Source organism: Oryza sativa, chromosome 11 (assembly GCF_034140825.1).
Source record: "Oryza sativa Japonica Group chromosome 11, ASM3414082v1".
Taxonomy (NCBI): domain Eukaryota; kingdom Viridiplantae; phylum Streptophyta; class Magnoliopsida; order Poales; family Poaceae; genus Oryza; species Oryza sativa.
The window spans coordinates 11,867,276-11,936,590 of NC_089045.1; the positions used below are offsets into that span (position 1 = coordinate 11,867,276).

Here is a 69,315-nt window from a genome sequence, read left to right on the forward strand (position 1 = left end):
CGGACATTGATGACGAGCACTCATTTATCTCAATCGGGTGTAATACTGAGCCCGTCACCGATGACAAACATCAGTGAGATTTATACTAAGCCCGTCATCGATACCTTAATTTTATCTCAATCAGGCCTAGTTTAGTGCCCGTCACTGGTGAGATTTATTGGTGACAGGCATACGTTTAGGGGCTGACAAAGATTACAAAGATAATCTCAATCGGGCCTAAACATAAGCCCGTCACCGATAGGAATCATCGGTGACGGGCTTTAGATGCATGCGTATGTATTACGTCTGTACGACTATATCTTTGACGGTGTTTATTTTGGCCCGTTTGAGATGACGATGCTGTGACGGCACGCAAGATCCCGACACGGCAAAAGCCGTTAGAGTTAAGGAGTTCTGTACTAGTGAAAAAAGGTCATCTAAACTAAGTCTTCTTGAGGGATTTCCATTGAAGTTCCATCACAGGACTCTATAGTTACTTTAATTAAGTACTCATATTATCACACCATGTCAAGACAAAAAGGAGATGTGTTTGAACAACTTACTATAACTGTGTTAACTATGCAACTAATATAATAGCTGTTTCACACATCATAGGATGGACACCACATGTTTTAACTCTACTTGAAAGCTCTTTTAGGCCTTAATTTTAACTTTAAAAAGTATCACAGATTCAATTATATTTAGAACTTTTTTTTGTTTTATTACAAATACATGACAAATGGCTGTGTTGTCCTCAGTCTGTCTTCATACTATACTAGCAAGAGACACGCGCTCCGCTGCGTGTGGACATGCATAGTATAATCCAAATGAGCTGAGATGCATGTTGAAGGCATTTATAGTTGTAAAGTGTACATATACATGGCATAAGAAAATCTTACAATCCAATATTAAACACAACATAAATCTTTTGATCATATATAGACGACCAAACAGCTTGCAGTGACACATGCATTGACAATTCGGAAAGAAAATAGTGAGATCTTGATGGACCACAAAACTCGGGTTTTCGTCAAATACACAAATGTATTCTCTTGTAGTCCTAACAAAAAAACAACATAATAGTAAACTTAGTACTGAATATATCAACTTTTAGGACCTGTTCAGATTGTAGCCAAAATAAACCTTGCAAATTTTGGTAAGCAATACCAAAATTTTGGTAAGTTGGCAATATTGCCAAAATTTTGACAGGATTTCTTATGTATTTACTAAAATTTGGCAACAAACTAAACATAGCCACATTTTTGGCAACTATGCCCAAAAATGGTATGGTTGAAAATGACATCAATCTGAACAGGCCCTTAGATAAAGTGCCACACATTTTCAAATAGTAATGCAACCTATAAATCTAAATAGAACTACTTCAACGATTTGTACAAATGTACAATCAATTTATGACTAAATATGACAATCAGGGAATGATTGCACTGAACTAATAAAACGTTGACCTGCAAACAATTTAATCCTCTTTAATCTCTTTTCACTGGACCGGCCTGCAAACACAAAAATAACAATTAATCCACACCATATATTATTTTTCTGTAGTTAACTATATTACACATAAGGTTAACATTTTGTTAACTATATTACACATAAATATGATACTAGTAGCAGAAAAAGAAAAAAAAGCATGGCAATATATTGGCTTCAAACGTACGAACACGGATAACCATGGAAGATGTGGGAGGCCTTTAAATGTGAAAATATTTCATGCGGTTAACTGCACTGAAATGAGTGTGCTTATACAGGATATGTAAGTAATTGATTTTATTGTGTGTACATGTTGCTGTGGAAAAAAAATGATATACACAATCCATACACAACCATTAGATGTCAGAGCCAAATTAATATAGACCGATGACATGCACTAATACATCCTTATGCTAAGGGTACATTAACAAATACAGGCAGAAGAAAACGACAATTCCGAATCCCTTTGTCATGTTAGAAAAAAAAATTTAGGAAGAAAATGCCCAAATTTGGCTGTTCATCCTACATGTCTAGTATAGCGTTATTGATTCATGGAAAAAGCTATTCAAGAATAAAAATTCGCTGTGGAGGAAACTTCCAAATTAACATCTTAAAGATGAATATGCGGGACTTTGAGCCATAGCCTGCAACTGCAAGTTTGAAATTATTTCTAGCTTGGTAAAGTCTTCTCATTCTGGTTCTTGTTGATAATGTAGAAAATAGAGCAAATGTTATAAAACACTTAATATTAAATTATGTAGATTGGAAGTTGTAACCTGAAAACTGGCTCCATTACGTTTATTTTGCAACAGTGAATATGCTAGCGGACATAGCTAGAAGCAAAGCAGAACTTTTATCCAACCTACCTGATCACAGCATCAGTAAGAAAATTCTAATGTGCATGCCACCATTAAAACTCAACACTGCGTAAATGGCAGCATGATGAAAACAGGAACAAAATAAATTATTTATGATGTCCATGTTAGCAATTAACATTACCTGAACAGCATTATCTCCATAACTTTAATGGACACCTTGTTCTTGTCCCTCCCAACCTTATGGTCATGCTGTCATGAACTGATCCATGGTGTTTGCAGATGAAGCACCAGTAGATCAACTAAACTTCTATTTTTGCATGCCTGATACTGCATTACTTTCAGTCATAAACATCATGTGAAACCTGAAATAGGAAAGCGACGACCATTTACCACCCAATAATTAGAGCAAGAATGGTGCCTCAAAATACAATTTATGAAAAATGAAATAGAAAGATGCTGCGGGAGAAGCAAAGCATCCACCATAGCTCCTTTCTAAATTGAATTGTTTTTAGGCTTAAATATGTGTCACATCCTTCTTTCTATCACCATACAATGCATCATCCACTCTTTGTTCTGTAGACAATTTACAGTGCACAACACACATTTAGAGAACAAACTATGGGCAGCAAAAACACTGACACACACACAGATAAAGAGCAGTAATACAGTTATACAGCAAGTGGTAATTCATGCAGCAATCATTCTTATGGTCTTTTACTTGGCCAGGTTAGTTATTTGCTGGCACCTAAGGAACTATAATAGTTAACATAACTATCATGAGATTAGGTCGGTCCCAACAGCAATCAACCAAGGATTTTGGAAGAATGAAGAAAATACCAAAATTTTGTAGCATGTGAGTCTCACGGTTGCTTTATGCAGACCTTGGAAGCCTTATCCTAACTGAATACAGAAGATGCATATCCATCTGTGGCAAGTTAAAAAACTGTCAATTGTATGAGGCATGAACAGGACATAAGAGAACACACAGAAATCAACCAAGATTGTCTATCATGGATCGATCGAAGGATCACCTTTGGGATGTATAAGGAGGTGGGGGCTCCGGTTGTTGAGCAGATCAAGGTGCTGAGTCAGATCTGTAAAAAAAACAGGAAACGATGTGAGTGTAGAGAATGGAGAAGAAATGAGGATTTAGCACCGTGGAAACAGGAAGCCCAACCCAGCTTGCTTGATCCAATCTTTGCCTCAGAGGTAGAAGGTGGACAGGCACACTTGATATGTCGGAGGAGTTCCCAGTGGAGTCCAATCCAGAGGAAGGAGGCTGCGGCCGTGGTCGGCGACACTCCACGTTATAGAAAGCTTGCTGGTGGAAGCACCAATTGCTACGAAGGAAGGAGGGGAACTCGCTGCGTGCCTTCCTCTCCCCATCCCCTCTAGCTCTCGCCCTCTCTCTTTCCGTCTTCATCGTCAATGGACCGTTGGAGGAGGTGAAGGCGGCGGCGCGTGACATGTCACTGCACGAGCGAGAGCGAGGGCGAGGAGCGCGGCGCACGGAGGCGAGGCATGAGCTGGCGGGGAGAGAAAGGGCCGCGAGAGCGGCGAGATCGACGGCGCACTAGGGTTTTGGTGGCGCTTCACCACTGGAGAGATCAAGGCCGTTCGTTCGTCCTTCCACTGATCCGAGGGCTATGGAAGAGCCGGCACAGTTGGGCTGGGCCAAACGAACGACCAGCCCAAAGAAATGGCACGCTGAGGAACGTGGATGGATGGATTTGCTCCTAGCCAAGATCGAACGGATCACAGTAGCTGAAACCCCTGCACAATTAAACAGAAGCACAGGATGTTTTCTGAAAAAATCGATGACGTGGCAAGCTAATTTTTCACCGCTCCCACGACGTTTAGATAGAGTAATATAACATTTGGATGTGATGACGTAATAAATTAGTTTTTTGTTTTGCACTTTGTGCATGCAGATCGATATGTGGAAATTGGTATTGTTGCTGGGGTTCCAGTCTCCATAAATGGAAGAAATATCTCAGCAGCATTCCTTCTTGTGTAGCTCAACAAAATTGGTGGGAAGCATGGGATTGGACGCATCGATATGGTGGAAAACCGTCTTGTTGGCATGAAATCGCACAGTGTCTATGAGACCCTTGGTGACACCATAATGGCAGCTGCCATTCGTGAGCTCGAGTCCCTGACCCTTGATAGGGAGATCATGCAGTGGAAAGACATTCTTGCCCTCAAAATACGCCAAGTTGGTTTATGTTGGCCGCTGGTTCGACCCACTCCAGCAATCCATGGATGCCTTCATGGAGAAGGTTACCGAGACAACAACTGGTTCGGATACCCTCAAGTTGTACAAGGGTTCACTAAAATTGCATCCCGGAAGAGCCCCTACAGCCTGTACGGGGAGGACATTTCCTACAGCATGGGATCGGACGCATTGATATGGTGGAAAACCGTCTTGTTGGCATGAAATCGCACGGTGTCTACAAGACCCCCGGTGACACCATAATGGCAGCTGCCGTTCGTGAGCTCGAGTCCCTGACCCTTGATAGGGAGATCATGCAGTGGAAAGACATTCTTGCCCTCAAGTACACCAAGTTGGTTTATGTTGGCCGCTGGTTCGACCCGCTCCAGCAATCCATGGATGCCTTCATGGAGAAGGTTACCGAGACAACAACTGGTTCGGTTACCCTCAAGTTGTACAAGGGTTCAGTAAACATTGCATCCCGGAAGAGCCCCTACATCCTGTACGGGGAGGACATTTCCTCGTTCGAGAATGGAAAGATATATAACCAGGCAAAAACGCTGAGGGATTCATCAGGTTGTATGGTCTCCCCACACGAGTGCGGGCAGTGCTGGACAAGGGTCTATAAGATTTAGACAAAATCAATCACTACTACAAAAGTGATTTTTCTGTACAAGACCTCTTCATTTTTGCAAACGGACCATAACTAGTGGCGTATGCAAAAATCGAGCGGCATTTTCGCAGACGGCTGCTTAATACGCCTGTATGAAAAAATCGATTTTCCCATACAAGCCTCTTAAGAGGTTGCATGCGGCTCACTTAAGCGCCCGTATGGAAAAATCGATTTTTCCATACGGGAGTCTTAAGGAGCCGTATGCAAAAATAAATTTGAAAAATTTAAAACTAGTGTATCTCACTCATATGAACTCCAAATTGGATTATTCTTTTTCCTAAATGTTTCTAAAATCATGCTTTATCATGTTATTATGTTCTTACTGCTATTATTTTGGCCATTTTTTTGTGACTTTATTTTATCAATTAAAAATTTGAATTTCAAAACTTTAAAAAACATTTTCAAATACTAAATGATTTCAGCTGAAAAAGTCATCAATAACAAAGTTGTATAACTCATGAAGATCTATAACTTCTATTTTGGTCATTTCTTCATCCGACGAAGTGATGGTAACATTTGTACAAAATTTACATATCTCTCTTATAGTTTATAAAACAATATAAGAGATATGTATATTTTGTGAACAATCTTATAAATCACTTTATCGGATGAAGAAATGACCAAAATAAAAGTTATAGATCTTAATGAGTTATACAACTTTGTTATTGATGACTTTTTCAGCTGAAATCATTTAGTATTTGAAAATGTTGTTTGAAGTTGTCATAATTTGAAATTCAAATTCAAACTGTCGAGACAAAGTCATATAGAAAAAATGACCAAAACAAAAAAAGTTGTAGATCTTGATGCGTTTTACAACTTTGTTCTTGACAATTTTTCTCATTTCAAATCATTTATTACCCGACAAATTATTTGAAGGGCTTCCCCGCTCGAGGACGACGACAATGACGAGGAGGGAGGGCTCTCCTCTTCCTACTTTCGCGAGGCGACGACCAGGCGGGCGTGGCGAGGCGGCGGCAGCGAGCGGGCGCGGCGGCGATGGCCAACGGCAACCGGCCCCCACGCGCTCGGATCCAGCAGCGGCGGCCGTCCCCCGCCCAGATCCGGCGGCGGCGGCCGTCCCCCGCGGCGGTGAGGGGCGGCGGCTGGTTCGCTTGCCGGCAGGCGGGCGGGCGGCGATTTTTCTTTTTCTTTTTTCCTTTTGGTTTTTTTATTCCGTGCGGGTGGTATAGTATGCCCGCACGCGAAAATAATGATTTTCACAGACAGCGGTGTGCAGGCGGGCCAAATGACCGCACGGAAAAATAGATATGCCCGCCCGGGAAAATAAGTTACGTAGTAGTGACGGTGCTTTTATGCATGGTACCTCTGCTATTGTAGTACTCCTATGTTAGTAGGATTTGACATATGCTCCTAGTTCCTTCTCCGTTTTGTTCCCCTGATATTTTTCCCAAAAACATCACATCAAATCTTTGGACACATGTATGAAGCATTAAATATAGATAAATAAAAAAACTAATTGCACAGTTAGGGGGGAATCACGAAACGAATCTTTTGAGTCTAATTAGTCCATGATTATCCATAAGTGCTACAGTAACAAACATATGCTAATGACAGATTAATTAGGCTCAAAAGATTCGTCTCGCGGTTTCCATGTAAGTTATGAAATTAGTTTTTTCATTCGTGTCCGAAAAGCCCTTCCGACATCCGGTCAAACATTTAATGTGACAACAAAAAAATTTTCTTTTCCCGAACTAAATAGGGCCACGTACTCCCTCCATACAAAATATGAAGTGATCCTAGGAATTTTTTAGAGATTAAGTTCACAGGGAAAAGACTATGATGTGGGTATGTGGGGAGTAGGAGGATGGTTGGGTAATATTGAGTGAAAATTAAATAAGAGATGTTTAGATGTGAGAAATAGTACTCTGAAATCCTATATTTTAGGACCAAGGGAGTAATCCTAAGAAAATCAGCTCCTATTCTCCCTTTATTATTTGGAAGGCATGCCTTTCCTTTGACTAGTTCTATACATGGATTTAAAAACTCACTAGGCAATTGCAGTTTGAAAAAGAGGGACGACTAATAATAGTAACAATCTATCAACCATTGGATCCATTGAATATTTACCTGTTTCAAAGTCCACCTATTAAAGGATCGGAACAAGTGATTGCAAACTATTCAAGTATGGATATGGATGCATCATGTTGAAATGCAATAATTGATGGAAGGTACTATGTAGCCAGATAGCTATTTTGGTTGTGTATCCAATCTGTTAGCGTTTAAATCTTAAAATCATAGATTTGACAGTGTCCTTTTCGCCCAACCCACCGGACCTCAAATCTTTAGACTTGAGCTGGTATCCGTCAATCCTAGAAGTACACATAATTGCATGTATAGTGGGTATGCATATGTCTGTTTATTCTGTTATTGACTTTGTGCTAATTGTGTTGCAATTAGGGGTGTACCGTAGACACTTAAAAAAACTTCACGCAATTTTATTGGAGTTAGTTGAGAAACGAACATTAACTGTACTTTACTTTGACATGTCTTATTTAAAAAAAAAATAAAAAAAAATCATTGTTCAAAGTCCACTTTTGTAAAATCATGGGTGACAGTATTTTGTGATGGTATGCTGTCACCAAAATTGTTTATGACAGCCCTCTGACTTTTGGTGATAGCGAGGGGTAGTCACTAAATGCGTAGAGTAATACTGACGCATTTCAGAATCGTTCTTTTTGTGTATATATATTCTACCCCAAGCTCGCATAGTTCACACTTTTGTGTATGAGGAAAATATTTTGGAAACTTTTCACTAGTGTGAAATATATGAACGCCTAGGGGAAATTGATATTAACCTATGACGAAATGTTTTATTTTTTTAAACTTGTTCCATGATACACCACCTATTTCCATTTTTTGAAACTGATACACCTATTTCCATTGATCTGATCTCCAAAAGAAAGTTTTACAGATCTAGGACGCCAAGCTTGACACATCTCATCTCGCTATTTCAGATCTTACATGAAACTTCATCACAGAAAATAATGAAGGACCAAATTTGTTTATTCATCGCTTTGATCACACCATGAACAAAGAAGGGAAACCACAGACGCATATATATCATATATGTATCCAAGGGCCACTTCTACGGATAGACCTCAATGACACACCGAGGTCCCAATTTCTTCACAATCTTGTAGTCCCTGAAGCCTACTTTCATGAAGAGATCTCGCCAATCATTCTCGTCCCGCTGTCGGCTTTTGGTCACCAACATCACGGCCACATCCATAAGGAGTTGGGATTCCAGCATTGGCCCTGAATCAGAACCGACTACTATGTCGATGATTATCACTTTCCCTCTCTCTTCTTGGAGCGGAACCGCTTTCTTGCATTGGGCTAGGATCTTTATGCAGTCCTCGTCGCTCCAATGGTGCAACCTAACCTAACCATGGATAAAATTGTGCAAGTCAACAACACAAAAAAAAATAGTGCTCCCTTTTATAAATATATGATGATGTTGATTTTTATTTAACATTCGGTTATTTGTCTTATTAAAATAATTTGAATAAGCTAGCACAGATAAATTTATGTAAGTCTTAATCTTAATATAAAATCAATCAGAAAACATATATATTACATATTACATAAATATGTGAGAAAAGTCAAACCTTAATCTAAAGTCTTCAAACCAAACCAGCCCCGATCTGCTCTTCCCTCAGCGTTTTGCGCTGGCGTGGACGCTGCCGCGTCGCGACACGTCAGCGCGCGCGGGAAAACGGTGGAATTTCGCGAGCCCTCGTGCCTCCGCGTCGTCTTTGAAAAATTTGCAGAAAAGCCCTCGCGTTTGGTGATATTTCGTGATAGATGCTAATCAAAAGTTTTTTTGTTTAAAATTATTGCATTTAAGACCTCCAAAATATTGAATATTCAATACAAAGAAGAGAAAATTTGGAAAATAGGACTGCGCTCGGAAACATGGAAACTAATGGGCTATTTAGCAAAAACTTTTATCCCTACCAACCCCTCCTCCGAAACCCTAGCCGCCACCATTCGCTCCTCCCTAGCCAACACCGACGCCGCTGCCTCCTCCTCCTCACGCCCTCCTCACCCCCTTACGCCACGCCGCCGCATACTCTCTCGCACCTCCCTCTCGCCACCGCGGGGCCGGTTCCGGTGTAGGGGAGGCCGTGGCCACCGGATCCGGCATCCACGACCTCCCCGCCGGCGGATCTAGCCACCCGAAGGCGTGGGCTGGTCTAGTATAAGAGGCTCATCGGTAGTGTCGATGGTGGTCCTTTCTCCATAGCAGCGAGCTCCATGGGGAAAGACTTTGCTCCTTCATTTTCTTCTTCCCTCCTACCCCACTCCGGCGCGTCACCTACTCTCCTCGCGCCGCTGCCCCCTATTCTCCTCACAGTCACAGCACCGCCGATGCCTCTTCTCGCACCCAATCGCATCGCCTTACCTCCATGTTGCTACCGCGGGGCCAGATCCGCCGGTGGGAAGGTCATGCCCGCCGGATCCGTCAGCCATGACCTCCCTGCCGGCGTATTCGGTCGCTCGGAGGCGAGGGCTATCACGGGAGGCACATCGGCAACATCGACGACGGTCGTCTCTCCATGGCAGCGCACTCCACAGGGAAAGGCTCTGCTCTCCCACCCTCTTCTTTATTCTCACTCTCCCTCTCACCGTGATCCAGATCCATAGCTGGGTGGGGAAGTTGAATATGATCTAGAGCTGGTGGGGAACTCGTGCAACCCCCTTCACTGCCGGTCCATCCCATCCCATGTGCGGCTGCGCGAGGCGAAGATAAGCGAAGATGCCGAGATCGCGGCATTGGCCACGGTCCGTTTGCAGCTTGATCTATCTTGATTGATTATTTTGGTTCATCCGGTTGTTGTCTGCTTGCCAGGATATGGTGGTTGTCTCTTTGTGGATGGGACATGATGGATCTAGGGATTATGGACAAGGTTGAGTACAACTACTTCTTGGACATCTCTAAAATACAGGCCCGCTCGTCCCTATGCACCACCTACTATTGATCTCTGCAGGTACTTTTTCCTCCATCCCTCTACCGCCTACTGCTTACTCTGTTGTTGTTTGTAACTTATGTATACCATGTACTGACTTTAAGTTGCATCGATTGAACCTATCCAGCATTAAAAATTTTTCATTTTTACACTATGTTGTCAGATTACAGGATCCCAATATCTGAAACCACATATTATATCATATCTTTCAGTGTCTGAGTATCTGAGACCACCTATTATGCTGGATCTTTCAGTGTATGGAATTCTAGCCAGTGTGCTTTTCTCTCTTTGTTGCAATTAGCGATGACCTGATTGGGAGAAGTAGGTAAAGCTGTGCTGGCTTTGACATATAGTAGCGACTCTTGCTGCATCAAACAAGTGCATCATCATAATATGGATATCCAGGGAGGCCTGCTGGACAATCAATGCTGTTGTGGTGGTGAAAGTATTATGCATAACACTCCTTATTTTGCTATCAAAATGTTAATCAGGTACATCATAATGTTTTTGCTTTATATTTCCCATGTGTGCTCTGATTTGTGGTGGTTTGCCATGCAAATGCTCTTTTCCTCAGTGTGATGCTCTGCTCATCCATTACATGGTATGCTGATTGCTTTGCTTAACAACTCCATCGATGTGGTAGCTAATTTGTCATATGTTCGCAATCTCTTGCTTTTTATCTTCTTTGATCTAACAAAGAAAATATAACCTTGGTCATTTTAGTAAAACAATCTTTTTCTACTGAGTACTTACGAGAACTATACATCTCCACGCTTTAGTTAAATAGAAGAACATACCTTAATTGACAGTATATGCTTATGAGAACTCGCATTAGTTTTTCCCTTAGGATAGCTGGCTTCAAAATTTATATGCTTTTTTCCCATAACAGCAAGCTTAGATGCATTTCATCCTTTCTTGTGCAGAATTCAAAGTTCGGTCTCCATCAAAGTGATGTTTAATATTTATGACATATATTACAGATGCTTGGGCATGATGTGCTGTAAATTTAGAGGGGTAAGTCCGTGCTATCAAAACGGAACATCCAATAGATTTTTGGTTCCAAATACTCAGACTGTATGTACTTTTTCATAATCTGAACATATTGAGTGTTTTTTTTACTTTGTGGCCATCTGTCCTATCATTTTGTTGTAGGCCGCAAAAATGGAGAACTTCTCCTTCACTTGAATTTCTCTATTCCAAACTTGAATACTTAGTTTAATTGTTCACTTTTGTTTAATAAATATCTTGTCCTTTTTGGTTAGATCTTAGATTACACCGTTTAAGATCTAATTCATTTACTAGCAGTGTACATACTACATTTTATTCATTCTGTGCTTGTAATACAGTTCAAATATAGGACTGAAGTTCTGGTTTTAGTGCTCCTCTTATCCATTTACTAGCAGTGTACATGCTACATTTTATTCATTCTATGCTGGTAATACAGTTGAAATATAGGACTGAAGATATGGTTTTAGCGTTTTGTGTCAATCTTTTATGTTTGACTAATACGGTGAGTAACTCATTTTTTGAAGCAATTAAGTTGGGGCTAAAATAGTTCTTAGATGCATTAGCACCTAACTGTTGCCTGTCAGTTTGATCTAAAGTGCTCCTCTTATCCATTTACTAGCAGTGTACATACTACATTTTATTTGTTCTATGCTGGTAATACAGTTGAAAGATAGGACTGAAGTTCTGGTTTTAGTGTTTTGTGTAAATCTTTTATGTTCGAATAATACAGTGAGTGACTAATTTTTTGAAGCAATTAAGTTGGGGCTAAAATAGTTCTTAGATGCATTAGCACCTAACTGTTGTCTGTCAGTTTGATCTAAATGTTTTCACTCCACATCAACATGGTGGTATAGCTGCCCACTCTGGTCCTGGGAATGGATGGTGAGTTCATCTAACAGTACAATTGCAGAGGTGCATGCAGGGCCAGCCGACGAGTGGTCCAGCTGCGTATGTTTGATGCAAAGTATTTAGCGGTGTTAAATCTGATTCTTGAAGTTGGCAGAGGCACTAATCATGTTTGCCACTCTTCCAAATGTGATACTGCACTTCCATTTAAAAATTTAATCGGACCCTTCCATCTAGAAAAAAAAAATGATGCTGCACTCTTGATAAAAAAATCTCTTCAGGTTTGCTTTGTATATGTTTAGATCCTTCATGATTTCAGATCATTGACTGTTTTTGGTGCAATTAATACAATTCCTTCTAAATTTGCATGGAAATATAGAAAAGTAATTGGAACAGAAGTTCACAGCTAAATTTCTTTTGGCTAAACCTGGTGATGACTGATTATTACTATTTTGTTAGCTCATCATGTAGTGTGATATTTGAAACTGTTCAATAATTTCCTAGGTAGTCTATCTATTTTCATCCTTTGCTGAACAATATTTTCATTGGTACCAGCTATGTGTTTGTGGAATTGCTTCCTTGGCAGCAGCTGTGGAAGAGTAAGAAAGGAGAGGGAGTTCAGGGCAGAGCTGCCTCTATCCACCGCAGCGGTACTTCCAGCAAATCATGGACCAGCGGTTGGTTTCACGTTGTGCCTCCACACTTGCACGTCCACCTTCAAATCCAAGAAGGCCTCCACAATTGACAAGGTGCATGTGCTTTCCTCTTGTTGCTTTCTTCATGCTTGCTTCATTGTATAAATTTGACCAAAATTTTATTTGTGAATGCATAAGAACAAAACACTATAGGGTTGTGTTCATTCAATTGCAAATACGCCCACCTAAAATGTTCTTGGAAGTGGTTTGGCTCTAAATCTGTCATGGACTAATGTGCTTTTGGTCAGCAAAGGATGAGAACCCATATTTGTAGACATCAGGAAATTTAAAACAACAAATGGATTTTCCAATGTTCTTTTTTCTTAAATATGCCCGTTAATATATGGAGTGTTTATTGATGGGGTTGTAGAGTCTATTTGTAATAAAATCTGTTGCTAGCCTGACAGTTATGCACTCTTCTCCCTTCTCTTGGCAGTAAATCATTTCCCTATCACTTACCCTGCACTCCACATGTTTGTTGTATTGCATCTTAGGACAAAGAGCAGCCTGAAGAAAAGGGAACAATGGCAATCTGCAAAAGATTTATAGCCCTTCATCTGGAACCTATGTTCCCCCCCCCCCCCCCAAACTATTGAGTACTATTTTTTACCTCGGCCTCCCTTAATTCAAGGTAAAATTGAAAATATCATTCGAAGGTTTGTAAAGTACTTTGTATTTGGCGTTTGAATCCTACATGGTTGCACAATTTCTGTACACTATCTCTTAATTTTGAGGAAAAGTTAGTAATTATTTTTAAGACAAGCTAGCTATATGAAGTTTTTAAGATATAACCTCTATTATTAGCTGTTGGTTCTCTCTGGTAAAACAAGTATGCAGTTAATCAATCTGCCCGTTGTGACCTTAAAGCAAAAGCTTTGCTTACCTATCCTTGCTTTTCTACAAGTTAAGTTGAAATAATAGCATGATGTAGTTTATATGATGACTAGGACAGTGGCACGGTTCCTTGCGAGACATTTTTTCCTCTTTTGAAACAAACTACACATTTATTTTAGAGTAAAGTCCATCACCGGTCCCTAAACTTGTACCGCTGTGTCATCCCGGTCCCTAAACTCGCAAATCAACCGCTCAGGTCCTCAAACTAGTTTGACTGTCATCCCGGTACCTAAACTTGCAGATCACTCGTTTAGGTCCTCCAACTTGTTCAGTTGTGTCACCCCGGTCCCTAAATAGGACGGTCTAAAAACTTTATATCAAAAAATAATTCATAACTTTTTCATGTGAACTCTAATGAAGACAAACTTTATATCAAAATTGTAGCCCTCGATGCGACCTACAACTTTGTAGTTGAAAAGTTTTTGAATTAAAACTGTTTATGGTCCCAAAATATTGTTGCATGTTTATAGATTTTGAAATTTTAATTTTAAAATTACATTTTGGGACAAAAAATGACTTAAAATAAAAAAAATTCAACTACAAAGTTGTAGATCGTGTCGAGGACTACAAGTTTGATATAAAGTTTATCTTCATTAGAGTTCACGTGAAAAGGTTATGAATTATTTTTAAATATAAAGTCTTTAGACCGTCCTATTTGACCCAGATGATATTCAAATCCAAGTTTAGGGACCGGGGTGACACAACTGAGCAAGTTGGAGGACCTAAACAAGTGATCTGCAAGTTTAGGGACTGGGATGACACAGTCGAACAAGTTTGAGGACCTGAACGATCGATTTGCGAGTTTAGGGACCAGGATGACATAGCGGTACAAGTTTAGGGACCGGTGATGGACTTTACTCTTTATTTTATATAGTACAAGTTATTTGTTCAGCCCATTTCCAAATGGGCTAATTTTGCACTTTGATTAGGCCTTTGCTTATATATAAACTTTTTTACAATATTCTCTTGCTGCTGTTGCTGAGCCTCTTTTCTCATTCTAAGCTTTCAGCAGGGCAGCTTTGCTTTTAAGTAAGTGACATATTAACACTGCAGTTGTTAAACTATTGGCTGTGCAATACTGTGCTGGTCGATTTCGACACATACTAAATGTTGTGATCTTTTGATGAGTAATTTACTTTTTTTATAGCTGTAGGAATTGGTGGAAGCACAGTTGGTTTGTTTCTGCTCATCATCATTTTAGGTGCTCAACAATAGGCAACCAACTTGCGGTGTTACCATGAAGCTTCAGTTGATGTTGAGTGTTGTCCTGCAGGTTGTAACCAAATTATGACTAGCTTGTACCTTGTAGTTTCATCATATTCCTTTAAACATACTGATAGTATCTGCTCACAAAAATATTGTGCTTGCAATGAATTAAGTGTTAAAATCACATACCTATAATCTATGTAAAAGATGCACAACACCAATAGTTTAACGATAGATTGACATTTACAATCCTGTCCATTTCAACTTTATTTGCTGCATAAATATGTTGTTGGATAAATTATTTGGTTCACTTTCATGATTATGAGAAAAATACTAAGAGAACAATTTAGATTGTTTACATGTTTGTTGTGTTTTTAGTATGGATAAATCATTACTTCGGTTTTGGCAATCCTTTTTGTGTTTCCCTGTCATTGAGATGTTTGATTGATTTCCTCACATTGGTCTAAGATTGGTACAGTACCTGCTGGTGCTCCTTCGGTTAATTCATTCACAGATTACACCACTACTGCATTCATCCTTACAATTTAAACATACGCCACAAAAATAACTCCATTAACTTATTTTATTCACATTCAGAAAAAGAAAATTAGGAGGGGACGACTAATATTGTTGAGTAGTTCAACGCCACAACATTATTGGCTCTCAATATTGACACTAAAATTGTATTTTTGCAGCACTTCTCGAGCAACTATGCATAAGTGGAAGCAATTCATCGTACCAAAAAATGTGCCTTCTATTTACACATCAACAAGAAGGCCCTTGCAGTAAACCAGCAATGCAATCCTCTGAATTCATGGGGAAAAAGGTCAATTACTGCAAAGGCATCCAAACCACATTAGAATTTAGCCATCTGTAATATAGTCGTATGTGCTCATCTAGCAGAACTGTTGCAATGCTACTGCTATAAAGCTACTATGTACTGTATATCCTGTCATCGTACACATGGCAAGTTTTGTTATGTATTTACTGTCCTCAATCTGTATACATCATTTAGTTATACTTATACATGTCCTTCATTGAACTTACAAAGAACATTGTTTCAACTGCCTACCTCAACTTATGTAATCACTGATTCTCCTAAATGGCACCACTGGTGCAGCGTGCGAAGCACGCGTTCGCCTCAAGTTATATTAAAAACTTTCATGTGTTCAGATTAAATTAAAGGTTTCACCGATTCAGAACTAGTGCAGGTTTCTTTTCGTGTAAGATATATATACAAAATGGATTACGAATTACTCACTCATGTTGTTAATTAATTAATTAATTACCTTGCTTGACTCGGTGGGATGAAGTCGAACATGTCACCTGCCACGTACTCAACAACACCGTCGGCCGGGACGTCGCCGACCACACGGGCGAGGTCCAGCACTTGACGTGCGGGAAGGCCTCGGCGATGGCCCTCGCCGCCGTGCCGTCGCCGCCGCCGCAGTCGGTCAGCGACTCGACGCCGTCGAACACGTCGCGGCACTCCCGGAGAACCACGGCGAACCCGGAGGCGTCGTACACCCTCAGGCCTTCCTGGAACAGCGCCGCATCCTCCGGGCCAAGCCTCGCTGTGCTCTCGAGAGGTGTCACGCCGTGGACGTGCTCGAACGGCGACGGCGGCGACGGAGCCGGGAAGTCCTCCCTGAACCAGCCGGCGAGCCCCGCCACGGTGTCGAGGCAGTGCCTCGACGTCGAGGCGAGCACGTGGGGCACCTGGCTGAGGTGGCCGTCGACGACGGGCACGGCGGCGGCGGCGCCGTCCACGAGGAAGAAGGAGACCGGGGTGAGACGGTACGTCGTCCCTGCATCGTCGGAGGCGAAGATGCCGGAGTGGACCAGCAGCCGCATGAGGCGGCGGAGGAAGGGGAGCTTGGCCGTGGGGAGGGACAGCGCGGTGACGAGGTCGGGCAGCGAGGCGGCGCCGCCGTGGCGGTGGATGGCGGTGGGGATGCCGAGGTGGACGGCGCACCGGAGAGTCATGGAGGTGAGGTAGGAGAGGGTGTGGCGCCACAGCTCGGCCTGCGTTTGCAGCATCTCGTCGTCGGTCGGGACCAACATGCTTGGAGCCTGATCGGATGCTGCCATTTCTGTCTGCTCGACTTCTTCTCTGAGCTTGAACGATGGAAATGATTGCATTACTTCCTATCGATCGTCTGTCTGACTCTGGCGCGATTACGAGGGTTATAAATAGTAATCCTTTCGGTTTTTAATAGGGGACGCTATTGGCTTTAGGATATACTTATCATTTATCATATTATAATTTTTATGCAAATATAAAAATAAAAGTGGTTCTAAATTATCTTTATTAATGACAAAACCAAATAAAAATAATTATAATTATAATTTTCTTTGAAAATAAGATGAATAGTCAAATACAAGCATAAGAATCAATGACAACGACCATCTACTTAACAATTAGAAGTAGGGAACATATCCTATACACACAAGGTTTCCATACATACTCTATGCATACCAATCAGCAAATATCACGAAAAATTCTAAAAAAGATTGGACTTTTCAATAGGCAAATTCATTATCTATGAAATCTCATCTTCAAATTTATTATATTTTACTTGTAGAAAAGACAAAATTCTGACAGATTTTTACTCTGAAAACTGTCAGATCTCTCACTTTTTTAAGGCTAAAATATAATGAATTTGCATATAAGACTTTGTAATACTATTAAAAATACATGTCAGATTCTCTTTCGAGAATTTTTCGTGATATTTGTTAATTGGTTTGTACGGAGTGCATATAAAAAACTTGTATGCATAGGATATGTTCTATGAGGGAAAGTATTGTTTCTGGTCATGGAACTAACGTCTCTTGCCTGGAAATAAAATAATTGGCCATGACACCATCACTGCTGTAAAGAATTGAGAATTGACTCTACTTAATTAATTTTCTACTTGCATTACTATATGTAGACTCTCCAATGAGGGTTGGGATGCAAGCTAGGGGAGTGGGTAGACATAAAAGTGTTTTGATTATTACTGATGAAACTTCACCCTGTTGGCGGTGTACCAATTTCTCATTGTATGGATCCTCTAGTACTGCGGGAGGATCAAAACTTCTTCGTGCAAGCACAATACTACTACATCATTGCGTGCGATAATCTTATTTATACGGGATTACCTATTAATTGTTCGATAAATTTAAAGCTTCAAATCTACAGAATTTTCAACTAATGGATACAACTAGTTTTGAATGAAATAAGAAAAAAAGGAACAGGTCAAAAATTGTAAATCTAGAGACAAAAACAGTTATAAAATTTAATTTCGTGCTCTGCAACTGAGTGGAAATTCATTGTAACTAAGTGCTCCATAACCAAATATAAGTGTTCTATAATTGGGTGTAACTAAAAGTTGGATATGGAAACATGAATCTTAATGCAGCTTCATATGGATGAAAAATCGAAAGATAGAAGTGCAAAAATCTATCATACGTGAAATTGCAAATCTTAAACTGAAATACATAAATGACAACATAGTACGTCACAGTGGGTGGTAGGATCTCATGATATTTTTACCGATGTCATCCATTTTGCAGATAAATATCACAGGTAAGAATTCTCTATCATAATGTCCCTATGATTATAGCAACTAGTGTATGGGTTCCACCCTTATATTATCTCACATGTTAGTATACTTATAATGATAGTACCGTTATGATACACAGAGGTCACATCATGTCTGATTCTGCTACTCGCTGTGTTGCTGTCTCTGACAGCAGGGCCCCAGATGCAAGGCCTCACTACGTGGCCAATGCAGCCTGGGCTTTGTCATTGTAGGATTGTTATTTGTTGCCATACTTGAAATTGATAACATTCAAACGATAGATTTAGTATTTTACTCACTGCCAATATGTTGATTATAAAGTTGCACGACTTAGTTCTGTTTAGGTGCTCCTGTCGATCTATAATGGTTGGTAGGGCCAATATCTTTGTAAATTTTGGATACAGAGACGTATAAGGCTTGTTTGTTAGCAGTACTGTACTATCGTACCGTGGCTTGTTTGCAGCTCATAGCTGGACCCTGCTTTAGGGCCCTTTGAATCGTAGGAATAAAAAAACAGAGAAATATGAAAAACACAGGATACTGACAAGAATATAATTGTAAAACAGAGGATTGCAAAACACAGAAATGGCCGTTTGATTGGACCACAGGAAAAACGCAGGAATTAGATGAGAGAGATAGACACAGAAGAAATGTTCCAAGAGGTTAGACCTCTTGCTAATTTTCCTCCAAAATGTGCATAGGATTACCCATTCCATAGGAATTTTAAAGGATTGGAGCCTTCATAGGATTTTTTTCCTATAGATTGAAATCCTCTAAAATTTCTACATTTTTCCTACAAATCAAAGGGGCCCTTAATCCTGGTTTTAATCCTGCAGACCCAACGGCCTTTACTAGAGTAAAAAAAGAAAAAAAAATACTAGTAAGTAATACACGCTACAACACAAATATTAAGAGCAATTAGCAAAGCAAGCTAGAGCTGCGCCACCCTGCATTGCATATTTGCATATTTCTGGAATAAAGCCGCAGTGTCATGCACATCCATTCCCCATAAGGCCAAAAATCCATAATGATCCAAGAGTTCCAGAAGTGAGTGAACCCTCTATTCAAGACGCATATCATCAATCAATAACTCTCCTAACCCCACCGTTTTTCTCATTTTTTTAATTATTTTTGGGCTATCTCATTGTTTTACACGTGGCTGCTACTTCTCCTGCTCCTTGCGCGCGCAGGGGCAACCGCCCATAAGAGGTGCGCCGGTTAATTAAAATTTGGGCGCTGTGGTGGTGTGCATACGGGTTGGGGTGGAGGGCTGCTCCAGGTGAGAGGGCTGGGCATTTTTGTAAAAAACTCCTTGTGTTTGCACGGAATATCGTATACGTCCTCGGACCGCCTGACATCCCGTTGTATTTCTTGCGTATAACCCCTCGTCTTCTAGGAAAATACAATGCGAAGAAGAGAAAATTCCGCTTCTAGGGGTAGCGCTGTAAACATAAAAACCATAGGGGGTTTTCTACAAAACGTCCTACACTAACCCCCCAATCCCGAAACCCTTCCCCCATTCTCTCCCTCTCCTCCCCTCCCACCTCTCCTCTCTCGGCGCGGGTTCCGGCCAGAGCTGCCGCCGGAGGGCGGTGGCGGCGGCAGCGGCGGCTACTGACGGTGGCAGAGGCGGCTCAAGGCGGTGGCTGCGCGGAGGGTGGAGCCAGCGGCGGCTTCCCTCCCTCCTCCCAGATCCGGTGTAGGCGGAGGTGGATGGTGGAGGCGGCGCGTGCCGTGTAGGGTGGACGCGGCGGCGGCTCCGCCGGGAGGGGGGAGGGCGGTGGCGGTGGCGGCCCTCCCCTCTGGATCTGGCGAGGCGGCTACGCCCTCGGCTGTATCCGCCGCCGCCGCTGTCGGATCTGGCGACCGGAGAAGACGGCGCGGCGGAGGAAGATGACCGCGATAGGCGCTGGCGACGGAGCGGCGGAGGCCGACAGGTGCGGCACCATCTTCGCCTTCATCGCCTGCCGCCCTTGCACGGGACGTCACGTGTGCGTCGGCGTCGGTGCGCCCCTCCCCCTTCTCCTTCTCCTCGCGGATCCAGTGTTCTCTGTCCTCGGGAACGGCCTGGCGGGAGCGGGAGCGCCGGCAGCGCGCGGATCTGGCCGCCTCCGCCCTCGGGAGCGGCGGCGGCGGGCTTAGGCGGGCGGGAGCGAGCGGCCACGGCTGCGGCAGCTACGACAACGACGACGGCGACGGTGGCTGCGACGACGGCAATGATGCTGACGGCAGCTGCGACGAAAATGACGATTGTCTCCTCCAACCCCGGCACCGGGCCAGCCGTCGGCGACGATTTCACCTGTCTCGACCATTCCGCCGCCCCCAAAAGTATCCTCCCCCACTTGCGAGAGGACGAGGGACTGGCTCAGCATCGAGCCCTCCACGAGTGTGCAGCGCATCAGATTTAGGCTGCCTTCTTTCAAAGGAGATTGGGGAGATTGTCACTCGTTTTCCGCACGCACGCTTCCCAAACTATTAAACGGTGTATTTTTTGTAAAAAATTTCTATATGAAAGTTGCTTTAAAAATTCATATTAGTCCATTTTTGAAATTTAAAATAGTTAATACTCAATTAATCATGCGCTAATGGCTTACCTCGTTTTGTGTATCTTCCCAATCATCTCGATCCCCTCACCCTTTGCCTTAGACCATGTGTGTGTGTGCCCGCGCGCATTTCTTGGTAGCGTTTGTGATGCTGTTTCTTGGCTATGCTGGATTACATCCCCACCGTGTTCGACAATTTCAGTGCTAATGTTTCAGTGGATGGGAACATCATCAACTTGGGATTATGGGGCACTGCTGGTAAAACTGATTCTTCCATTGTTCTACTCTCTTCTACTGAGATTTTATTTTTCCTTTTTACTCATGCAACTGTCCAATCTCTGAACATCGTGTGTTCTTTTGTTTGATTCATCCAGGACAAGAGGATTACAGCAGGCTGAGGATTCTGAGCTACAGAGGAGCGGATATATTTGTGCTAGCATTCTCACTGATCAGCAGAGCGAGCCATGAGAATGTTCTCAAGGAGGTAGGTACCAGTACTCCATTTAGTTCCGTTTGGACTCAAAATGTCTGAATATCTGACAGCATGAGGATACTGACCACAGATACTGTACCAAAAACTTTACCTTTCCCTTCTCTGGTGGCGACGTTGGGTCAGGTGGCGGCGTCGGAGCCGGCGCCGGTGTCCCCCCCCCTTCTCCCTCCGCTCGCGGCGGTGTCGGGCGGGTGGCGCGTGGAACTGATGCCACCGGGGGAATCCTTAGCTCCCACTTGATGTTTCTCATGAGGTATGCTTCAATTCTGTTGCAGGAACTCGAATTCGATCTATGGCCGCGTTGGGGCGATGGCGGGGCTGATTTTATTGGGATTTTCCTGGTGGATGGGTGCAGGATGGAGTAAGACCGCGGGTTAACCATTTTCTCACTGGACGGGCGTCTGTTCCAGGTCGAGTATGCCATTGAGGTCATCAAGGCGAGTTTTCTGCCCTTGTGTTTTTATTTATTGTATCTGAGTGAGCTGGTGCTTTTAATCAAATCTAGACCGGGGTGAAGCTGAGATATTAGATTGTGTGATAATTGGGGGTTCCTCTCTTGGGAGAGGTTGAGATGTTTGATTCTGTGAGAACTAGGGGTTTCCAAGGGAGAGGTTCTAGATTTGGCGGATGAGTTGGCTTTAAATTTCAAATAGGGTGTTGAATTTTTTTTAGGATGGACTGAATTGTTAGGTGCATGTACTCTGATTTTTTGGTGCCAAAATCTCAACTGTAGTTCTATAAATTTTGGATGGTGTTCGTCAGGAGTTCTTTTTTCATGGTTATCGAGTGGGCTACGTCTTTAGTGCTATTCTGTTTCATGTTTCATTTGTGACTTGTTACATGTAAGTGGTGCTAATGTTGCTGATCCTACTGTAGTTTAGTTGGGGTCAACTGCGATCATGTTCACCACATATAATTGATGACCCCTTAGATCATAATGTTGGAGGTATATGTTAGGTTCTACATCCTTCTCTTTCTAGATAAGTATTATTGCAGGTGTCTAGGTGGAAAATAAAGTTTGGGAAAAAATAATGATCAAGAGTCCTCCATAACATATATAGATATAGATCCATGAAACATTATGATTTGTGCAAAATTATCAAACTACTGTGTATCATGATTTCATTAACTCTGGTAGTTCAGTTCATTGATGCACATTGATACTTGATAGCTTGGATATGCTGTATAATGAACACTGGATGGTGAATTGACCAGGAAAGTGCAAAATCTTGTGCTTAATTTTCTTCATTTTTGTAGGCTATCTCAAAAGGAAGGCAAAGCATAGAAGCACAGAACATTGTTCGAGTGAGTGCATATCTATTCCTTCGTTAGTATGTACAGCAGGAAAATTATGAAATCTTGGTTCTTCAAACTGAGTTCTTGGATTACCTCTTGCAACTTTACTTGGCCAATATACGCCTCAAGAATGCAGCAACTGATGTAGTTATTACTGTATATGAGCCACTGTTGATAAAGTAAGCCCAGTAGATCACTAATTACGATAAAGGTGATGGATTAATATTTACCTTCATTATTCACATCTGTTATTTCTTTTCAGATGGTCTTATGGAAGCAACACTATCTCATGCTCGTTCACCTAAACAGCTTAAGGTTATTACATTGATTTTGGCATTGGCTGCACCAGTTGTGTCATATGCTGGTTTGGTTATTTGCATGGTTGATGTTGTAATTGGGAGTATTGTACGCATTGATAGATACATATATTGAGCTTGCGACCTCCAAGAGGGTTCTCTGTTTTAAGATATGCTGTTTTTGTGATAGGACTAAAAATACTTTGTAACTTAACTGCTAATAGATTTTATAAGGCACCATATCAATTAATTTAAATCAACCAAACTGATGTGTACCTTAAATTTGCAGGAACCCTGGTGGCCTACCAAATTGGCTTGGCAATGTAGTAGTCTCTGTTGCCATTGCTATTGTCATATGTTTTACCTGTGTGTATCTTCTTTCTTACGTTCATATATCAGGTAAACCATGACACACTATATATATCATCATGCTTTGCTTCCCTTTGCAGTTACATCAATTTCTGTGATCATGTTTATTCGAAATCTCAAAAGTAGGTTCTGCATCAGATTGTTACACCTGTCCTGTCCACGAGATTGCATCCATCCAGAAGGGAATGAAAAGAGCATCAAGGCATTTTTGGCAAATTATTGATTTTGTTCTTGAGCGTGGCATTTACCAATCCATTATATATATATTGGTTTTATTACAGTACAAAGAAATCAAGTTCATGTTACTCGGTGCATTGTTCATACAGATGTATAAAAATGTTGGTGTGATGTGGCAATTTGAGCAATATTGGACCTTGCTTCTTATGGCATTCCAGTTGGCTGATGATTGCAGTTACATGTTGATGGCATCCTTATATGTGTAGTTATGTGGCAAAGCTTGTTTAACTGACTATTGTCTTTGTAACAAACAACCAATTATCCTTACTATTGTTACTAAAAATGTATACTCTCTCCCTTTGTGATGCTAACTGAATCACATACTTGATTATATACTGGTATTTCTCATTTAGTTACTTTCAACTAACTCTATGTACACATTGACGGGCGTGGCTTGAAGCCGCGCTTATTCATCTAGTACCTTCATCAGTAGCCCACCTATTCCTGTTCCGCGAGGGCACAACAAATAGCTTCCAGACGCATATCAGTATCGCTACTCACATTGACAAATTAAGCTCAACTTTTTAGGTATAGATCAGCTTACAACATGTTCTTACAGAGCCAGCCTATTTTATTGGTCACTGATCTGACCTGCGGACAGCTTAACAATCACATGTTTACATGACAAATGCACAACCTTTTGTTCCTATGAATGCTTAATCCTGTAACAATCTACCACCTAACAGACATTTTTCTGACTAACTCAGCTCCTTCACCTGCGAAAACAAGAATGCTACTCACTTAATATTTGAACAATACAGCAAAAGGTGACCGCATTGTTATGTCAATGGAAGGCAGTGATACAGGAAGAAATACATCGAATTTACCTCACCGAGTATCAACAGGTTCAACAGGTGGGTAAACACTCTCTAGTCACTCTTCGATGCACCCTGCCGAGGATCATTTCCTGAGGCAGCGGCTGGGAAGTCGGAGAGGCGAAAGCTAACAAGAGCTGGTCCAAGAGCACCGATTTTCCCTGCGCCTGCAAATGCTGCCTCAGCATCCATGCGCCTCTTGAAGATCACCTGAGCGCAGTTAGCATTGTTTGCAGTCTCTGCCTTGGCTTCATTGACGGGTCCATATTGGCTAAAGATTTTGATAAGGTCACTGCGTGACGGAACAGCACCTGGCCTGCTGAAGTGCAGCACTAGTCCAGCAAATGAGGAACTTTCCGTTTCTTCAGAACTTACTTTAGTTCCATTTGCAACACTCAGTTGTGTTTCTGCATTCGGTTGCTTGTTCTCTGAACCTTCAACAGTTGGTCCCTCTATATTTCCCAGTGATGATGATTTCATGGCAGGTTTTTTAACATGTTCCTTCTTTCTTGTTCTGTTCACACCCTTATCTTTCTTTTTTCTGAGACTAGACAGTGGTTCCTCCACATTAATCAGAATGTCAGCCCAATAATCATCCTGCATATGATCAGCCAAGGGCTGTTCCAAAGGAGTGGGCTCAGTGCCGGCAGCTTTCTCAGGAATATCCTCATCAACATCAGAAAATGAAGCACAGGATCCAGTGTTAGTTGCCTTCCCATATATCTCCTTCTCAACATCAGACCTAGAAGCATACGAGTACTTCCTGAAATCAGTAAAGAAGTTCATGCCTGCACTGGAAAATCTCTCCTTTTTCTTAAGATTAAATACTGCTAGGGAGAGCTGTGACAGCATTTCAGAACAAGACAGGGAATTTTCTGTCAAGGTATCAGTCTTGCCCTTTTTCACCTTCAGAGAATGTGCAGACTTGTCTGGAGCATTTACTTGTCTTTCTTTAGTGCTACGAGAATTCTTCTGAGATACTGCGCCATTAGCTTTGCGAACGGGTCGTGTCTGTGACATTTGTCCAGCAGCTTTGTGCATCAATTCTCCAACCTTTGTAGTGCTCTTGCGGGAGACAGGCTGTGGCTGGGAAGACAAATCCCCCAATGTGTCAAGTTTCTTTCTTTTCCTAGTCTTCATTGTATCCTCCAAATCACGATCAGGATCCTCAAGTTTCTCAGTTGATGCATCCATAGAACGCTTGCCTCGAGCCTTGCTTTTACCACCAGAAGAAGGATTAGGCACATCTGTCACTGCCATAAGTTCAGAAAGTTTCTTCTTCTTCCTACCCTGCTCTGAGATTCGCGCTTCTGAAGCTACCGAGGTTTCACCACGCGTTGACCTCTTGCCAGAAGAAACAGAAACATTGGCATTGCCATCTTCAAGTCCGTCCCCATCCCCTGTGGTTTTATACTTCTTGCGTGCAGAGCCAGCTCTACGCCCCACCTTATTCTCCTTGAGCAAAGCAGTATTCTTCTCTTCCACCTTTAAGGATTCAGCACCACTATCCTTTCCCCTGCCTTTCAAGGCTACCGGGGTGCCTCCCTTCATGCGTGTTGATCTTGTTCTGCGTGCTGATTTGCTGTCACTCAAGGTTTCATCCACAGCCTTCTTGGACAGTTTTTTGCTTGCACCAACTGTTTCAAGCCCATCTGCATCTTTTGAGGTGTTTTTGTTCTTCTTTGCTGATCTGTTCTTGTTCTTTGACTTCTTTGTTTTAATCGATGTATCATCAGTTGCCCCTTTCCTTGGCACAGAACCTTTGTCATCCATATCAAGCCCATCTGCATCTTTTGAGGTGTTTTTGTTCTTCTTTGCTGAATTGTTCTGGTTCTTTGACTTCTTTGTTTTACTCGATGCATCATCTGTTGCCCCTTTACTTGGCACAGAACCTTCGCCATCCATATCAAGCCCATCTGCATCTTTTGAGGTGTTTTTATTCTTATTTACTGCACTGTTCTGGTTCTTTGACTTCTTTATTTGTCTCGATGTATCAACTGTTGCCCCTTTACTTGGCACAGAACCTTTGTCATCCATATCAAGCCCATCTGCATCTTTTGAGGTGTTTCTGTTCTTCTTTGCTGCACAGTTCTGGTTCTTCGACTTCTTTGTTTTACTTAATGTATCTTCTGTTGCCCCTATACTTGGCACAGAACCTTCCCCATCCATAATCTCCTTCTTTCCAGCCTCCGGCAAAACCTTTTTCTTGCGTGATGAACTCTCACCACGCCTTGGCTTCTTCTCCATGTCCATCACATCATCCCCACCACTTTTATCCATCCTTTTCCTCTTGGTGTGTGGGATCGCCACAGAAACATCCTCAATCCCCTCAAAGGTCACAAACTCAGGGAGGTGCCTACTACCCCTTGAGCAATTGAATGCCCTAAGCTGTGCTTTGGCAGTTGTAAGTTCGAGACGGTCGGCACCAGCCAGTGGATTCATTCCCAGAGCTAAGATGTAGTCAAGAAATGGTCTACCATGATATGCGCCCCTCATGTACGCACCATCTACAACAGCACCATAAGCCCCTTCACGGATGCCAGAATTCTCAATCTCTTGCCTCTTGCCAATGCTACTACCAAAGCAGGTGCATGAGAGGCCTACCTCTACACGGCGACCAACCTCTTGCAGTGCAGCATCCACAGCGGATACAAAACCAGACATGGTGCTCTGGCTGGCCAGGCGCGTGAAGTTGCTGCAGAATGGCAGAAGTGAGGAGGCATCGCTCCAAGCGAAGGTCTTGTCCCAGAAATAGGCGACAAGGGGAGCGCCTGCCCTGGTATGCTTCAGCGCAAGCTTGGAAGCATCTGCAGCATCAAACACCTGGCCCGGCCACCATGGGTGACTCCGCACCTTGCCCCAGACAAGCTCTGGCGGTGCAAAATCATGGCCTCCCTCATCCTGAAAAGTGCAGTCATAGCGCGCGCTTCCATGGTTTCCCTCTTCCTCCTCCTGCGGTGGCGGTGATGGTTGGTTCTTGGGGCGGCCAGAGCGAGGGCTTTTGAGAAGCTGAAACAACCCACAATTAATTAGATTCTAATTAAAAATTGTATATCTTAATTCGATCCATGCGATTGGTTAAACAAAAGAATGGCAACTTGGTTAAAAATTTAGAAGCTAGAACTTTTTTAACCCAAATTATATACAAAAAATTAATTAGACATGATACTATTGTCTAAATTATACAAATTGTGGTAATACACTAAATCTTCACCATCCATAATTAGTACAAACATGAGTATAACAATATTTTGAGGTATAATACTTAAAATTACATCAGTGCATACACTTTGTTTAGCATACAACAAACTAAGCAGAATACACCGAAGTATAAATCTAGCTTTGCCATGAGTTATTATCATGTACAGACAACAAAATTACCTACATAAAAGCTCTGTTAGGTGTCTTAATCTAGCTTAATATTTCCTCTAGCAATACCCAAAACACTTACAAGTCACCAGCCATATTATGTCATATAGCAGCCACACATCACCACCATGGGAAGGAGCCACACTTGACCTTGTCCAAACATCAACAGCCAACAGTACAAGCATGTATGCGCAACCATTTCTATACAACGATAAGATTGCAGGACGAGCAGAAACAAGTAGTAGAGGAGGAAGAACCTGCGCCACTACATATCCATTCCTACCCTCTTCATCTCTGCCCCCCTACAAGTATGATTCCTAGAATCCAAATCAACAGCAAATCACTATCACTAACTCAAATGTAGCCTAATCACTCTCCTCGTAGCAGAAAAAAAAAGAGAAAGAGATGAAACACTAGATATATTGAAATTAGGGTTCCAAAACCCCCCACATCGAAGCACACACAAGGCCTTTGCTCAAATTTCACAGCTCAATACCTGAGAAAGCTCACAAAGGGTAGCACTAGCACAGAATTCGAACCGGAGAGAAGAGCATAGGCACCTACCTCACCGCCGGCAGCGGGTCGGCGCCGACCACCGCGCTCGCCAGTTACGGCGGCTTGCTTGGAGCGCCTACGGCCGGAGCTCTCCGTTGGTGTTTCCCCACCCGACGATGCGCTGCGGGTTCGGGCTGCGCGGCGCGCAGAGGGGGTGCGAACGGCGTCAGTACCCATGGCCTATGCAGCGGCAGCAGCAGAGTTTTTAGGGTAGGGATTTGGGGGAAGAAGCAGCCATTAGCAGGAGCAGGATGTGGGAGATTTGGGGGAACCGCCTGCTCCCGAGAGCCGAGCAGCAGCAGGACGGTTTTGTCTGTCTCCCGGGCGAAAGCCGAGCTCCGGTGAGAAGGCGGCGGCGGCGGCGGGTGGGGATGACGTCGACGGCGGATGCTCGAGGTCGGGGAGAGAGGGGCGTGCTGTGGATGGGGATTGACCGCGGAGGGACAGCTATACGTTCCCATCAGTGGGCTTATTGGGCTGTTCTTCAATGGCTTTTCGGCCCATCATAATTTTCTTTTTTCACGCTTAGGTCCTGTTTGGCACAGTTCCACGTCACAGTTACATAATAGATTATTTGAAGGTTGTATGTTAAATTATAAATGTTTAAGAATTTTAGATTTCATTTAAAATAAAAAAAATAGTTTATTCATATGTTAAATTATAAATGTTTAAGATTTTCAGGTTCTATGTGATGTGATGTGTCATGTGTAAAATACCCACTTTAAAAGATCTTGGATCTGAAGCTATACCAAAGAAATCATTTTAGTTGTTTATTGTCTCAGTGAAAAACTATGGTAATTTCAATATGTTTAGAAAATCTTTTGTGCCAATAGGTTAGGGCAAGGCCAATGCTTATGGTTCCATCAGCCATATATGTGGGACCCGCTATAGTAAGCATTAGTTATGTCCATATCCACAATGGCTGTGCCTATGGGAGAAAATAAGCTGGGTCCCAATGGGTCCCACCGAAGGATAAAAAAAATCACTTCTTATCCTCCTGTGAAACTCTTTGCACAATGAAAATTCCCCAAAAGTACTAGCGTGAACAACACATCACAAAAGTATTATATTCTATGTTAGAGTTTGGATATATTGCATGTACATTTGATAATACTCCCGTATGGCTGAGGATAGAGTTTGTTGTGTTAGTTAGATAAGATATGATCAATCTCTGTAGTTTAGCTGTACACAACAAACTCTCACCGAAGCTATTTATCTCTTGTAATCCTGTCGCCCGATTGTGGCATTATTATCAACACGTAACCTCCTCACCGTAGGAGTTCCTCGCTTCCACATTCTATAGTCTTGTTGCCACACCATAAGGCTAATGCTTATTTTTGATGTCAGATTCTTATGGTCCACTTTCACAATACTTAAGGTTACTTTCACAATGCTTAAGGTGATATACTTTATAGTAGTATGTATTTGTAGGAATCTTCCTGAATTATTTCACAGCCTTCGTTTCAAATTTAAATTGGAACAAACTCTGTCTAGTTTCTCCCCATTACCTCCTTTTAGCCCATGTCCAGAGCATGAATATTTCCCGGTTTTCGACTCATCATAATGTTAATCAACAAATACAATATATTACTTAAACTAGTTGATACCTTGCACGGTTGCTTCAGACATTGGTAGAATGAAATAAGAATCAATTTCTTGCAAATTAATTTAGAAAATGATAAGTTTGAGTGTGGTAGAGCACAACGTTTTTTTGTTAAAAGGGATATGCCAAAAGGAAAAGGATGCTCCGATGGTAGTAATCTGTAGAGGAAATTGTATTTGTTACCTTAAATGATCAATGTCGAAACAAGATTTCGGCAATAATAAAAGGGGGTGGCTATCAAGCTAGAAAAGTGGATGGGTTTGGAGACAAGGAATTTTATACAGGTTCAGGCCTTCTTATTTAAGAAGTAATACCCTACTCCTGTCCGGGGATGATTCCGCCGAGTGTGTTATTGATTGTATGATTGGGAGAAAAAAGAATCGTCTCGAGAGGAACCCGGACCCCTCCTTATATAAGGGAAGGGATCTGTATTACAAAGTACAGTCCATATCCTAACGGAATATGGGATTACAGATAAAATACAATCGTAACCGACTAGGATCCCGAGTATTTTCTTGACATACAAGTTTAGAATCTAACCCGAGTCCTCATAAAGATATTCTATCTATATTTGGTACTGTATATCCGACTAAAATATAACTGTCATGCAGATATGGGGTATCCATTATCTCCACAGTAGCCCCCGAGACCTTCGTAGTTGACGAAATAACCTTCTCGAAACAAAAACCAGTAGTCCGAGTGCTTCAATTCAACTTGCTCCAGCTTGCCGAGTAGTAAAAATCAGAAACTGTGAAGGGCGAAAATAAAACATGGTGCATCGAGTAGATGCACCTAATTAGGTGTAGCCCCCGACTATGTGAAAAACTAAACATATAGTCAAGAACCGAGTGGTTTTATAGCGAAGCACGCATGGTACTTAGTAAGATACCCAGCCGACTGCTCCTCAACTAGAACATATCAAGGACAAAAAATATAAAAAGGGCCGAATGATAAACACTCAAAAGGTCCAAAAATAGATATATTTGGTAAGAATCCAAGTAAGAAACTCTTAAAATGATCCACCAAATATGATAAAGATCATGGTAATTAATAAGTTCATTAGCCTAGGCTATAACCCTTACCACAATCAAAATAAGCATATAACATGCTAGGAGAATGACTACTAATAAACCAGTCATCTCAAATTAACCCAATAGCTTTTGTAGCCTAAAAAGGTTTACAAAAATGGTATAACACCTTTCTGTCGGGCACCTTTTAATGTGCATCATAATAATTCCAAAGAATTATTGAATCGCGTTAAAAAGGATTTTAACAGCATCGGGCCGCATCATCGTGAGCACATATTGCCAAAGCAAAAAGCGCCTAAGTTCCTAGGGATCACAACAGGCCACGCTAATTATAGTATTGGGCTGAAGTACTGTATAGGTCCAGGCCCATTAGTACTCCCGATACCCTAATAATGCCGAAGTGAAAAACGGCTCTTCGTCTTCCCCGCCGAGACTCTCGCCATTTTCAACATTCCCTGCTACAGTGCAAAACTGCGCCGGGCAAACTAGGGTTCATCGATCCGCTCCAATCCACCCTCAAAAACTTCGCGAAATTTCTCCTCGCATCCACCGCTCCGATTCCCCATCCCTTTCCAGCCGTATCTCGAACTAAATCAGACCGTCCAGTTCACATTCATGGCAGAGGAAAGAGAAAGCTTCGAAAGTCAGTGGGCGCCCTCCGATGTAACGGAAGACAATCTGAAGGAGATGGTGGCGCACGTCGTTCTTCCAGCAAAAGAGATCATCGGGTGGCGACCGGCATTTGGTGAGGCATTCCCGACCCCAGATACACATGAGATCGTGGTATTCGCTCATTTCTTCTATGGCAGATTTTCTCTTCCAACCTCAAGATTTTTCCGGGGAATTCTAAACTTCTACGGGATTAGCTTGCATCATCTGAATTCAAACTCCATAGTGCATATTGCCAATTTTATTCATGCCTGCGAAGCTTTTCTGGGCATTAGGCCTCATTTCGCCTTGTTCCACCGCATCTTCTTCCTCAAGCCCCAGCCAAATAAGAGCAAACCATGCGTCGTTGGGGGTGCTGGTTTCCAACTCAGGGGAACTCTAAGCCAAAAATACTTCTCCATGCCCTTCAAGACCTCAAATAAAGGCTGGCACGCAAACTAGTTTTATGTTCAAAACCCCGAGCCTGTCCTTCCCGAGTACTCCTGTCTTCCTCCAGTTTATCAGGATACTTGGAACTCGCTGCCAATGGGAGATGAAGCCGCACAAGCAGTAGAACTGATGGAGAGGATGATAAAGCTGAAAGAACAGGGCCTTCAAGGAGAACAGATCACCAGGCACTTTATCAAGTGTCGGTTAGCTCCAATCAAAGAAAGATCTCGTACAGCCTTCGAATTCGACGGCAAGCATGACCCAAACCGTGAAGACCCAGATTCTCTTGACTTCAAGGTCATGAAGGAAAGGATGTATAAGATCTTTTCAAACGCCATCGTTGTCAGCTACTCACACTTGCTGCCAGTCGTACCGTTCAATGCATTCAATCCTCCTCCACCGGTACGCATTCATACACTTCAACCTTTTTCAAAATATGATCGTCTTCTTGTTGAATCAGTTAACAATGAAAGATATTATACCCAGGAATTTGCTTTGATGAAGTCGGATCCCCCAATTGCTCAACGCCAATCTCCCCGCCGCCAAACTGGGCAAGGGAGCGGAGGACCAAGAATTCGATCCGAAACTCAACCAAGTGCTTCTGATCCAGTCGGCCAGTCAGATTCTCGAAAGAGGAAGCTGGTTCTAAGTGACGACGAAGCCGATGATACCACCAGGAAGCCTGGAGACCGAGAGACAACCAAGAAACTACCAAAACAGGCTACTCCAAGGAAGAAAACATTCAGTCGCCCTGCACCAAAGATCAGGAAGTCTTCTAGGTACAACTCACATAACGATCTCTCTTGCATTGATGCGCATCCATTGCGGCAATAACACCGATAATCAAATTTGCAGGAAACCATCTGATATAGATCCGTCCGGGAAAGACTCTAACCCGACTAACGTAGACACAAGTTCTTCCAAAGAAACCGGACCAACTGCTGAGGATCATCCGAGTGACAATCAGCCGGCAACGGACAATGTAGAACCCAGCAACGAGCCCCCGATTGGGAACCAGTCGGCCGAAGCTGAAGTCGGTGCTAACCAGGAGCCCCCGACCGGAAACCAGTCGGATGCAGGGGCAAACGAAGAGATTCCAGAAGTCGAAACCCAAGCAGACAACCCTCAGGGACAAGACGCCAGCAATGACCGGAGATCTGGATCTCCTTTAAAAGCATCTGAGTCCACTCATCCTCGTCCAGAAATCATTACAGGTAAACACTTTGTCTGAAACCATGTTGACCCAAATAACTCTGATCAATTGTCTAACCTTTGTTAGTGAATACATTAGGACCAATAATTGGTGATGAAGAAGAAATCCCCCGTATACAAGCAGCTGAGGATTCATGCCCTCCGATTCTGGTCAAGTGGTGGGATGACAACATGCAGCCTCAAGGGATCGTGATAAGTAAGAAAAAAGAGGACGAAGAGTTATGCCTACTGAAGAAGGCACTCGGTCAGGCAACACGCATTGTAAATGTAAGCCCTCTGGTACTTGATCTCAACCATCTCGTTTGCCATTTAATTCATGCGCTAATTAAACTGTCTTGCAGAGGATTCATCTTAGGAACGAAGCCAAAACGGCAACCTTAGAGAGGTTAGTCCCTCATCTCGGAACCCTCGAAGCCACCAGGAATCAACTGCACGAAGTGAAAGAACTTGCCAGGAAGAATGAACATGATCTACGGGATCGGATCGCTGAGCTCCAGGAATCAAATTTTGAACTGAGTGGCTCATCAAAAGGTATGCACAAACTCTGCTCAATTGACTCATACTGTTATCTTTGCAATCTTGATTAACCGTAATCAATGTAGTGCAAGCTGCCAAGATATCTCAGTTGGAGAAGCAAATTCAAATCCTGGAAAATGACAAGGCAGAACTGGCAAGACAAAGAAACCTGGCTTTAAAAGAAGTTGAAGGTATCAACAATCAATACCTCAAAAACCATTATCCTCCATATGCTGACTTATTAATGTGAATCTGTTGATGCAGACCGCAAGATCAAATCTCAAGCTCAATTCGACGTCCTGGTTGGCAAGATAAAAAAACTTGAAGGATCCCGGGATGAGGTTGCTAACGCTGCTGCCCCAATTGTTCAAGCGATGTTCTTCAATAACAACGGCCAAGCGCACTTGATGCTTCTGAAATTTTCGACAAGCTAAGAGTTGCTCCGGATACATATTTCAAGAACATCAAAGAAGCTAGAAGTATGGGAGCAAGTCTGGCGTTGGCGATGACCAAATCTCTTTATCCGAGGGTTGACGTTGATGCCATTGATGGCTTTGCAGACGGGACGAGCGAAGAAGTTGCTCTTGACCTCATCAGTGATGCGCAGAAAGCCGCTGACAAGATTGCTGCTGATGTAGTTGAGAGATTTTAGGACACCGATCTTCGACCGACTGGTCCTGATAATTCTGATGATGAAAAGACTGATACTGATTAATGTACCAATGATTTTGATGATTAATGATGATGGAGGCACAATTTATACAATACTGATGAATTTATGCTATGCTTGATATCTTAACTAGTTCCTGATTTCTTAAAAGTTTTTGTCAAACCTTGTTGAGCCTAAAACCCGCAAAAGTTGTTAAAAAACTTTCAGTCCTCATTGACTAAGCCAAGAAATCAAACAGGGCAATGATACATCAAGTAAGCAAATTGAATTGATAAAAATCACACTCCATTATTATTATAGTAGCCCCCTGACTGAAAACTTCAAGGAAAAAACTTGAAGTTAACAGTCAAAGAGGAAAGATACAAACGAAATGCCTAAGCGTAAAATCGATGAAGGTGTTCAATATTCCAAGAATTGTTGATGAGAGTACCGTCTTCGCGCTTGAGTCGATAAGAACCCGGCCGAGTGACTTCAGCAATTATGAACGGTCCTTCCCATAAGGGAGATAATTTATGCCGATCTTGTGTTGTTTGAATTTTCCTCAGAACCAGGTCACCGACTAAAAAGGCTCGCAATCGAACATTTCGACAATGATAACGGCGCAACGCTTGCAAATATCGAGTCGATTGAATTAAAGCTGCTTCTCGGGCTTCTTCTAGTCGGTTGATGTCGTCTACTCGGCCCTCTTCATAGCCCTCCTCGTTGAAGTTCCGAAATCGTAGTGATTCAAGTTCCACTTCACTCGGCAACATTGCTTCTGCGCTGTAAACCAAAAAGAACGGCGACTGGCCGGTAGCCCGACTAGGAGTAGTGCGTAAAGACCAAAGTACGGACGGCAGCTGATCTACCCACTTACCAGCATTGGGACGTAGTCGGTCAAAAACTCGTGCTTTGATCCCTTGAAGTATCATGCCGTTAGCGCGCTCGACTTGTCCGTTACTCATAGGGTGTGCCACAGAGGCGTAACAAATTTTAATGCCGAAGTCTTCACAAAAATCTTTGAATGCTCCGCCAGTGAATTGAGTGCCATTATCAGTGATGATCCGATTAGGTACTCCAAACCGATGCACAATGTTGATGAAAAAATCTCTAGCTTTATCTGCTGTGATCGTGATGACCGGTTTAGCCTCAATCCACTTGGAGAATTTGTCGATAGCCACAAAGAGATGCGTGTAACCGTCGACTACCCTTTTAAACGGGTCGACCATGTCAAGCCCCCAGACCGCAAACGGCCAGGACAACGGAATGGTTTGCAACTCTTGGGCTGGCAAATGAGTTTGTCTGGCAAAAAATTGACAACCTTCGCATGTCCGCACAATCTTGTCTGCATCGGACACAGCTGTAGGCCAGAAAAAACCTTGCCGGTAAGCTTTGCCGACAATGGTCCGCACAATCTTATCCGCATCGGACACAGCTGTAGGCCAGAAAAAACCTTGCCGGTAAGCTTTGCCGACAATGGTCCGTGCAGCAGCATGATTACCACAAATACCAGAATGTATATCCTTCAACAATTGTCTCCCTTCCTCCAAAGATACACAGCGCTGCAGTATTCCTGATGGACTTTTCTTGTACAGCTCAGTCTCATGAATAATGTAAAGTCTGCTGCGTCTGAAAATCCGCTCGGCTTCATTTTTGTCTTGAGGGAGTTCTTGTTTGGTCAAAAATTTTACAAGAGGTTCTCTCCAGTAGGCTTCAATCATGCTTACGCCTTGAGTATCCATGGCTTCGACTATCTCTTTTCTAGGCACGGTCGGTTCATAAAGATGTTCGACGAACACATCTGAAGGAGCTGCTTCCCGTTTTGAACCAAAATTGGCCAGTCTGTCGGCCGCCTTATTGTTATGTTGGAGGACATGGGTGAGCTCGAGTCCATCGAATTTGTTTTCCAACTTGCGTACCTCTTGTCGATAAGCGGTCATATTATCATCTAGACATGACCACTCTTTCATGACTTGATTAACAACCAACTGAGAGTCTCCACGGACGATTAATCGGCGAATGCCTAAAGAGATTGCAATCCTTAATCCATGGAGTAGCGCCTCGTATTCCGCCACGTTATGGGACGCAGAAAAATGTATCCACAATACGTAGCTCAATCTTTCTCCAGTCGGGGAAATCAAGACGACCCCAGCTCCAGTGCCTGTAAGCCTCTTCGACCCATCAAAATGCATAATCCAATATTCCATCTTTTCCTCTGGCATGTCTTCTTGGCACTCGGTCCACTCGGCAAGGAAATCAGCTAAAGCTTGTGACTTGATCGAAGTTCGTGGCTTGAATGATATGTCCAAAGATATCAACTCTAAGGCCCACTTCGCAATCCGTCCATTTGCTTCACGATTGTGAAGTATATCTCCGAGTGGAAACGATGTGACTACCGTAACCAAGTGACTTTGAAAATAGTGAGATAATTTCCTAACGGTAATTAAGACACCATATAATAACTTTTGAACCTGAGGATATCTTGTCTTGGAGTCGGCTAAAACCTCGCTGACAAAATAAATTGGTCGTTGGACTTTTTGAATATGGCGCTCAACAACCAGGACCGTGCTCACAACCTGGGAGGTCGCCGACACATATAACAGCAGCGGCTCTTGTGGATGCGGCGAGGCCAAAACTGGTGGAGTAGTGAGAAGTCTCTTGAAGTCTTTAAAGGCTTTTTGTGCTTCGGGTCCCCACTGAAAATTGTCAGTCTTCTTCAGCAGCTTGAAGAAGGGCATCCCCCGCTAGCTGAGTCGTGAGACGAACCGGCTGAGTGCCGCCATGCAACCAGTCAGCTTTTGGACGTCTTTTTGGGAGCTTGGCGGTTTCATGTTGAGGATGGCGTTGACTTTCTCCGGGTTGGCCTGTATGCCTCTTTGAGATACCATAAATCCGAGCAACTTCCCTGACGGCACTCCGAAGATGTACTTTTCCGGGTTTAGTTTCATCTTGAAAGCACGAATGCTTGTAAAAGTTTCTTCTAAATCCGCGATCAGGTCATCCTTCTGCTTGGTCTTGACGACTACATCATCAACATAAGCTTCAACATTGCGACCGATCTGAGTTGAAAAACATCTTTGAATCATGCGCTGATAGGTTGCTCCTGCATTCTTCAATCCAAAGGGCATGGTGATGTAGCAGTAGGCCCCAAAGGGCGTAATAAACGAGGTCTTCAAGCAGTCGGATTCTTTTAGTCGGATTTGATGATATCCCGAGTAACAGTCCAAGAAGCAGAGTAACTCGCAGCCGGCCGTTGAGTCAACCACCTGGTCAATGCGAGGTAACCCAAAAGGGTCTTTGGGACAAGATTTGTTGAGGTCGGTATAATCGACACACATGCGCCATTGCCCCATCTTTTTCCGAACCAGGACTGGGTTAGCCAGCCAGTCGGGATGAAGGACTTCCTTAATGAAGCCTGCTGCTAACAGCTTGGTTAATTCCTCCTTGATCGCATCCTTCCTGTCCTATGCAAAACGGCGGAGTCATTGCTTGATGGGTTTGGCGTCTTCCTTAACATGTAAAGAGTGCTCAATCACCTCTCTAGGGATACCAGGCATATCGGATGGTTTCCACGCAAAAATGTCTTTATTATTCTGAAGAAAGGTGATGAGCGCGCTTTCCTATTTACAATCTAACTCAGCGCCTATTACAGCAGTCTTATCAGGATCGAAGGGATCTAAGGGAATCTTTTTGGTCTTGGCATCACTTTCTTCGGTCTTCGTCAGCTTGGTTGTAGGCACTTCTCCCTCGCTTGCCGTGGTCGCAGCCAGTCGGATCTCTTCGCGGGCGAGAGTAGTCTCGTGGGTTTGGGCCATCTCGCAACTTTCTTTGTCGCATGTGACGGCCTGCTTGATGTCGCTCCGTAGTGATATGACTCCTCGAGGACCAGGCATCTTCATCATCATGTAGGTGTAGTGTGGGACGGCCATAAATTTAGCTAAAGCCGGTCGTCCAAGTATAGCATGATATGCTGTCTCGAAATCAGCGACTTCGAAACAAACATTTTCTGTGCGAAAATTCTCCCGAGTGCCGAAGGTAACTGGAAGAGTGATCTGGCCGAGTGGTGTAGCTAACAATCCTGGGATAACACCGTGGAAGGGTGCATTACTCGGCTTTAATTCCGTGCGAGGAATCTGCATATCGTCCAGGGTCTTAGCGAAAAGGATGTTGAGTGCGCTGCCACTATCGATGAGAGTCCGTCGGAGCTTGACATTGCGAACCACTGGGTCTAGTACCAGGGGGTACCGCCCCGGGTGGACCACTCGGTCGGGATGATCCGAGCGGTCGAACTTAATTGCTATTTCTGACCACCGAAGATATTGGGGCGTGTTAGGCTGAACCGCATTGATCTCCCGTTCTGTTAGCTTCTGTTTTCTCTTAGACTCATACGCCAGGGGTCCGTCGAAGATGTGATTAAGTTCTTTGCGATGATCTTGGAAACCAGTCGGGGCATCGTCTTCATCATCTTTCTTCTTTGATGTGCCTTGATCTCCGTCTGAAGGTTTACGTGCGTTCTTGACGTATTGCTCCGCGAACTGTTTGTAGATGAAGCAATCTTTGGCCACGTGGTTGGAGTTTGGATGATGCGGACATTGGGAGTTCATTATCTTGTCGAAGGTGTTGACGCGGGAACGTTGTCGGGAAGATGGAGAGGTGGTCGCCACAAGTTCTTCGGGCTTACGCTTGCGATCCTTGTGGTTGTTACTTCCACTCCCTCCTGCGGTCGATGTATCCTTCTTTGGCTTCCAAGTGGTGCCCGACTGTTTGGACGCGGTAATAGCATCTTCGGCTTTGGCATACTCGTTGGCTTTTTCGAACATCTGCTTAACCATCCTGGGGGGTTTACGTCCGAACTTGCTGACTAGGTCCTCGTGGCGAATGCCTTTAGTGAAGGCGGCAATGATGACGTCGTCGGTGATGTCGGAGATCTTGTTGCGTTGTTCGGAGAAGCGTCGGATGTAATCTCGAAGGGATTCTCTAGACTTCTGAACGACGTTGTAGAGATCAAACTGTGTGCCGGGGCGTTCAAAGGTGCTTTATAAGTTGGCGATGAAGTGATCACGAAGTTCCGCCCATGATCCGATCGTGCCACGGGGTAGTCCGTGGAGCCAGGATCGGGCGGAGTCCGCTAGGGCCACAGGTAGATAGTTTGCCATGGCTTTGCTGTCTCCTCCTGCTGCGCGGATTGCGAGTCCGTAGACGGTGAGCCAAGACTCCAGATTAGTGGTGCCGTCATACTTCTCGATTCCAGTCGGCTTAAAGCCGGCTGGCCAATCCACTCGACGCAGGTCATTAGTGAAGGCAGCTACTCCATCCACGTCGTCGTCGTAGCGATTTGTTGAATGGCGGTGACCTCGTGCTGCACGGCGCTGGTTGATCGTGTCGCGAAGATCGACAGGACGCTGGTGAGGTGGAGAGTGAGGCCGTTCGACTCGGCGCTCCCTGTGACGTTCGGGAGGCGAGTGAACAGATCGTTCGTCGTGACCCCTGCTCCTGCGACTAGATCCTGTGCCGATGATGCTGAGGCTTGGCTGATGATAATCATGAGATCGGAGGTGAGGGACTTGGCTACCAGTCGGAGTGCGGGTGCTTGCGGAGTTGGCTGGAACCGAGGCAGCGATCATGGTCTTCGTCTGGTTCAAGATGTTGACAACATGATCAGCTTGGTTGAGTGCGTCTTCCTTGAGGAGGGTGTCGAGGAGAGTGATTGCTGCAACCGCGTTCTGCTGGGGGGTGCGAAAGACCACTGTTCCATCGACGTCTTGTTGCCCAATGAGCTCTCTCGCTCGGCGCCTGGATTCCAAGGCGCGTTGCTGTCGATCTTCAGCCTCCTTTGCAATCCGTTCACGATCTTGTTGCTCGCGCTGTAGTCATTCTCGCTCCTGTCGCTGTCGCTCTTCCTCCAGTCGGCGATGTTCGGTTTCTTGTCGTATGCGCTCTTCCTCCGCTTCTCGGGCTTGGCGCTGCTCCTCCGTTTCGTTGTCAGCCATGAATACGCCGAAGAAGAGGGGCGTGTAGTTATCCTCATAGCTGTCGTCGAAGTTGTCGAGGTCACCGTGGTCGTAGTGGTAGCCGAAGTCGTCGTAGTCGAGGATCTCGGTTGGTCGAGAATTGACGCCGGGGGAGCTAAGGTAACCATCCAACTCTTCCGTCGAGACTGTCCCAAGAGGTTGGAGTATAACGCCAACCTCTCTAGATCTAGATTGGATCAGGGCCGAAGCCGGAGCTCGCCTAGATCTTCGAGTAGGAGATGTCTTGGCGGTGAAGACGGCGGCCAAGTCATCAGGAAGCTTCATCAGGATTGAGGGATAGAACCCGTCGTCTTGATCTGGTCGCGGAAGAGTAGATTGGATCTCGTCCGAGTGGTTTGAAGCCGACTCGGGAGAGATGATCTTGGAGTAGGCCTCGGCCGAGTTCGGAATACCGAATGGCACGGGGACCTGGTCTCTCCCCGACTGGTTTGAATCCGAGTCAAGGAGAGAGATCTTGCCGAAGTCGTTGGTGATGAAGTTGAGGCTGCCGAACCGGAACGCCTGCCCGGGAGGGAAGGCGAAGTTGTCGATGCCAGAAACGAAACCCATCGCACTTAGTCGGCGAGAACTTGACGCTACCCCTACCTGGCGCACCAACTGTCGAAACAAGATTTCGGCAATAATAAAAGGGGGTGGCTATCAAGCTAGGAAAGTGGATGGGTTTGGAGACAAGGAATTTTATACAGGTTCAGGCCTTCTTATTTAAGAAGTAATACCCTACTCCTGTCCGGGGATGATTCCACCGAGTGTGTTATTGATTGTATGATTGGGAGAAAAAAGAATCGTCCCGAGAGGAACCCTGACCCCTCCTTATATAGGGAAAGGGATCCGTATTACAAAGTACAGTCCATATCCTAACGGAATATGGGATTACAGATAAAATACAATCGTAACCGACTAGGATCCCTGGTATTTTCTTGACATACAAGTTTAGAATCTAACCCGAGTCCTCATAAAAATATTCTATCTATATTTGGTACTGTATATCCGACTAAAGTATAAATGAAAGCAAATTCTTCTGTAGTCACTAAAGGCTAAGGCCTGGGGGTTGTTTAGTTGCTATCATGGGTTCCTCCACGACTCAGGCGAGTGAAAAACGTCACCTGACTCAGGTCGTCAGGCGTGACGGCCCTGTTCGTTTCTTCTGCAAGCATAAATTTTGGATACTCGTGACACGTTTTTCAAACTGCTAAACGGTGCGTTTCGTGCGAAAAATTTATATATGAAAGTTGCTTTAAAATATCAGATTAATCCATTTTTTAAGTTTGTAATAATTAAAACTTAATTAGTCACATATTATTACCAACCCTATTTTCATCTTCATTTTCAGGAGATTCCAACATCAAGCATCGTTAGTTTCACTCAGATAAAAAATCACTAGAATGAGCTTCAAGTTGCTCGCAAAACCCTTTCAATTCGTCGCCGACAGGAAAACAAACAAAAATTCCTTCTATGTGTGCACTGCTCCCTATCTCCTAAGCATTTTCCCCACATTAATTGTGGGTTTCAGCTACCGAGCACCACCTTCTTCCTCTCAAGTCCGGCCACCGAGCACCAATTCCTTGCAGCCAAAACATCCCTAATCAAAACCCACAATCTAATTTCATCAAAACTTTACACGTTTATTGCTACCACAAGACCTGCGGTGTTCGATACTACAAGCATGCCCATCATCGGCTGCTCCACGAAGTGCAAACAACCACCATTAGAGTCGAATTGCTCTGTTTATTCCATTTTGATGGTTGTTGGTACTTCTGAGGCCGAACTTCCCTGCCGGCGAGCTCACTTGGTGCCCCTCTCTGTTCTTCGTATAATTCATATAAGATGGGTTAAGGAAACGCAATTCTTTATTGAGTATTATATGCTTTCTCGTTCATAAACCATATTTTTTGACTTATGAGGCTCAGGCTTCCAACCAAACACATAAGCGTAAGATGGCCTGATCAAGAAGAACCCATGAATTCTCAGGCCACCTTCAGGCTTCAATTTTTCTCAGGCATGGGGTTCGGCGTGTCAACCAAACATGCCCTAAATCAATGTATTTAATTTAAAGCTTAAAATTTGTCCGGACTAGAAAAATTTTCAAGTCGTTTTGATGAACTGATTACAATAAGTAAAATTTTGAAACAGGAATAGATTAGAGGAAATAAATGCAAAATCTTGTATGGTAAATTCAACAAACAGAAACCTCAGCTTATAATTAGGGGCGGAGCTAGCGTATATTAGGGGGTGCCTATGAACTCGGTCAAGAAAAGTTTTTAGCATGTATATATGTACCCCCTCAATACAAACTTAGGCACTCATATCAGCTTAAACTTGATCTAAAATAGAGTAAATTAAACAAGTGGCACCACCCTTCATTTCGCTCTAGCTCCGCCTCTGCTTATAATATTGGAAGTAGGATAATTCTGGTCAGCCGTCAACCACGGACATAAGGTAAAATGTCACCAAAAATGTACTAATTGAAACTATATCGGAGCTTTGTTTTTTTACCATTTGAATTACATCGTGTTAGTAAGCAAGCAAGCAATGATATATGATATGTTCCAACATGGTATAATTTTATTGAAGACAGTGTTATCGAACAAATTTGTGTCCCAAATACTGATGGTCGGTGGACGAAGTTGGTTGAAGGTGATGTCAAATTGTCATGTTTGCATGCTGAAAGTATTCCATCCATCCACAGATATATGAACAAAAGTTTTACACATTAACGTAAGCAACTGGACATATTAACTCACACGAAACAAAGCAACTGGACATAACTGACATGAAACATTCAACACAGAATGCTTTACACATATTAACAATCCAAGCTTGACATAGGCTCACGTATATAAAACTTTATTTCATAAAGTATGCACTCCCTTCATTTATTTACTTAGATCACATCCTCCATGGTATTTAGGAGCACCCTACGGATAGACCTCAAAGACAGCTCGAGCTCTCAATTTTTTCACAATCTTATAGTTATTGAAGCCTGCTTTCTTGAAGAGATCACGCCAGTCATTTTCGTCTCGCTGTCGGCCTTTGGTCGCCACCATCATACCCACATCCATAAGGAGTTGGGCTTCCAGTAGTGGTCCAGAAGGAGCTCCAATCACTATGTCAATGATGATCACCTTCCCTCCATCTTTGCGGGCTGGAATAGCTTTCTTACATTGAGTTAGTATTTTCACACAATCCTCGTCACTCCAGTGGTGAAGCACAAGCTACCATAGATGAAGCCACAAAAAAGTTAAACAAACTTATAATTTGCATTACACAGTTCTTTTTTTTAGTTCTAGTCGTTAACCGTTCTTCTTTATGGTGAAGTCGCAAACTTTTGTTGACAACTTCTGCAGGAACTATAAAATTGAAATACATAGCAACAAAAGATGAACCTTTTATTTTTCAACTATTACTTGTTTACTTCTCAAGTCTATCGTGAATATACTACCTCTGTTATTATATGTATAACATTGTTGACTTTAGAAAATAATGTTTGACTGTTTATCTCATTTTAAAATTGTATCATTTATAAATTTTCTTGATTTTTCTCATTAAAGGTACTTTATAAGCATGACTTATATTTTATATTTATACTAAATTTTTAAATAAAAAAAGTGGTCAAACATCATGCTAGAAATCAGTATAGTCATATATCTATACTTAAAAAGAGGGAATCGTCCTCCCCTCCACTTCCTCATAAAAACCTCTTCCCTCATGTAACTGTGAAAAATCGTATTTCTATAAAAGAACCAACCATAGTATATAAAAAAAACTCACCCAGTGCGAATCCTATCACTAAACTAAATAGAAAAACCGTTATAACGCATGGGCCTATAATTAATTTGAAAATTGAGGAAGTAATAGGTCATAGTACTCACTCCATTCCAAAATATAAGGCATAAACACACTTAACCTAAACATCAAGAAATAATTTATTATCACATCCTAGTTTATTTTACCCTAATAAATATAATGCATGCACCCAATAAAATTATAGATCTTGAGGGTGGATGATTTAAAAATAATAATTTAGTGGATATAAGTTATTAGTTAATTGTATGGATGCATGTCTAATATTACAAAACATTTTTAAAAAATAGTTGTGCATTATATTATGGAATGGAGGGAGCACTAGCTGGCTCACAATATGTGCAAGTTTCTTTGTGGGTGAAAGATAACGGTTGCATTAATTTTACAAATTACCTTGAGCATGACAGCTTGAGCAGGTGGGATGGCGCGGAACATGTCACCCGCTACATAGTTCACCACACCATCACCGCGTTTATTGCCAATCACCCGGGGAAAGTCCAGCACGGTGCACTTGATATGTGGGAACGCCTCGACGATGGCCTTCGCCGCTGCGCCATCGCCGCCGCGGCAGTCGGTCAGCGACTGCACCCCCTGGAACACCTCGGAACACTCCCTCAGAACCGTGGCGAAGCCCGAGTGGTCGTACGCCGCGAGAGCTTGGTTGAAGACCGTGTCGACCTCCGGGTGGAGGCTCGCCATGCTCTCGTCGAACAGCACCGCGCCGTGCACCTCCTCGAACGGCGACGGCGGCGCGGCCGCCGGCACGTCCTTCCTGAACCACTCCGCGAGCCCCATCGCCGCCTCGACGAAGTGCCTGGACGTCCCGGCGAGCACCACGGGCACCTGGCACGGGTGGCCGTCGACGACGGGCGCCCCGCCTTCGCCTTCCACCAGGAGCCACGACAGCGGGGTGAGGCGGTACGTCCCGGCCGACCCGGTGGTGTCGTCGGCGGCGGCGAAGACGCCCGAGTGGACCAGCAGCCGCATGAGGCGGCGGAGGAATGGGAGCTTGGCGGGCGGGAGGGACAGGGCGGCGACAAGGTCGGGCAGCGAGGCGGTGCCACCAGCGCGGTGGATGGCGGTGGGGATGCCGAGCTTGACGGCGCACTGGAACGCCATGGACGTGACGAAGTAGAGGCTGTGGCGCCACAGGTCGGCCTGCGCGTGCAGCAGCTCGTCGTCGGTCGGTGGTGCCAACATGTTGGGAGCCTGACCTGCCATTGAAATGAGATGTACTAGCCTCACTCTGGTCTGTGGTCTGTTTGTTATATTAGCATGGGTGTGAGCATCTGGGGTTTAAATACAGTGAAGCTGTGAGCAGTGACTCTACCGTGGCTCGTGTTCAGCGTGGAGATAGAAAATATATTGCTTAGAGTAGGTACAATAGCAGGCTATAAGCCAGCTACAAACATATTTTAAAGAGATAAAGAAAGAGAGAGATAAGCAGCGGGCTACAAATCTGTAGCCAGCTGCAGCACGGACTTCAAGACGTACTGTGTGTATGACAGGTAGGATCAGATATTAATAGTATAGTAAGCAACTATTGTATGAATTGATTATAATATTGGCTATAGATGATTTGGAGCTAGTAGTTGGCTGTACTATTAAACTTGCTCTTATAATGGCCGAATTAATGGCGTTTATATAGTTAGATTTGGTAGTTGATTTTAATTTATTTATTTATTTATTTTTACATGTGTGCACCGTCATGGCGATACGCCGATACGATAGAGCCCAAAAGAAGCCATCTACGAGTAAAAGCAGCGACAGTTCTGCACTCGACGTACTGTTCCCTGTGCTTATCTCTATGGTCCTGTGATTTCTAGGGACGGATCGAGTTCTTTCTATTTCAGCAGTCACTTCACTTCATCTTGAGTATCACACGAATTCATATGAAACTGGCACTAGAGAATCGGAGCATCAGCCATATTGATCAATTGACCCCCTCCCTACCAGACCGGATCTATAATTTAGAGGCCTCGCTGCTAAACCTAGCTATAAATAAAACTAGATAATTCCCTATGTGTTACTGCGGACTGTTATAAAGATTGATTGCTTTCCCCATGCGTTGTAAAAAACTTGTCTTTCCTGCTTGCGTCGCTCCCATCGCGGGCGACTGGGCGGGCGGAAAAAACCCTAGCCACCGCCGCTTTCCCCCTCCATCCTCCACCTCGCCCCCGCCAGAGCAAGCGGGGCCGAGCCATGGCTCGGCGAGCAAGGACGGCGGCGGCGGGGTAGGCAGCCGTGAAGCGACGAGTCCTCTCCTGCGCAGGGGATGAGGGACGACGTCCTAGCGGCAGCTGCGGCGTCCCGGCGGCGAGCTGCTCCAGCGATAGCAGCGGGGTGGAGGCGGTGAGAAGAGGCAGCGGCGAGTTGGAATCGGCATGTGGCGGTGTGGGTGTGGCCGGATATGGAGGGGCGGTCAACCGGTTTCGGATCTGGCTGCCTTCACCTTGGATCCAGAAGGGGAAGGCCGACGGGAGTGGAGTTGGAGGAGGCGCAGTGGTGGAGTTGGCTGGCTGTTGGGAGAAGCTGGTAGCCGGCAGGTGGAGGAGGCGGTCAATCCGGCCTATGCCGAATCTGGTCGCCTCCATGCTCGGAGGGAGGAGGCTGGCCATAAGGAGTTGGGGGAGGCCAGTGGAGTTGGGGGAGGCCGGCAGAAGGTGCTAGTAGAGGTGGCCGGTGGAGAGGCTGAAAAAGAAGATGGCCGGAGAGGCGCAGCAGGTGCCGTTAGGTGGAGTCGCCACTTGGAGAGGCCGATCGTTTGCTGCAGTTTTGCTTGTTGGAAAGCCGTGGGACACGATGATCAGCAGTGTGGTCAGTGTCCTGGTCGACGGCGAGGGTTCCTCCCAACTGGTTGTTGTTCCCTCCTCCCGTCCATTGGAGACCCTACACCTCTTAGACTGGCCTACTTCAGTCGTGGGGTGCCCCATGTTAAGGAGAGAGACACGGGTTTGGTTGGAAGGTTCTGCTTGGTGAAGATCGGAAGACCGTCCACTCTGTCAGCGCCTTCAAAGTCCTTGCAGCAGCGAGGTGTGTGGTGCTCGAAGCTCTTGTGGCGCAACCGTGTGGTTGAGTTGGGGGTGGAGTCGGAGCTTCTTGCAGTGGCAAGCTCGGCAACAATAACCCCCTTCTCTCGTCCTTGGAAGCGTCTAAGGGTTGTGAAGCATTGTGGCGGCCTTGGTTTCGTGGTTGTCAGGGAGCAAGAGCACGGGTGAAAGCCCTGCTTGGTCTTGGACTACGGCTGATAACGTCGACGCCTGTGGGCGCCGTTCCCTTCCTGAAGGCGTTGTTGCTTGCTCTCCTTTTCTTCGGGTGAAAACTTTATTCCGATTCTTGGACGGACGTTGTTTGTGTTCTCTGACGCTTTTCCTTGGAGGTTTCGTTTGGAAGACCCTGCCCTACGTTGTCATTGTGGTCGCCTAGCTAGTTCGTAGTTTGTTCTTAAGAAGTCGGAGCTGCTCCTCTGAGCTTGGCAACGATGACTTTTGTTTCGAACTTCAGTAGTTCCTCATGTGGGTCTTTGGCCGGTTTCCCTTAATTAACCACGCACTTGTGAGGTTTTCGGGCCCGGTTTTCCCTAAAAACTAGGCCACCTCTCTTCTTCTTAAACGAAAACAGGAACTTTCAACAAATTTAAAATTTTGTTAAGATCTTTCAACATATTTAAAATCGAAATTATTTTATAGTCAAATTAAGCTTGCAAAACTAACCAAGTGTACTGCAAGTTTGAAATTGCAAAAAAAATAAAAAATCTACAACTTGAAAATCTAAATATTTCAGTGGGAACTGATAGAAGCGAAATTGTGGAAATTTCTGGCTGAAAAAGTTGAAAGTTGAATGAATTTTCGTTAACTAAAAATACTCAAATTTTTGGCCGTAATATCCTATTGCAGGGGTGAAATTCCAGAAGTTCCATTCTGAAATATTGAACCCTGTGTACTGTTATTATAGGAATAATCACTCGATCCATTACATCGCTCATTATACTGGCAGAGCATGTGAAAATTGATGTTTCGGTTTTGCTCGTGATACAAATTAAGAAAGCAGGTCCTGGGGTTTTGCAAAGAAACCTTTTATATCCATCGGTGTAGTTGCAGCTAGGGCTGCTTTGGAACCCTCCACAGTATTCCAGTTTTAATATTGAACGGTAAAGTAAATCTCAACAAAATCAGAGTTACATATGCAGCTAATGGTAACCCTAAATAAAAAAAATACTGAGTAGCTAGCTAGTCCTTCTGAGTAAAAACAGATTAGGGATTTAAGAGAATATATTTGTAAGCATTAACTTTAGTGACGAAGACGTCTACATCTCCTTTAAGCCTACAATATGTGAAAAACAACTTAGACGCACAGTAAAATCTGCATATAATCTGGCACGGACAACTGAATCAATCTAATAAAATAGCCAAATAGGTGTGAGAACTCATTAAAACCTGGACAAGGAGGATGAATTTTAAGCATATATGATCCATCCTCGGTAGGAAGCACATACCAAGGTACAAACACAGAATGCTTGAGGACGACAGGAGCGGTGCAATTCTTCAGAAAAACAACGTGGATTATGCATTTTCTTCTACATATACCAAAAATATCATTGAAAATTTAACCATCCAGGCGCCTGCAGCACCAGCAAGAAAAGCCCACCGGAATGGAAATTCCTCCAACGTGAAAATTTGTCAGTGAAATGAAAATTTGCAATCCAGTTTGCATTAGTTCAGAGATAGACAGACAGAGATTTTCGGCATATGCAATGGAGCCGCCTTCAGGGAGTTTATAAAGAAGAGGATAACTTAATGATTAGTACTTCTCATGTGGAGAAGCTGAGGAGGACAGGGAGGAGGGAGATTGAGAAGAAGGCTGAAGGCCATTACTGCGCCGCTGCAGCTTCGGTAAATAAATGCCCCCAATCAGTTTGTTGAAGTGAAGGCGTGTGTAACAGTTTCAGGTGAGGCTGTCGTCTCGGATTCCATTGTAGAGGAAACGACGGGAAAGATGCTAGCAGCGGCGGCCTAGTAAGGCCATTCACAATGCAGTGTTTCATTACACTGTTTCCCAGACGCCACATCAGCTGAAACGAAGATGAAACAAGTTGAAACGTACAATGAAACAGACCTTCTCAATGCTGTGTTTCACTCTAGCGTTTCCAATGCAAATTCAAGGCATTTAATTCCAGCCACATAGTGGGATCGTATGTAACACAAACGTGTGTAGCCACTTGAACACAAAACAAAATACATGCATTCAGCACAGATAGGTACGATTGTTCACTTGATAAATTTAAATGACCATTCAACCAAGTTCACTACATAGCAAAGTTTAGATAACTGAATAGATGTTAACTCGAGGTGAAATATGACAGAACTAAGCTACAAATGACGATGACAAGCAGGTAACTGGAGGCAAATTGACGATGCACCCATAGATTTCATTGATTCTTTCACCCTGTACAAATGAAAGTAGTTCAGACATGACAAACAGGTTTACACATGCAGTAGATAAATATTGGAGGATCACAATTGCATAGTAAAGAAAATAACACATGTTCTAACACCCTGTAGCTACCAAAAAAGAGAAAAACATAGTGATTTGATTCTCAGAACTTACATTGTGAAGACAACAGACTGGAACCTGCAAATAGATTTTTTTTTAGGGAACCTGTAAATAGATTGGAACCTGCAGAGATTAAAAAATATGGCGATGAGCATTCAGAAATTTACAAGTGGACCATAGATATATAAATTACAAGAAAAATAAAATAATTACATTTACTGATTCTCAATTTCCAGTTCTATGTGCAGCACCACCAAACTTATTCCAAATGTGTTCCACCAAATCTTTCTTAAGTCGGTTATGAGCCGCTCGATCTCGGATAGAAATATCTTTTTCTAAAACTCTATCAAATGGTGTGTTCTGTTCAGGAGAGAACTCAGGTTCCTGAACGGTTGATGAACTAGGAGGCACATTTAGATCTAAATCTTCTTCAATAATTCTGGTTTCCTTCTCATCTTCAACTATCATATTGTGAAGTATGATGCAAGCTAGAACAACATCTCGCAGTACACCTCGATCATATAGACGAGCTGGTCGTTTTAAGATGCAAAATCTTCGCTGCAATACACCAAAGGCTCTCTCGATATCTTTTCTTGCCCCTTCTTGCATATCTGCATACAATTTCTCCTTTTCAGTGTTTGGGAGTCGTATTGACTTAACAAACACTGCCCATTCAGGGTAGATTCCATCAGCAAGAAAATACCCAGTATTGTATTGATTCCCATTTACCATGTACTGGACTCTAGGAGCTTGTCCTTTGAGCTCCTTGATAAATACAGTAGATTGGTTCAATACATTGATATCATTGTTGGAACCCGCTGCTCCAAAAAATGCATGCCAAATCCAAAGATCATGCGATGCCACAGCCTCAAGAATCAGGGTTGGCACTTTCTGATCTCCACGAGTGAACTGACCCTTCCATGCTACTGGGCATCTTTCCCAATGCCAGTGCATGCAGTCAATGCTGCCAAACATTCCAGGAAAACCACGTTTCTCACCAAGTTGGAGAAGCCGTTCGGTATCTTCCATGGTGGGGCGCCTAAGATACCTCTCACCAAACACATCTTGAAGACCTTTGACAAAATTCTTCATTGCCTCCATTGCTGTAGTCTCTCCTATCTTCAGATATTCATCTAGTTCATCTGCGCCACTACCAGTAGCCAACTGGCGAATAGCTGCAGTACACTTTTGCAGTGGACTGAGTCCTTTCCGATTAACAGCATCCACCCTTTGTGTGAAATACACTGACCACTGGCCTAATGCCTCAACGATGCGAAGAAAAAGTGGCCTAGACATACGAAATCTTCGACGAAAAATTTTGGAAGGGTAAAGAGGATTTTCTGAAAAGTAATCATTCACTAGTTGCTGATGTGCTTCCTCTCGTGGCCTCTTGATGTGCTTCCTCGGATGATGTCGATGGTCAGAAGCCTCGTTTTGAAGACCTTCTATAGTGGACTGTACTACCACCGTGGCTTCAGTGAGAAGATCATCTATGATCTCATCCTCAGCCAGGAACTCATCCAACAAGTTCACTGGAACTTGACTTCCATCAGTATTTTGCTCAGACATCTTTGAAGAAGAGAGAAACAGTAAAGATAAAAGGGAGGAGGTCTTCGTATGAGAAAAGAGGGAATGAGTTTCTGAGAGGAGTAGAGAGATGGCTAAACTCTGCATAAATAGGCGCCCACTGCATGTGAAACTGACTGCCTAGTGCAGCATTCACACTGCATGTGAAACTGACTGCATAGTGCAGCATTCATACTATATGTGAAACTGACAGCAATACATCATTCACACTGGGTAATTAATATAACTAAATATTGCACCATTCACAGATATGCAGCTCAGATTTGACAAATTCGTGATATGCAGCTGACTGCATAGTGCAGCACAGATATACAGACAATATAACTAAATATTGCAGCATTCTTTAATTATTATAAATAATAGTGCAGCTCAGATTAGATTAGATATCTAACCTTAGTCAGCAAATAACTTTTCCTCCAGCTTTTGTAATGCCTTGTCTCGGCGAGCCTTCTGTTCTTCAGACATGTTACTTGTATCTTGAGTGAGCAGGGAATTGTATACCTCAAACATCTTTGCTTCTTTTTGCTGTTCTGCTGCCTTCAAATTTACGTTTGAAATGTGAATCTGTGCTTCAGTGACCTTCTCACGCTCCAGCTTCCGATCTTGCGTCACTTTGATAATTTTTTCAATATTGTCCCCTAGGATGACAATTCCTTCTGACATACTGTCCTTCTTGCGTTTTCCATTGCGCTCGGCTTGTGCTGCTTCTCTACCAATGGGACGCTTTTGTTCATCTGGAATATCAACCACTTCAGCCTTGTTTTTGTCCTTCTCAATCATTGCACACCACTTGGGCTCTTTTCTCAGTATCTTCCACCAATGCACAAGTGCAAAAGGCTTTCCAAATGTATTTGCATACATCTGTTGTGCCTCCTTCTCCAGCATGTCATCGTCATATCCGCTTGTATTCATTTGAGTTACCTTAGTCCAGTAATCATTGAATTCTCCAATCGATGATTTGAGGCGTGACCAATGAACCTTCAATTGATTTATTTCCCTTGTACGCTTCCCATTCCCTTTTCTGTTGAACTCATCAGTAACCTCTTTCCAAAACGTATCACCTTTCTTTTCATTCCCATGAATGGGATCTTTAGAAGCATTCAACCAAGCACTAGCCAATCTCTCTTCCTCATCATGAGTCCAATATCTCAAACTTCTCTTTTTAGCACTTGCATCATTGATTGCATCTTCATGAATATCAATTTGGACTGTATTGTTAGCTGCAGCTTGGGGTGTTGGTGGTGGAGTAGACATTGTGTTGGTAGTCTGACCAACAAGGTGAAAATTTTCACCTTCTTGTGGCTGCGGCAGACAGTTCTGTTGGAGAAAATTTACGAAGCCTTCTGTAGGATACAACCTGAAAACATAAGAAGCAAATCCAATTGAAACCGATGGCAGCATAAGAAAATCAAACATAGTAAGTTCCAGAAGATGATCCTGACATAGTAAGTACTGACATACTAACAGGTTACTTAAGCATCATACTGATGATCCTGACATAGTAGCAGTGCTGACATAGATTTTTTTTAATAAGATCCTGACATAGTTCAGTCAAGCAAGTACTACAGTATGTGTAAGGAATAATTCAGTCAAGCAACAAGTTCAGTCAAGCATATATGTCAAGTAACAAGTTTAGTCAAGCATACAGAAGACCATGTAGGGCAAGCTGTTGCTGTGGTTGCAAAGAAGACCATATATATCAGTACTAACAGGTTATTTGGTTAGCTATGACGACAGCACAGAGTGTAGGGCAAGCTGTTGCTGTGGTTGCAAAGAAGACCATGTCTGCATTCCATACAGAAGGCTAAAAATATATACCAATGTTAGGATGATACCCTTGGCATTTACACTCAAAGCATTTGTTACCAATGTACTGACAAGGAGATATTTAACAAGCTTTACGTATGTGAATTACATGTTGTACAGTACACTGTCCAGATTGCAAACTGAATCTTTTGCTTTCAATTTCTGTTATACAAGCCGCAATCCATACTGCATACTGAATACTGAATTTTCACTAACAAAGTATTACTGCAATCCATACTGAATACTACATTTTTTCTATTCATTACTCAGGCATATATCAAATTACCAATGTACTGACATACTGATTCTAACAAATTTCATTGAGCATAAACAGGAACTAATTACTAATGCATGAAGAAGAGAGTCATATCATGTATCATAGTGTACAATGAATAATCTGTGACAAGGAGAAAATACCATGAACTTGGGCCTTGTTGGTTTCCTTGCAGAAAAGCAAAATTGGGGGGTACAGAGCCCCATCCTGCTCCTTGCGGTGGCCATGGGGGCATGGTTGACATCGGTACAGCAGGGGATGAACTGGGGGCAGCAACAGCAGGACTTGACGATGGAGTAGGCGGCTGAACTGTTGCCGGCGATGGAGCTTCAGGAGGGGAACTTGCAGGCAGCGGTGGCTGAGCTGTTGCCGGTGATGGAGCAGGCGCCGACGACCTCTTCAGGCCCAGCTGCTTGCCCCCACGCTTATTCCCTCCTCTGCCGGCGGCGCTCAGACGGGATCCACCACCTCCTTGTGGATCCATGGCTGCTGGACGGCGGACGGCGGCAGATGGACAGGATTCACCACCTACTTGTGGATCCAGCTCCGCAATCTCCGCTCGTGGTTCTTGCGCTAGGGTATGGGACGGACGGGGCGATGGGGACTGAGTCTGGCGCTAGGGTTGCAGGTGAGATTGGGGAAAAAAGCTTCGAGCCAGTGCTTTGGGGGCGGGAACATGGAGGTGCTGCGCGGGAAGATGGGGGACTCGCGCGGGAAGAATCCGGCGATGCGCGCGAAGATGGCGAAGAGCAGCGCTCGCACGGGATCCCGGAGGTGAAACGATGAACTCTCAATGCTGTTTCACCCCGTTTCAGTGACCTGGGAAACGGCGCTATCTCGTGTCACCATGGTGAAACGAGTTTACTCTCTCTCCTACCCATTTCATGCAAATATTGCTCTTTTGCTGACTTGTCACTGTATTAAATGCGCATGACACTCAAATGAAACACCCATTGTGACTGGCCTAACGCGAAGCTCCTCGGCTTCCTCGGTTGGTAGGGGAGAGAAACTGAGGAATAAATGGCCTGGTGGGAAATTGCTGGGCTGTCCTACTCGCAGCAATGTTCATTGGGATACAGAAAAGGCCATATAGGTTGTGCATGGTGGAGAAAGAAGAAATCTCGGACAGACAAATCTAATCTGATGGCTAAAATTAATTGAAGTGACGTGGCTTCACCATAGGGCTGGAAAATAGCATCATTGATACTTAGTGGGGATCAATTGTATAGATATATAGGATTCTTTGTTCAAAAAATATTATCAATATAAAATACCCAGTTAAGCTGACGTGCGATGTTTTTAAAACACTCTCAATCTACCACATAGCATAGCTTAAAAATAGAGAGAGAATAAGAGAGAAACACTACTAAAAAACAAATAAAGGATACGGCGCTATAGGTTATAGTGCCGGAATAGTAAAAACCGGCATATATAATGTTTTTCTCACCTCAAATGCGCATCCACGGAGCGCCGTCGGCTACAACAGAAAATGATCCAGATGCGTAGGGAGCACAGGAAGGCAAGTGCATGCATGAAGCCAAGACATCCCACGACTACAAGCCATACAACTAGCAAGACCACACATTCTACAGGTGTGGCACATGGGGCTGCTGGAGCCGTATCTGTGAGGAGCCCGAGCACATCATCGACATATTCTAGACCAAGAGGAAGGCCAAGCACGTCATCGTCATCGCCACGGCAACTCCCTCCACTACTACTCCACTCCACATCTTTGCCGCTGCAACAGGCATAACACGTGAAGAGAATGTCAGGCAGGAGCAAATGTTTGTGGTGCTAAACACTTATTTATTCTGTTTGAGGGCATAATGTGCTTATTTTGATTTGGCTTGGTTGCATTATGAACAACTTTAAATAATGGTTTTATAAGCTCTATGAGAGTACAACATTTATTCCGTGATTTGTCATGCATGGCTAGAATTTATTTTTGATATTATTACACTTAGTTATATTATAAATTATTACTCCTTATTATGAAATAGTGATGTTTTACTTTATTTCCATAGACAATTTGTATAGCCTATGTTGAAGAGGAAATAAACATTGTGAAAAGAAGCATCACAAAATACAAAATTGAGAGATGCAAGACAAGTTCAATCTGTGAAAAGATTTGAACTATCTTTCGAATCGCACACAGCGATTATTGACAATATTGTTTCCCTAGAGAAACGACTATATGTCAATATCCCTAAAAATTGGAAAAAAAACATTTGCACATAAAGCATAATCATTAGAAAGAATGTGAAATCAATTTCGTCACTAAGAAATCTAGGCTAAAAGAAGACTATTTTGGTAGTTATTTTTGTTGAATCTTAAGAATCATGAAAATTGCAATGGATATAGTACAAATACATCTCGTATCATATGCCCGAACGCAACGATAAGACAAATACATCTCATATCATATGCCCGAACGCAACGATGAGACATTATTTGTCACGCACACTGACCATGCGCATCGCGCCATTGTTGGGTCCCAAAACTAATAATTCGGAAACCGACATATTTAACTGTATCAAGCCCTGGATCAGTAAGTTGATACAGCTTCAACAATCTGGATCGTCTTTGCATACGTTTAGACATAGCTTTGAAGAAGATATTATTACATAAAGTAATAGGGTATTTACGAGATTGTGGCTAACTATTACAGCAGAAGTTTTAGAATGACCTAACTCTGTTGTTTTACTATAGACTTAAACCATGTAAATAACCTAGACTTGAAGATTAAGTAAAAAGGGAATTAACTTATGTGATTGAACTCCTGACTTCGGCAAGAACATCTAATGGACTCTGAAAAAGGAGGTTGAAGCAAGGGTGAGTACAACGTACTCAGCAAGCTATTATATTAATCAACAATGAATGTATGAAATGGTAATATTTGAGTAGAGCTAGATTCAATTGCAGAAAGCTGAGAATATAGAGGAAGAAAGCCTGGGATGTCTTTATGCAACAGTATTTAGTAAAGTCTTGAATTAGGTTTCTAACCAAATACCATATGAGTCCCGATACTCAATCCGTGAGCACGGCTATTCGAATAGATTCATTTATACTTTACTGCAGTAAATGTACGCTTTACCCGCAATCCACGACTTGCCAATATTCATTAGCTTAGTCGTAGCCCAGCCTTAGGTTATTAACAATAGTGGCACCTGTTCGATGAACTCTAGTCCCCATGCGCTCTGAACGTAACGTTATCAGCAGCGAGAGGAGTTCTGGCGTTCCCGAGGTTTTTAGAGAGAACTGGTTGAGAGACCCCACGTCATCTCAATTAGGTTTTCACAATATACACACACAGCGATCGCAATATAATCAAGATATTTACCTGCGCCTCGGTAAATATCACATTTGCCCTTCGCGGCATAAGTTTGCCTCCTTCGCGAGGACTTACATATAAGAACCACTGTACAGAGGTACCACATTGTTAATTAACCTAATAACTAGGTCTATCCCCATTCTAGAAGCTGCAGTCGTACTCATTTGACATAAGTATTTGGTGGCAATTATATCGATCGAGACAGTACTAGCCACCCGGAAATCAACCAAATCTTAAGTATTGTCCCAATCTAAGTTTGTTATATTTTTATGCAATCTAACTAGGCATGGCTAAGCAAAATCTAGCATATATCTAGTTTGCTATATGTTCAAGTTATGCATTCAAAATCATGAATGGCTAATGCATAGAATAAAACTATAGAGTATAGGATAATTATGCTCAAAGGAGAGTAATGATAACTTGCCTTGCTCCAACACAAATAAATCCAAGATAGGCAACCTGATTATCCGATGCTCGAAATACCACAGGTTGCCATCCAGAATAAAATAGACTCTATTAAAGAAGAGAGAGAACCAAATTCAATAAAAGCCATAAAATAACAAGAAAACGATGAAGAGCGAGAAAGGCTAGGTTTGGGGGTATAAATATCTCCTTAATGGGTTATTGAGCTAGTATTTTATACGTAGGCTCTAAGGGGTTGGAGGCTAGGTTATAGAGGGAATCAAGATTAGGCTTTGGTGGAATAGTGGCTAGGGTTTAGTTGTTCTCGAGTCGATGCTGAAATAGCATATCGGCTCGTATTTCATGTTTAAGCTATGGGTAGTTTGGAGGGTAAATAGTTGGTATGGAGTTTGGATAGCAGGCTGGCTAGGGTTTCATTTGATTAAGCCGATATCGAGGTAGGATAAACATCGGCAAGGGTTTTGGGTATTTACTAGTCGTCATAGAATTGGGTAGTATGACGACTAGGTTTGGTGTCTAGCCAATGTCAGCAGACAATGTTATGGCTAGAGGGATAGGAAGTTTGTGTAGGTTTAGAGGGGTGGAAGTGTTACTCCAACAACCGTGAGTGGCGGCGGAGCGGCTAGGATCACACAGAGCTTGAGAGCAAACTGTGTGGCGTACAGTGGAGGTCGAGGGAATAGTGAAGCTCTGATCGTTATACGCATTGAGGCGTAAGGTGTCAGAAGCAACACTTTGACGTTAGGTTTGGGTTTTGTCAGACTTTACAACCAACGTTTTGACGTCGGGGTCAGTAGACCGTGCGAACGTCCCCATGGAAGGTGTAAAGTTCCAAACGGTGGTTGTTTAGTGGCTAAAGGGTATTTTGAAAATAAAAGGAAATAATTGAAAGGTGAATATAAGTTTCAATTATAAGTTTAAATCAAATATTTATTCAAATGATATTTGAATAAATTAAAGAAATTCAAATAAAATCTTTAAATAGCAAATTTGGTATCAAAAGTAGGGTTTGAATTTAGATAAATTTAGGTCCAAGTTTCACTAGAATCAGATCTACGGTTTAGGAGATATGGGCTTCTAAAGATTGGAATTTGAATTAAATCTAGAAAAGACGAAAATGTACTGTTCATGGGCCCACCTGTCAGCCTTTCTTTCTCTTTTTCTTTTTCTTTTCTCCTTCTTCTTCCTTCTTCTCGTCTTCCTTTTCTCGGTTCCAGAGAGAGCCGAGAGAAGAGAGAGGAGAAGGCGAGCGGGGCGGCGGCGCTCCGGTGGCTGGAGGGCGGCGACGTCATCGGCCACGCATGTTCCCGCTCACTGCGCATCCGGGGAGGTCGGTGGCAAGCAGAGGGAGCGAGGGAGATGGCCGGAACAGCGAGTAGAAGAGCTTATCTCCGGCGGCAAGAGAAGTGGCTGTGGTGGCTTGATGAAGTGGGTAGGGAAGAGGGGAAAGGGAAAAAACGGACTCGCCAGATGGAGGCGAAGCCGGTGGTGCGAGGAGAGGAAAGGAGGAGCTACGGATGGGGAGATCGACCGACGATGTCGACGATCGGCCATGGGAGGAGAGAGAGAAAAAGATCTCAGAGCTTGAGTTCTGAAGAGGAATGGCGAGTCTTGCCGTCTATTTATAGACGACTAAAGGCGGTGGCTAATGACGGTTTCGGAGGAAAAGGAGAAGGGGAGCACGGCGGCAGTGGCGTGGAGAGGAGGATGACGGTGCCGGCTTTGTCTTCCGATTGGTCGACATTTGCGGCGCGCGTACGTGGCGGCCGTGGCAGAGTTGGACGGCGGAGAAGGAGGGCACGGCACGGCGATGGTGGCGGCGCAACTTGGCGGCGAAGGCAGGACAACGGCGACGGCGCACCAAATGGCGGCGGCCGGTTCCTTAGCGGCGACGGAAGGCGTTGGCGGCGGCGTGCGCGTGCACGGCACGCGCGCTTGCTATGGGCCGACTTGGGCCGCGCGAGAGAGAAGAAGAATTCTGCCCAAAGTTGAAAAGGAGGAAGTCTAATTTTCCTAGAGATTCAAATAATAGATTTAGAGGAATTTGGATGGCTAGATTTTGAAAAAGGATTTGAATAATTTGAATTTGAAGGAAAAATGACTGAGAGAGAGTTTAGAAGGAAATTATATTTGAATATAATTTCCAAAAGAAATATTTCTCCAGTTGGTTTGAGGAGTTTATTTAATATACTCAAATAGAAATTCAAAATATTCAAAACCATAAATAATATGGCTCTAGATTTGAATATTTTTGAGTGGAGGGAATATGGAGGGAATAGAGTAAATAGAATTCTAGCCCAAAATATGTGGTATGAAATTTAAAGAATTAGATATGGGCTAAATGAGGTTTTGAATTTGGGGCGGAGGGATAAAGTCTATTCTCTTAGCACAAGAGCAATTACTCACAATATTTGTAATAATAATATTTCTTGTGCCGAAGAGGGAATCAAGCCACAGGGATTAAAATGGTGGCTAGATTAAAAGGAGAAACTCGAATATTTGGATCGAGAATCAAATGATAGGTTTAAGATCAAAGGATGGGTTAACAATTAATTCCAATAAAATTGGAATTGCTTTGGTTTAGGTTCTAGCACAGTATAGGATGGTTTCTTGGACCATAATTCATAATAGTAAAAAGGGTTTTTCAAACTAAATTTAAATAAAGGAAGTTTTAGGCGAAAGAAGGTTTTAGATTAAAACCAAATCAAGGAATATTTCAAGATAAAATTTTAAATGAAAATCACAAAAGCTTTTGAATATCAAAGAAGGATTTTATGCAGGTTAGCTTTAGGAGGTCTCGCTAATTATAATGTCCTAGGTTTAAAGAGGTTATTAAGAACATAAGACCCGGCATGATGCAAGATTTGAAAATAGCTAATTTTTGGTATGTTACAGCCATTCATCGGCATGCACCACGTCACACCGTGACGCACACCGAGGCCAGCACCAGCGCTACGCGTTGGACGTTGCACTGTGCACCGACTAGCAACCCCGTTGTACCGCATGCCAGCCAATCCGTGCCGTATTAGCCATGCGTGTTACACCGTCAGCCACACCGTAACCACACTGGTCGCATACCTCGTGCCACTTTGATTGCGCATACCGTCGAACCTTGGACGTGCATGAAGCACGCACCACCATGTCTTGAACCAAAGAAAAATTGATCCATACCCTACATACCTTGAAAGGTATACCCAAAATAGAAAGAAACTAGTAATATCTGCAGACAAATTCCGGGAAATAACGTGCTTACCTATTTTTGACACTATGCTCTTGCCAAACCGATATAGCAAGAACACACATATTGTCATAAGCACACTAAGAAAAGGCACTAAGTACTGGATATCCACAAAAATGGAGTAAATACTAAGGATGGATTAAAAGGGTTCGCCACAATGTTATTCAAATTCCCGCATCTTGAATGGACATGCAGTCTCAAAAGCAACGAATTATCAACATTTGAACCATTTGAAATGTGCCATCCACTCAAGAATCCAAGTGGTGGTCCCTGGTACATGTGCATATCTCACGACCACAGTATGAGCTCTTTTCGAAAGTTAGGAAGCTTGAATGGAGGTATGTATGGAGCCTAAATTCCTTGACTAAAAGGAGACTTGTTTCTAGACATTGAGGAGGAGAAAATGAACCCTTAAGTTGTGCTCTTTACCCTATTTTCCCAACTCACCCTACCTCATTTTTCTAGCACACGCTTCCCAAACTGCTAACCAATGTGTTTTTTGCAAAAAAAAAAATCTATACTAAAGTTGCTTTAAAAAAATCATATTAATCCATTTTTCAAGAAGGATTAGCTAATAATTAATTAATCATGCACTAATGAGTCATTCTGTATTGCGTGCGTGAGGGATTCCAACAGCCAAACCCAGTCTTAGATGATTCTTGTGAGAAAAATGGTTAAACAAAGGATTATTGCATACTCAATCAAGCTCTAAGGAATGCAAGGCATCAAAAGAACAGATGTATTGTCAGAATTTCCTATCGTCCTTAATTACTTTTGTGATTATAAGAGCATGACTAAATTGCATCTACCCTAATGTAATGAACAAGACGAGGGTGAAATACCAAGGAATGTAAAGGTATAAGGAATGTAAAGGTATCTATCATCTTGTCTAGAGACGTCGAAAATAATATGCCAAGAACTCCAGCTCCTTAAATCCTTAAAGTAATTAGAGACATCTGGTGAAAAGGAACAAATGTAACTTTCATACTTATTATCACTAAATGTACACCCCATAATTGAGGGAGAGCAAGTTGAGACCTGGCAAATGGTATGAAACCTCAGAATAGACATGCCACATCTTTCCATCAAGGAAGAGAACAAGCAGTTGGAGTACATACCAATGCTGGCACACTTAAAGAACCATGCCTACGCAAATAAGCATTAAGCGAGAACAAGAAGCATAAGAAAATTGTATTATGGACAATAGAAGTTGGCATTAAGACCTATTATGGAAAATGTTTATTTACATAGTAAAATTCATTAGCAGTCAAGTAGAAGTTGAAAAATCAACTAAAGGATCAACCCACAAGTTGATCCTTTGATAGCGGACTGTTAATGAAATTTTGGATTGGGTATTGGCATACAAGTATTAAAAGCCCCAAACCAAGATGATGATACAAATATCATCAAATGAAGAAAGAAAGCCTACTCTTTTGAAATTTGTTTGAGATAAAATGGGACGAAACTAATGTTGCATAGGCCTATAAGCCTACATCATATGAAGAATGGAATCATAATACGTGTATGTCAGAAAATTAGCATGTGACAATACATAGGGTGCACATATATAGTTCACCATTCACAACTAGAAATATGGTTAAAAATTAGTTTAACCCCAAACCATTACCAAGAAGATAATGAAATGTATGTCGCATCAACATTAATGGATCATAGAAAATCTATAAGTCATGAAGAATCCTACAAATTTGACTAATAGATCTTTTTTTTACTGTGACCAATAGATCTTTGGTTGAACTGAATAGCGGTTGGGGAGAAAGAAAGCTATATAGGGAAATTTGTTAAATATATGATCTGAATTTTAGGCCTACAATATATTCGGATTGGTTTCCTAATATGACTACGTATTATAGGATTAATTTCCTACTAGCTCTTCGTGCCTTTGCCTATTAGGACTCGTATATTTCTCATATATATATTTCTTGTAAGCCGCACGAGGAGTGTGCGATAACCCAATGTATCCCCTGCGTTTGTATAACTTCTCAATATTGACCCTTGCCAGTCAGTGCCCGTAGTTTTTTCCCTGTAAGGGTATTTTCATGTAAAATTTGTGTCTCCATTGTGTATCTATTTTCATAACAAGTGGTATCAGAGTGTTGGAGTTCTATCTATACCAGCTATCGGCCCGTCCATCGATGAATCTAACAGGTGGCGGCAGGCGCGCATCCTCCCATCATTTCGTCGAGTTCAATTGTTAGGAGATATCTATCTCTTACCTGTGGCCATCACGTTTGTCGATTCTCATAAATTCGGTCTATTCGATGAGATCGAACTGGTCACATATATCAAAACCAAAGCCACAGCGCTTCCACATCGGATCGAGGACTACCATATTGCCAGGTGCATCTACCGCATGCATTTGCTTGTAACCGGAGTAAAATTAAGTTGACTGTTGTGCACATCTGCTAGCCAGGTCAAGGCAATCAGCCATCATTGCCCTATCTACATGAATTTAATTTCACGTGCGATCAATACTATGTGCACACATCCTTCGTACCAGGAAATAAATTCAATTTGCAGCGATTTCTATTCTGTTCTGGTAAATCCAAATTCATGTTCAATTGCTAAATTAACAACCCAAGTCTACCAAGAGGTTTATACGGTGATCCAAATACTTAGTTTTTGCACTCTGAATGTGTTTTGTGTTTCTGCATTTTATTCACAAGGCGAGTTTGAAGTATTATCGACCACTCCTAGATTGAGATGCAATATTCTCATTATGGCAAGTGAAGATGCAAGTTGGCACATCTATCTAAGAGGAGAAGCATGCAGAAAACAAGAAGCACATCCAAGTTGTCAAGAGAGAGCCTTGCTCCTATCTAGATCACAAGGTGATCAAATTTTTCGGTGAATTTTGCTAACATGATATTGTTGGTATTTCTTAGCGACTAATTCCCAGCAGTAGCACTAGAAATAATCCTGGTATATTATGGTTACAGATATGATCCGCAAGCGCATGGATATATCATTGTAGCATTTCACCCGGGAGTATTCCAAGGTATCGCAAGAGAAGATATGATAAGAGAGAACTATGCTAACAATTCATATATTACTTATATACATCAAAGTCTATGCAGGGGTTAATTCAGTTCAAAGGGTAGGGTGACACACAGAAGAAAGAACTAAGAACTACTCTCACTAAAATATAGTTTAAGCTAAGTGGAGAAAGAATAAGAAAAATATCATTCCTGTACTTCTAGTATACATACATCTTTAGTCTATACTTGCTAGTATACAGTCATGCAACCAATACCTCATACCCAGTGTCCTCCTGGTGTTTCGAGAAGCCACCCCTGACTGCCGAGTTCCTTACGACAGCCCGTCATGACCATACAACCGGGGCTAAATACGGAGGAGTACCCTCCCCAGGAAATTAACTTAGGACAATATACACATGCAGAGGACACCCGTACTAAGCTGTCACCATCAGCGGCCAGCATCTGAACCACTGTATATTACCCCAATTAATGGTATCTAATAATCTAAGCACCGCGCTTACATTACTAAATACTACTCTACATCCTTGCAACCGACATAGAGCAACCGAATAATCGGACATTAAACCCACACCAATACACCTATCTGGAAAGCTAGTTACACGACTATATTGATTCAAGTATAAAGTAAAGTCGGCACTCAAGTAATATGAATGGAATAAAATACCGAACTTGTATAAAGAAGAATATTCTATTAATTCAATAAGTCTTACAAAATAAGAAAGTAAAGCTATTAAAGCCATACTAGAAATCTCCTGAAGACTTGAGGACTATGAAGACTATTCTATTTCCTACTCCACTAGCACTAGAACTACTAAACAATACTTGAGAGAGCTCTTGATCTTCTTCTTGAGGTGTGTGCTTGGAATGAAGGAAGTGAAGGGGTATTTATAGGTGGAGATGACTTGGGAGGGTGGAGATCCTCCATAGCATCCAACGAACATCTTCCTTCTCCTCATGCCATCTGTCCTCCTGAAGTCGGTAATAGCGCGGGAACCGGTCATAACGACCTTAGGTAGTGAGTAGCCTGTGTAAGATGGGGGCTGATTGGGCTCAGTGGTGGGTCGGCCGACCCCTTGCTGGCTCTTCTGGCCCCAGCTTTCTCCAGTAGACTCCCATGTTGGCCCCTAAATCAGTGACATACATTCTAGGCCCATTTGTGATTGTTAAATTGGACATTTAGGCCTTCTCATGCAATTGCACATCACCGGCAGACTTTCGACTAATTGATCGATATATTTCCTCCTCCTTCTCTTCATTTATGAGTGCTTCTCCTGCATACATGTTAGTAGCATAGCATATAGTGGAAGTAATTATTTTATTTAGGAATTATGCATTGCAAGCATAGCTAGTCTTCATATATTGGATAATATTGATGGTCGAAACTGGTTATCATGAGATCTAAGTACTTCGTTTTGTATACAAAAGTTCATGATTCTGCTAGGATTACATAAATTCATGCTAGTAGACTCAAGATTTTATTTCCATGGCGAGTTTGAAGTTTGGGCATCATGTTTCGCGTCGCTGCTTAGTTCACACAGGTTTATACTAGCAGATTCAGGATTTATTCCCAATGGTGAGAGTATGGTCTACTTCTTCTGAATCGAGGGTGTTACATTATAGTCATAGAGATTGTTTGGCGCACAATGATTTTATCTATGTGAGATTCTTTGGATATTGACAATTTTTATGCTACAAGAAAATTGGTCTCAAGGTGAAGATTGTTAAACATGTGATCCAAATATTAGGACTACAGTATATTTAGATTAGTTTTCTAATAGGACTCTATATTATAAGATTAGTTTCCTACTTGGACTTTGTGTCTTCGCCTATTAAGACTCCTATATTTCTCTTGTAACCCTTATGAGGAGTGTGTGACAACCCAATGCATCCCCCTGCGTTTGTATCCAACTTCTCAATATTGATCATTGTCGGTCGGTGCCCGTGGTTTTTTCCCGCAAGGGTTTTTCCACGTAAAATTCGTGTCTCCGTTGTGCATCTATTTTCATAAAAAAATTATCCCAGACGGACGACTTAAGGTTCCTCCCACGAAGAAATATCTTCGCAGACAAAGCTCTAAAGATGTCCGTCTAGGATAATATACTATCTTTCATGTCGGACGTCTTAAATCTCTGCCTGGAATGATACATTTTCGTAGTTAAGCCTCCGCCTTGGACGTTTGGGAGCAAAAATCGTGCATGCATGCTTAGTGAAAAGGACCTCGTATGCGAAACATTTTCCTAGTAGTGATAGAGGAAACCCACTCAATAATAGTATTTGGGAGCACTGCTTGGGATCGATAGACCTCAAATATAGCTCGAGCTCCCAGTTCTTCACAATCTTATAGTCACTGAAGCCTGCTGTGCCTGCTGTCTTGAATAGATCACGCCACTCATTTTCATCTCGCTGTCGACCTTTGGTTACGACCATCATAACCACATTGATGAGGAGTTGGGCTTCTAGAAGTGGCCCTGAAGGAGCCCCATTCACTATGTCAGTGATAATCACCTTCCATCTATATTCTCCGTTTGGAATAGTTTTGTTGCATTGGGCTAGGATCTTCACGTAATCCTCAACATTCCAGTGGTGAAGCAGAAGCTACCATGCACAAAACAGTCACCAAAAAAAATTAACAAATGCACAATTTGGTCAAATGTTTCTTTTTATTACTAATATATATATTTGGTCAAATGTTTGTTGTATAATTAGATTATAATTTAAATTGGTATTTAATCTATTTGATTTCTTGTCTTTGCTTTACATGTGATTCGTGAAATATTTTATCATGTTTTCTTCGTATGCTTTGGAATTTAGTTATTCGTAGGTTTGTTTTAAAATAAATTTCCATACAACTCAAGCAATGATCACGACATGATGCAAAAGTTTTAAAAACTTTGAAACCTTAATGCTTTTTCTTAACTAGAATGTTACAAACCTACCCCATTAAGCAAATCATGTCCAGTAGATTAAGGTAGAGTTGCAAGGTTACATGGACTTATTTGTCCAAGCAAAAATTTCGGGTATTATTAGTGTAGGGACATGACCCTCTAAATAGAATTGTGAGGTTACATGGACTTATTCGTCCATGCAAAAGAAATCAAACATGTGTCCAGTATACTTAAGGCTGGGGAGACCAAGTTGGTTGTGGGTGATGTTGAATTGTTATTCATCTAGGATGACTTGCATGTTTAAAGTATTCCCTCCATCAGCATCTACAATCAAAGCCACACCTAGAGTGCCCAGGGGCACTCATCTCTCAATGGAGGTTACATCTAAGTGGTCTCTTCAAAATCTGAAGCAACCGAATAAAGGTACTCAACCCCACAATGGGTGTCCCAACCAAAAAACCCAGGGTGGGTGTTTTCCTATACTACCCCTCTCTTCTCCCCCCTCTCTCTCTTCTCTTTTTTCTTTGCTCCTGCTTCTTCTTCGTCGCCCCTCCTCTTCTTCTTTTCTTCGCCTCGTCTCACTTCCTTCGCCCGTCGCCGTCCTCCCGGGAGTCTCGCGCCGCACCGCCACAGACACCGCCGTCGCCTCCCTCCTCGTCTAGACACCGCCGCCTTACTCCCTCTCCATCTCTCTCCCTCCGCCTCCGCTCGCCTCTTTCTCTAACCCGTAGCCGGCGGCTGGAAGGGCGATGAGGAGGGCCGCCGCCGCCGCTGGAGCAACGCCGTTGCTGGTGGCCGACGACTTATGAGCGCGGTGGTCAACGGTGAGCAGCGCATGGATCTGGCATGCCGGCAACCGGATCTGGCGTAACGGCAGCCGGATCCGCCGCTCGTCTCCCTCTCCTCTCACCGGCACACAACGCGTCGTTCCGCTGCATGCCCCTGCCAAAAGCGAGCGAGGGACGTGTCCCCCAGCAGAGGCGCGCGTTCCATCGCCTCGGGCGAAACGGCTAACGGCTTCGGACGGAGGGTGCTAGGGGGACGACCTGGGGCTACGCATTGAACATGGCCTAAGTGATTTTACATATTGAAATTTTACATAAGCAAGCCGGACACATTAACTCACATGAAACATTCAACAGAAGTTTTACACGTATTAATTCACAAAACCAAGCTTGACATAGATCACATATATAACAATTTGTTTCAGAAAATATGCCCTTCCTTCCTTTATTCACTTAGATCACATCCTCCACAGAGGGGACCCACACAATTAGTGTTGGAACCACTGCTATGGGTAGACCTCAAAGACGCCTCGAGCTCCCAGTTTCTTCACAATATTGTAGTCACTGAAGCCTGCTTTGCTGAAGAGATCACGCCAATCATTCTCGTCTCGCTGTCGGCCTTTGGTCACCACCATCATAGCCACATCCATGAGGAGCTGGGCTTCTAGCAGCAGTCCTGAAGGAGCACCAATAACTATATCTATGATGATCACCTTCCCTCCATCTTCTCGGGTTGGAATAGCTTTCTTGCAATTAGCTAGGATCTTCACACAATCCTCGTCATTCCAGTGGTGAAGCACAAGCTACCATGCACAAAAAAGTCATAGAAAAGTTAACAAATGCGCAATTTGAATTACACACTTCGTGGCGCACTAGTCGTTAACTGTTCTTCTATATAGGAAATGGATTCTAATTAATTACTCAAGACTCAAGACGATGTCTTCCGTATTTGCATGTTATCCTAATATTATAAAAAAAATAACAAGATATATCGATATATGATATATGACTTTAAAAACATCCAAATTCAAATTCAATCATCACAAGTTATAAAAAATAATAAATCAAACTCTCACTGGTATATATACGTGCGCTGAAAATCACTTTTAATTTTAATTTATTTCAGTTAATACTACCTGGAGCATCACAGCTTGAGCAGGTGGGATCTCACGGAACATGTCGCCCGCTACGTAGTTCACCACACCAGTTCGTGTCTCGCCAATCACCCGGGGAAAGTCCAGCACGGTGAACTTGATGTGTGGGAAGGCCTCGACGATGGCCTTCGCCGCCCTGCCGTCACCACCGCGGCAATCGGTGAGCGACTCCACCCCCTGGAACACCTCACGGCACTCCCGGAGAACCGTGGGGAAGTCTGAGTGGTCGTGCGCCGCTAGAGCTTCGTTGAACATCGAGTCAGACTCCGGGTCAAGGTTCGCCATGCTCTCGTCGAACAGCGCGGCGCCGTGCACCTCCTCGAACGGCGACGGCGGCGCCGAGGACGACGGCGGCAGGTCCTTCCCGAACCAGTCCGCGAGCCCCATCGCCGCCTCCACGAAGTGCCTGGACGTCGCGGCGAGCACCACAAGCACCTGGCTCGGGTGGCCGTCGACGACGGGCGCTGCGCCTTCGCCTTCCACCAGGAGCCACGACAGCGGGGTGAGGCGGTACATCCCGGCCCACCCGGTGGCGGTGTCGTCGGCAGCGGCGAAGACGCCCGAGTTGACCAGCAGCCGCATGAGGCGGCGGAGGAACGGGAGCTTGGCGGGCGGGAGGGAGAGGGCGGCGACAAGGTCGGGCAGCGAGGCGGTGCCGCCGGCGCGGTGGATGGCGGTGGGGATGCCGAGCTTGACGGCGCACTGAAACGCCATGGACGTGACGAAGTAGAGGCTGTGGCGCAACATGTCGGCCTGCGCGTGCAGCAGCTCGTCGTCGGTCGGTGGTGCCAACATGTTGGGAGGCTGACCTGCCATTAAAAATTGAAATCTAGCTAGCTATCTCGATCGCGATTAACTTCTCGCGACTGTGGTATGTTTGTTGTATTAGCATGGGTACGAGTGACGGGTTTAAATAGAGTGAGGCTCAGCGATTCAACTGTCAACTGTGGCTCGTGTTCAGCGTGGAAATAGAAAAT

The 69,315-nt window shown here is 43.3% G+C and overlaps 6 protein-coding genes, 2 long non-coding RNA genes and 1 pseudogene across 30 annotated transcripts; 3 read left to right on the top strand and 6 right to left on the bottom strand.

The window, feature by feature from the left end:
- Positions 1-796: 796 nt before the first annotated feature.
- Positions 797-3,816, bottom strand: LOC4350331 (uncharacterized). Its single transcript, XR_001541031.3, has 5 exons — positions 3,463-3,816; positions 3,317-3,379; positions 3,123-3,210; positions 2,467-2,647; positions 797-1,490 (listed from the first exon to the last, which is right to left on the bottom strand). It is a non-coding gene; the product is annotated as an uncharacterized lncRNA (long non-coding RNA).
- Positions 3,817-4,694: 878 nt separating this feature from the next.
- LOC107276078 (argininosuccinate synthase, chloroplastic-like) lies at positions 4,695-5,125 on the top strand (annotated as a pseudogene).
- A 4,044-nt stretch (positions 5,126-9,169) lies between these two features.
- On the top strand, positions 9,170-10,564 carry LOC4350333 (uncharacterized). 2 transcript variants are annotated; one of them, XR_010737286.1, is made up of 3 exons: positions 9,170-9,976; positions 10,044-10,182; positions 10,416-10,564. It is a non-coding gene; the product is annotated as an uncharacterized lncRNA (long non-coding RNA). The 2 variants fall into 2 exon arrangements; XR_010737285.1 differs by having other exon boundaries at positions 10,374-10,514.
- A 5,108-nt stretch (positions 10,565-15,672) lies between these two features.
- Positions 15,673-17,033, bottom strand: LOC4350334 (flavonoid O-methyltransferase-like protein Os11g0303600). Its single transcript, XM_026021514.2, has one exon. The coding sequence runs from the start codon at positions 16,950-16,952 to the stop codon at positions 16,092-16,094; it is 861 nt and encodes a 286-aa protein (XP_025877299.1). The 5' UTR covers positions 16,953-17,033; the 3' UTR covers positions 15,673-16,091.
- A 2,858-nt stretch (positions 17,034-19,891) lies between these two features.
- On the top strand, positions 19,892-23,890 carry LOC107279420 (rac-like GTP-binding protein 2). Of its 13 annotated transcripts, none has more exons than XR_010737287.1 (10): positions 19,892-20,310; positions 21,119-21,174; positions 21,291-21,400; positions 21,480-21,662; positions 21,765-21,846; positions 22,667-22,714; positions 22,835-22,884; positions 22,968-23,020; positions 23,291-23,400; positions 23,497-23,890. XR_010737287.1 is itself a non-coding variant. In XM_066305100.1 (10 exons), the coding sequence occupies exons 1-4, from the start codon at positions 20,267-20,269 to the stop codon at positions 21,647-21,649; spliced, it is 327 nt and encodes a 108-aa protein (XP_066161197.1). In that variant the 5' UTR covers positions 19,892-20,266; the 3' UTR covers positions 21,650-21,662; positions 21,765-21,846; positions 22,667-22,714; positions 22,835-22,884; positions 22,968-23,020; positions 23,291-23,400; positions 23,494-23,759. The 13 variants fall into 13 exon arrangements, 12 of the variants coding, with proteins under 12 accessions (XP_066161197.1, XP_066161195.1, XP_066161203.1 ...); XM_066305100.1 differs by having other exon boundaries at positions 21,533-21,662; positions 23,494-23,759; XM_066305098.1 differs by having other exon boundaries at positions 21,533-21,662; positions 22,667-22,884.
- A 219-nt stretch (positions 23,891-24,109) lies between these two features.
- LOC4350336 (PWWP domain-containing protein 3) lies at positions 24,110-28,766 on the bottom strand. 2 transcript variants are annotated; one of them, XM_015760961.3, is made up of 3 exons: positions 28,356-28,766; positions 24,440-27,431; positions 24,110-24,323 (listed from the first exon to the last, which is right to left on the bottom strand). In XM_015760961.3, exons 1-2 carry the CDS (start codon positions 28,521-28,523, stop codon positions 24,477-24,479), a joined length of 3,123 nt encoding a protein of 1,040 aa, XP_015616447.1. In that variant the 5' UTR covers positions 28,524-28,766; the 3' UTR covers positions 24,110-24,323; positions 24,440-24,476. The 2 variants fall into 2 exon arrangements, with proteins under 2 accessions (XP_015616447.1, XP_015616446.1); XM_015760960.3 differs by having other exon boundaries at positions 24,435-27,431.
- A 14,407-nt stretch (positions 28,767-43,173) lies between these two features.
- Positions 43,174-45,580, bottom strand: LOC112936098 (flavonoid O-methyltransferase-like protein Os11g0303600). Its single transcript, XM_026021513.2, has 2 exons — positions 44,679-45,580; positions 43,174-43,696 (listed from the first exon to the last, which is right to left on the bottom strand). The coding sequence occupies exons 1-2, from the start codon at positions 45,504-45,506 to the stop codon at positions 43,400-43,402; spliced, it is 1,125 nt and encodes a 374-aa protein (XP_025877298.1). The 5' UTR covers positions 45,507-45,580; the 3' UTR covers positions 43,174-43,399.
- Positions 45,581-49,509: 3,929 nt separating this feature from the next.
- On the bottom strand, positions 49,510-58,852 carry LOC9267506 (glutathione S-transferase T3). 9 transcript variants are annotated; one of them, XR_010737263.1, is made up of 6 exons: positions 58,398-58,852; positions 56,269-56,313; positions 54,953-55,243; positions 51,818-52,782; positions 49,893-49,961; positions 49,510-49,730 (listed from the first exon to the last, which is right to left on the bottom strand). XR_010737263.1 is itself a non-coding variant. In NM_001424236.1 (4 exons), exons 3-4 carry the CDS (start codon positions 53,987-53,989, stop codon positions 51,819-51,821), a joined length of 1,305 nt encoding a protein of 434 aa, NP_001411165.1. In that variant the 5' UTR covers positions 53,990-54,689; positions 54,953-55,243; positions 58,398-58,852; the 3' UTR covers positions 51,310-51,818. The 9 variants fall into 9 exon arrangements, 3 of the variants coding, with proteins under 3 accessions (NP_001411165.1, XP_066161168.1, XP_066161169.1); NR_188193.1 differs by lacking the exon at positions 56,269-56,313 and adding an exon at positions 53,649-54,689 and having other exon boundaries at positions 49,541-49,730; XR_010737264.1 differs by lacking the exon at positions 56,269-56,313.
- Positions 58,853-67,452: 8,600 nt separating this feature from the next.
- On the bottom strand, positions 67,453-69,243 carry LOC9269972 (flavonoid O-methyltransferase-like protein Os11g0303600). Its single transcript, XM_015761109.3, has 2 exons — positions 68,321-69,243; positions 67,453-67,987 (listed from the first exon to the last, which is right to left on the bottom strand). The coding sequence occupies exons 1-2, from the start codon at positions 69,152-69,154 to the stop codon at positions 67,691-67,693; spliced, it is 1,131 nt and encodes a 376-aa protein (XP_015616595.1). The 5' UTR covers positions 69,155-69,243; the 3' UTR covers positions 67,453-67,690.
- Between the last annotated feature and the right edge of the window lie 72 nt (positions 69,244-69,315).

What these genes read in the sequence shown, in the direction of transcription:
- LOC4350334 (XM_026021514.2), bottom strand. Translation starts at nt 16,952, where the DNA reads ATGCAATCATTTCCATCGTTCAAGCTCAGAGAAGAAGTCGAGCAGACA.
- LOC107279420 (XM_066305097.1), top strand. Translation starts at nt 20,267, where the DNA reads ATGACCGCGATAGGCGCTGGCGACGGAGCGGCGGAGGCCGACAG. An exon ending in GGGATTATGGGGCACTGCTG is followed by an intron (nt 21,175 to 21,290) that starts GTAAAACTGATT and finishes TGATTCATCCAG; the next exon opens with GACAAGAGGATTACAGCAGG. An exon ending in ATGAGAATGTTCTCAAGGAG is followed by an intron (nt 21,401 to 21,532) that starts GTAGGTACCAGT and finishes ACGTTGGGTCAG; the next exon opens with GTGGCGGCGTCGGAGCCGGC.
- LOC4350336 (XM_015760961.3), bottom strand. Translation starts at nt 28,523, where the DNA reads ATGGGTACTGACGCCGTTCGCACCCCCTCTGCGCGCCGCGCAGCCCGA. An exon ending in GACCCGCTGCCGGCGGTGAG is followed by an intron (nt 27,432 to 28,355) that starts GTAGGTGCCTAT and finishes GGGTTGTTTCAG; the next exon opens with CTTCTCAAAAGCCCTCGCTC.
- LOC112936098 (XM_026021513.2), bottom strand. Translation starts at nt 45,506, where the DNA reads ATGGCAGGTCAGGCTCCCAACATGTTGGCACCACCGACCGACGACGAG. An exon ending in CTCAAGCTGTCATGCTCAAG is followed by an intron (nt 43,697 to 44,678) that starts GTAATTTGTAAA and finishes CATCTATGGTAG; the next exon opens with CTTGTGCTTCACCACTGGAG.
- LOC9267506 (NM_001424236.1), bottom strand. Translation starts at nt 53,989, where the DNA reads ATGGATCCACAAGGAGGTGGTGGATCCCGTCTGAGCGCCGCCGGCAGA. An exon ending in CAACAAGGCCCAAGTTCATG is followed by an intron (nt 52,783 to 53,648) that starts GTATTTTCTCCT and finishes TTATGTTTTCAG; the next exon opens with GTTGTATCCTACAGAAGGCT.
- LOC9269972 (XM_015761109.3), bottom strand. Translation starts at nt 69,154, where the DNA reads ATGGCAGGTCAGCCTCCCAACATGTTGGCACCACCGACCGACGACGAG. An exon ending in CTCAAGCTGTGATGCTCCAG is followed by an intron (nt 67,988 to 68,320) that starts GTAGTATTAACT and finishes TGTGCATGGTAG; the next exon opens with CTTGTGCTTCACCACTGGAA.